General features: G+C 35.3%; 6 protein-coding genes across 7 annotated transcripts in view; 3 read left to right on the top strand and 3 right to left on the bottom strand.

Annotated features, from left to right (window-relative positions):
• Positions 1 to 12946, top strand: part of LOC136806079 (glycogen debranching enzyme-like) — a 27862-nt gene extending 14916 nt beyond the window's left edge. The window contains exons 14-25 of the mRNA XM_067062650.1: positions 67 to 209; positions 726 to 850; positions 2635 to 2867; positions 3685 to 3952; positions 5703 to 5942; positions 6567 to 6792; positions 7088 to 7332; positions 9603 to 9718; positions 9937 to 10130; positions 10692 to 10789; positions 11799 to 11886; positions 12103 to 12946. Coding sequence (XP_066918751.1) covers positions 67 to 209; positions 726 to 850; positions 2635 to 2867; positions 3685 to 3952; positions 5703 to 5942; positions 6567 to 6792; positions 7088 to 7332; positions 9603 to 9718; positions 9937 to 10130; positions 10692 to 10789; positions 11799 to 11886; positions 12103 to 12372 — 2246 coding nt within the window. The 3' untranslated portion in view covers positions 12373 to 12946. The remainder of the gene's footprint in view (positions 1 to 66; positions 210 to 725; positions 851 to 2634; positions 2868 to 3684; positions 3953 to 5702; positions 5943 to 6566; positions 6793 to 7087; positions 7333 to 9602; positions 9719 to 9936; positions 10131 to 10691; positions 10790 to 11798; positions 11887 to 12102) is intronic.
• Positions 12947 to 14909: 1963 nt separating this feature from the next.
• On the top strand, positions 14910 to 26656 carry LOC136806084 (major vault protein-like). 2 transcript variants are annotated; one of them, XM_067062654.1, is made up of 12 exons: positions 14910 to 15050; positions 16950 to 17242; positions 17745 to 18029; positions 18346 to 18597; positions 19276 to 19386; positions 20388 to 20576; positions 21201 to 21378; positions 22093 to 22231; positions 22656 to 22853; positions 23641 to 23985; positions 25301 to 25544; positions 26063 to 26656. In XM_067062654.1, the coding sequence occupies exons 2-12, from the start codon at positions 16958 to 16960 to the stop codon at positions 26405 to 26407; spliced, it is 2571 nt and encodes an 856-aa protein (XP_066918755.1). In that variant the 5' UTR covers positions 14910 to 15050; positions 16950 to 16957; the 3' UTR covers positions 26408 to 26656. The 2 variants fall into 2 exon arrangements, with proteins under 2 accessions (XP_066918755.1, XP_066918754.1); XM_067062653.1 differs by lacking the exon at positions 14910 to 15050 and adding an exon at positions 15064 to 15386.
• Positions 26657 to 27548: 892 nt separating this feature from the next.
• On the bottom strand, positions 27549 to 33368 carry LOC136806066 (uncharacterized). The gene is made up of 4 exons (XM_067062636.1): positions 33275 to 33368; positions 32334 to 32556; positions 31787 to 31947; positions 27549 to 27916 (listed from the first exon to the last, which is right to left on the bottom strand). The coding sequence occupies exons 1-4, from the start codon at positions 33294 to 33296 to the stop codon at positions 27549 to 27551; spliced, it is 774 nt and encodes a 257-aa protein (XP_066918737.1). The 5' UTR covers positions 33297 to 33368.
• A 960-nt stretch (positions 33369 to 34328) lies between these two features.
• LOC136806077 (transducin beta-like protein 2) lies at positions 34329 to 49280 on the bottom strand. The gene is made up of 12 exons (XM_067062648.1): positions 48916 to 49280; positions 41476 to 41527; positions 41092 to 41154; positions 40219 to 40436; positions 39601 to 39687; positions 38548 to 38609; positions 38206 to 38279; positions 37590 to 37639; positions 36760 to 36951; positions 36284 to 36444; positions 35473 to 35504; positions 34329 to 34445 (listed from the first exon to the last, which is right to left on the bottom strand). The coding sequence occupies exons 1-12, from the start codon at positions 49241 to 49243 to the stop codon at positions 34415 to 34417; spliced, it is 1350 nt and encodes a 449-aa protein (XP_066918749.1). The 5' UTR covers positions 49244 to 49280; the 3' UTR covers positions 34329 to 34414.
• A 174-nt stretch (positions 49281 to 49454) lies between these two features.
• Positions 49455 to 51754, top strand: LOC136806078 (thioredoxin-like). The gene is made up of 2 exons (XM_067062649.1): positions 49455 to 49672; positions 51377 to 51754. Exons 1-2 carry the CDS (start codon positions 49550 to 49552, stop codon positions 51566 to 51568), a joined length of 315 nt encoding a protein of 104 aa, XP_066918750.1. The 5' UTR covers positions 49455 to 49549; the 3' UTR covers positions 51569 to 51754.
• Positions 51755 to 54914: 3160 nt separating this feature from the next.
• On the bottom strand, positions 54915 to 61383 carry LOC136806076 (uncharacterized). Its single transcript, XM_067062647.1, has 7 exons — positions 60414 to 61383; positions 59433 to 59989; positions 58430 to 58888; positions 57395 to 57568; positions 56428 to 56692; positions 55602 to 55694; positions 54915 to 55207 (listed from the first exon to the last, which is right to left on the bottom strand). The coding sequence occupies exons 1-7, from the start codon at positions 61352 to 61354 to the stop codon at positions 55108 to 55110; spliced, it is 2589 nt and encodes an 862-aa protein (XP_066918748.1). The 5' UTR covers positions 61355 to 61383; the 3' UTR covers positions 54915 to 55107.
• Positions 61384 to 70696: the final 9313 nt, after the last annotated feature.

Here is a 70696-nt window from a genome sequence, read left to right as displayed (position 1 = left end):
TATTAGTGATATAATGTGTATCAAGCATGAAAATAACGCTTTTTTCTCTATCTTTTCCACGGCCAGGGCATCTTGAAGAGATTTTATTCGAAGGACAAATCTTGGAGAAGGAGACTATCAAAGAATTTGTCAGACACAAAGACTTTATCAATGGAAACGAAAATGTTGTTGTTTATTCACAGAAAAATATTCAATTGAATTCATCTAACGTAAGTACTCTTACAGTAACCCTTCAAACTCGGCATACCGTGTATACACGATTTTAATTTGCCAAAATACCGACTCCTAGACTTAAGACTATAACTCCTGACCACTTTATTTAAAAGGGCATAAATCCTCCCCAGTTTGCCCGAGTTTTGATCGACCCGGCACGCTACTGGGTGTGCAACCTACAACTTTTTCTGAAGCTTATAGCTATTTTTAAACTTCTCCTCTAGTTCGACAATCTTTTCCAGTTAAAAGAAAGTAAAGTCTTAAGAATTTTCGATAAGAAATAATCGGTTTCATTTTCCACCCAGTTCTTTTGGTGCTTTCAGAGTTACTATTACACGGGTTGCAAAATTATAGCAGTGCAGTCGAAACATGTGATTACTCGAAAAAGTTCACGTGAATTCATTCCCATGTTACTTGGTTTACAACTCAAATTTAATAATATTATTATTATTAATAAATTCGAACCAATCAGAAATACACCTGTGTATTGTAATTATCAATGCTTTTTTTAGTTATGTACACTTCAGAAGACCGATCGTGGAAGTGAAATACTGTTCCGCAATTTCTTCCCTGGTTCCGTTGTTATTTTCAAAGTATCCGGAAAGTTGTCCGCCCGTGATTCTATCAACTGTCTCAGGTATTTTTAAGATTCTAAACAAATGACCTAGTATTTGTGCCAAGGCCACTTATCAGAAACTCCTTATTCGAATCCACACCTCAAGGTGAACCAGCCAGCAGAATTTTGAGTATTTGAAGTGATGAGGGGCGCCATCTTTGGGTTTTCAATTGCCGATCTTTCGATAAGGGGGTCTAAAAATATATATTTCGGTACCCCCTTCAAGAGCTTTGTTCAAAAAATGCAAGTGACTACGGTCTTGAGACATCTGGACATTGGGCCGGGCGATTATCACTTTTAGATAGACTATTCATATAATTGAATTAAGCTTAAATCCATGTCATCTTTTCTTATATTGGAAGTCTATCGTGGCTTGGACCACGAGCTTTACGTTTGGTACGTTTCGAGAGATTCTTCCCCCATCATCGGGCAAGGAGGATGTTTTCTAAACTATTTGTACTAAGACCTTCTGATTACCCAATTATCAAGTATTATTTCCTTACAAGGTGCAGCAGGGGGTCAGTGTACCAGAAGGTGGCATGTATCCTGGGGTGGGTGGGTGTTTGAGAAAAAAATTTGTCATGTACTACCTGTGTACTATAATTGGGGTGTTGGGTCCAAAATCGAATTTGATTTTTACTACCTGTGTACCAAAATAGGGGTGTTGGGTCCAAAATCGATGTTAAAAGTGTGGAAACAAAAATTCTACTACTAGATCCCACTGAAATGAAGGTTTATCGAGTCAATGTAAACATTCGAACATTTGAATTCAAACATTCAACATTGGTGCCAACTCTCACGCATTGGGTGTGAGACTCGTGCATTTCCACATGGTATCGCTTAATTTTTGAAAAGTTTGATTTCTCACGCATTTTGGATTTTTGAGAACAATTTTCCTGTTTTTCCGATTTTTGGAAAAAAGTTTTCCCGATTTCCCGATTCCCTGATTTTCCGAAAAAAAGTTTTCCCGATTTCCCGATTTTCGGAAAAGTGTTTACCCGATTTTCCGATTTTCGGAAAAGAGTTTCTTTATTTCCCGGATTTTTCTAGGTAGTGCCCGGTAGTAAATGGGGGGAATGGGGTGGTTTTGGGACTTTTCCATGTAGTATGGTGTACTTCAGGGGTGGGTGGGTGTCAAGTTTTGAAAAATACCTTGTAGTACACATACATGCCGCTTTCTAGTACACTGACCCCCCCCCCTGGGTGCAGTAACATGGGGTACCATATGTGTAAGGTAAATTGCACGTTTGTTTTTTAAGAAACTAGTTTTACCAAGCAGCCTCAATGTTTCTTAAGAAATCGGCCTTTTGATCCTTAAATGTTTCTTACATGTTTCTAAACTTTGTCAAGCTTAAAGGACGCATGTCGATAATACATTAGTCTATAGACTAATCTACGGTACTTTCCTATCTTCTATATTGATTTTCTGACTTTCTCAAGTGTTTCTAACTGTTATGTAAGTATTTTTCCAGATTTTTCTGGAACTTTGCCTTGATTGGAAGGTTCTTAAAAAACAGAATAAAAAAGTGTTATTTTCTCATTCTCAGCCTCAGCATCTTTCTTAGATGTTTCTTAATTTTTTGGCATTCTGAGCCTCGTGTTTCTTAAAAGTGTGTTTCTTAAAAAAACAAAAAAAACATGTATCTCTCGAATATCCTCCACATTTTCCGATAATGGGGGAAGAATCTCTCGAAACATACCCAAACGTAAATCTCGTGGTCCAAGCCACGATAAACTTCCAATATTAATATCACAGGGTCGATAAACTCAAGCTTATTTCGATTCATCTTTTTTTATTTTCACAGAGCTACCATCAACACACTCCCTGATTTCCAGGACTCTAACTCAAAACTCCTCATTGATGGTGGAGAAGGAAAAAACTCCATCACGGATGTTAAAGAAATTGTGAGCAAGCTCTCTTTAGTAGATTTAAACAAAGTATTGTATAGAAGCTCACAGGAGGAGGGTGATGATGGATTCGGTGGAGGAGTGTATAATATTCCAGGACATGGTGATATAGTCTATTGTGGACTGCAAGGTATAAGACACAGATTTCTGTAAAGCTCGAAGGGTTAGATGTCGTGCTTTAAGCTCTTCCAAGCAAAAAAAAGTTTATATCGCAAAGAATATTGCTGCTATTGTTTTCGAAAACCCGCGAAGCTTCTTATTGGTCAAGCGCTGAAATTCTATTGTAATGTCACGTGACCTAGGCACAGTTTTCAGCCACAGCACGACATCTAGCCCTTTGGGCTTTATAAATCTATGGTATAAGAATGTGCTGAAGCCAATGATAGATTATATACCCTGGACTATACTTCTAGCTCCTGGCCAAAAAAAATCTTTGACCAGAGTTTTTTTGAAAGTGTTACCCTAATGGTAGAACTATTCAATGTTGGTGAAAAAGTTTTTAAACGGAAAATTTCACGTTCTGATCTGAAATTTTTTTTAATTTTTTTAATTTTTTCTGAGGCTTATTAGATCATAGCCATTGACTTCCAAGCCCGAAGGACTGGACTCGAGACTCCTGGATGGGACATTTCTTCTTATTTCCCATCCAGAACGCCCGCGAGTGTTTTTTTTGCAAGCGCCTGATTGAAAGTAAAATCTATCGCTAGATTTCAAAAAACGCAGTCCTCAAAAACAAAGGAACCGCTAGATACAATCCGTTGTCATGATTACGGCGCTTACTGGGCGCGTTCTGGATGGGAAATAAGTGGGTTCATTTTTTCTTGCCTGGGAAAGGTTAGAGATTCTACTCTAGCCCTTCGGGCTTTAAACTCAATGGTCATAGCTTAATTGAGTCTTCTGCTGTAATGAAATATCGATCATTTAACAAGTGTGTACTTTTATTTAAGGTATCATGTCCGTATTATCTAAAGTGGCTGAAGATAATGATCTCGGACATCCGATATGCTCCAACTTAAGAGAAGGTGACTGGCTACTCGGCTATACGGCGAACCGTCTGAAACATCATGAAGGAACGAAGCCTTTGGGACTGTGGTTTGAAAACATATTTGATCATATGAGCGTATTACCACGTTTTTTGGTGCCCAGTTATTTTGAAGTCATTGTGAGAGGTGTACACTCTTTGTGTATTGAAAGATCACTGAGCTTGTTGTCAAGGTGAGATATCAATTACCCTAACCTATTGTTTCAAAAAGTTGTACGGATAGGGGGACTAGGTTCGAATTCACAGGGGCGTTTCTTGGTGCCCAGTTATTTTGCAATCATAGTTAATTGAAAGATTACTGAGATCATTGTCATTGAAGATAACAATTACACGTTTTTAAAAAAATAAAAGAATTTGTAAGGAACAGACAGTTAAACTTAAACTTTTGCAAAATTTTAAACAAAAAGTTGACAAAATATTGGCGAAACAACACTTGATAAACGTCTTTTTCTGTATTGTAGCCCATTGTTATACTTTTTACATAAGTTACATACTTGGCAAATCCAATCTTAGCAGCTAAGTAAACAAGGAACATGGAGGCTGAAATTCTCTGGAAAAATAAGGAACTTCATAGGCTTGGAGCCAAGTTAAGGTTCCTTATAAAAAAACGTGTAACTCCTTTGCTAAAAGTTGCATGGACTGGGTTGGAGTTTCGAGTTTCGAGTTTCGAGTTTCGAGTTTCGAGTTTCGAGTTCATTAAGGCATTTTTGGTGCCCAGTTATTTTGAAGTCATCGTAACACACTACACATGCCTAAACTTTTTTTCAAGATGAAAATCAAAACACTTACTGAACCTTAAATCGTGAGGAGACTAAGCTAGAGTTTACCAGGTTGTATTGATTCCCTTATCAGCCTTAAAATCTGAAAAAATTTCTTTCTTATAAACTCGATGACCAAAACTCGGAACTCGGGTTTTTGATCAACAACTTTAATAGGTCTCCTCACAAAAAAAAGTCTAAAATCTTAAAGTCTTAAAGTCTGAAAATTTGGATTAGAAGATAAAACTTTTGTTTTGGGCTCCTAGACACTTTTAACAATTTTTTCTGTGACACTGGAAGATAAGAATGGTAGAAAATGGCGTAAATTTCAAAAGTACAATAAAAAAAGAAAGTGATGTAATGTGCTCATCGTATATCAAAATTATATGGCCATATTTGAACTGCCATTAGCCAGTACCTTACAATCAACCAAATTTTCCTCCCTCAAGGTGGATGTGACAAAGTTCTAGACTGTAGGACAGTCCTTTTTCGTACTTCTGCCTTTTTTTTAAGAACGAGTGAATTTTGGCTCATCATAGTGTCCTCCAGGGTTTGTTCCCCCCACTAAATTCTTGATTTTTTTAAATCTCCCCCCTCTTTTTTTTCCCCCTGTGACTTTTCAGTTTTTTAGTTTCCCCCCTCTTTTTTGCTTTCCCCCCAGAAAATTCTGAAAATATCAGATCCCCCATATACCCGTATAAATTTCTCAAATTTCAACCTGACACAAACGTAAAATTTTGCTGCAAAAGGAATACTAGACAAAATAGAACGAAAATTGGTTAATTTTTCAATCATGATCTAATCACATGATATCATGTGGACTGACCTTGGTTGCTGAGATAAAATTGAAGTGATTTCACACTTCCCCCCACCAAATTTGCCAACTACTGATGTTTTCCCCCCTCTTTTTTTTCCCCCCCTTTACTATTCAAATTTTCACTGTCCCCCCTCAGTCATTCAAAATTGGAAAATTGGTTTCCCCCCTTTATAAAGGGGGGGAGGACACTATGCATTCTGGGATGTTTCTAGTTCTTTCAGATTTTAAGTGTTCTCACGATGTTCTTAGTTTTTTCTTAAGTTTTGGTGAAGTTTCAGCCTCGTTTACTTATAAAATTATTCTTATAAAAAAAGCATGTATTTCAGCATTTTCAATTTATTCTTTTAGGTTTGTTCAAGATGGTGCCACATTTACCAAGCACCTTTCCATGGCATCCGTCCAGCTCTGTGGTGAAGTAAAATCAGCACGTTTACCCTCTGTGGAGAAGATCAACCAAAAAGAATTGACTGTAACCCTTGCTGCTGGCTTACCGCACTTCTCCACAGGGTTTATGAGGTGCTGGGGTAGAGATACTTTTATTGCACTCCGTGGATTGATGCTCATCACTGGCCGTTTCGATGTAGCTAGGTATAAAACTGTCTTTATATTCTTTATACTTAAATGTAATTGAATTTCGCGAGATTTAATTTTTCAGTTAAAAATTAGTCAAAAATAGCCCTGCAAACGCTAATTTTTGGCAATTAATCGGATATGTTAAGCCAAATATCTGATCATGGAGATTTTTTGCGAGTTTGATATTCGTAAGAATAAAAAAAATTTGTCCACCGTCTTCAAAAGTGCAAATACAAAAGCTCGAGAGCACTCCGAGCAGGAAGGAAATGAAAAATTTATTAAAAACAGACCTCGCAAAAATAATTATCTCTTCTCTCGAGCTTGATTTCTTCTTATAGGGACTCATTTCTACGGCTAGTTCAATGGCAATACAACATAATTCGCCCCTCCTAAAAGGCTATCATGTTACGGATGCTGAGATATGAAGCTAGAATTGTCTATTGACTTCTTTTAAGATTTTGGTTAAAATTGAGCTTCCTGCTCTTGTAGAAAAGTGAAACCTGTTCTTTAGCCTATGATTTTCAATACTGGGAAGGCTGGCTTTATATCCTCTTCAAGGAGTTTCATTTCGTTTGGATTAAGAGCGAGGGGTTCCAATTTTTCAATTCTTCAAGCATCTATTTCTCGATTCCTTTTTAGAACTTTGATTCTCGCTTACGCTGGCTGCGTTCGTCATGGTCTGGCTCCTAATCTCCTTGCAAGCGGAACGAGCGCTCGCTTCAATGCAAGAGATGCCACGTGGTTTTGGTTGCAAGCCGTTCAAGAGTATTGTAAGATGGTGGACGAAGGAGTGGGATTGCTGAATGCGACTGTATTGCGCATGTACCCGACAGATGATAGTGAACCACTTATTAACAACCCTAAGGTGAGTAAGTTATTCTCCCCGTTTCCCATGTGCTAGTGAGGGATTCTATCACGCTTCCTATTTTCTATCTAAACCTGGGAAATCAAATGTGTTGTGAAGCGCCATACTTACTCTCAACTTAGAGTAACTTACCGCCTAGATCAGATTACCCAATCTAAGCTACTCATTCGCTGAGTTGGTGGTGACCGGGGATCGAACCCATAATCCTTAGACTGTAAGGCGAATGCTCTACCGACTGCGCTACCTTCCTAAACTTGCCTTAAAACCAATCAAATAAATTCTCTTTTCTCCATAGAAAGAACCACTTCATCAAACCATCCACGAAATCCTTACCCGACATTATAACGGTATTTCCTTCAAGGAACGCAACGCGGGCATCCAACTCGACCGTGATATGAGCGATCAAGGCTTCTTTGTAGAGGTCAGTGTTGATGAATTAGGTTTCGTTAGAGGAGGTAGCGAACACAATTGTGGAACCTGGATGGACAAGATGGGTGGCTCAGAGATTGCAAAAAATAAAGGAGTACCTGCTACACCTAGGTAAATACTACGTGATTTTTTCTGTTTTTCTTTCCAAATGGAAAATTAAGTTGTAAGACACCCTGCGGAGAGCAAATAATCGCTCAACCTCGTTCCATGCGTATTACCAGCTTTTTGATGCTTACTGATAGCGCTAGATAATATTCTCTGGTGTCAATCAGTAACGTAAATAAAGCCCAGGCTACACAGGGACGAGGTAGACAATCGCTTTTAAAACGACCAAATTTACGGCCCAAAATTAGGCCTTTGAAATCGGAACTTTACTTTTTACACCCTTAGAGTGCAGGTTTTTTCATCTTTGCTAATTTTAACCCTTCCACCACTGGGAAGCCTTGAAAACGTATCCTTAAGTGCACTAGGCTTCTGCTCATCCTCTAGCGATAAAAGTTTCTTATAGAGGCTGCTTAATACTCGGTAGATCCTCTTTCCCAGAATATGCCGCTTTTCGCCGAATTTCGGCGAACAAGCTATTTTAGCTGGCGAGTGCTTATGATGATGAATTTGTGAAGGAACTCTTCCCGTTACGGTTTAGATTTTAGATAGCCTGTAACAAACTAATAACAAATATTTTCATTATTGATACCGATATCAAAAATGCACGTGTTAGTTTGATACAGGCTCGCTTGATTGTTCACATTTTGAATTCAACATGGCTGCCGAAGCGAAGTAGAGAATTTCTCTTTTTTGGAGTTTATTTTGGTTTTTGGAAGTTATAATTTTAGAGTTAAAAGCTTTGTATGTGTAAATTTATGTTCAGTTGTATCTATGGAATGCATTAAGGGAAAGTTGTGTCTCAGTGGCATGAAACAATGATTCAAATTAAGATTTTTTGTTTGTTTTGATTTTGGCTGATGTTTTGGTTACAAGATCTTGAAATTTTTTCAAGTTTCAACAAGTATTGTCACTTTGGAGCCTACAATAAAGCAACAGGTATGTCAAATTTACTTTGTTCTTTGTTACAGAGCAAGATTCTTTGGTTTTCTGGAAGATTTCTTAAGTTTTCAAAGCTACTTTAAAAGAGTTTAAAAAGTCAATTTTTTTGCAAGTTTTTTCTCAAGTTTTAGCCATTGAAAACTGACTCTGGACAAGAGTTTATACCTCTAGTTTGGCCTTGTTGGTATATCATTCCGCAAAGCATAAACCGTGCAGCTGTGATGGAATATTTCTCATATTTTTGTCGGTTTTGAGAACTTTGGAGAGATTGAGTTTTTGTTTTGGCTTTTCGCACACCCGACAGACTCAGTCAGGCTCAAATATTAGAGGATATGATTTCAGTTGATAGTTCTTAGATGTCTTGGTGATACATCTTTAAATTGGAAGGAAACTTAATAAATTTTGTATAATATTTTTTTCATTTTAATGGTTTCAAGGTACAAACTTTCTCTGATCTCAAAACCCATTTTAGAATGGTTTCTTCTTTCAGTTTTTTTATAGTTTCTTTTCCTCAACAAGAGAAAAGAACCTTATTCAATACTATTATACGGATGCAAGAGGATTTTTTCATTTCTTAAGTTATTTTTTTAGAACAGAGTTTAGAGGATTCTTTGTTTTGATTTTTTCTCTGACTTCCTGTAAAATGTAATATTGAAGTCAGAAAGCTGATGTTTATAGAACTCAAATAACTAGGCTTTTCATTACACTGTTTTACACTTTTTCATAACACTTTTTATCCAGACTCTCTTACTGTTATATAAAGTTAAAGTGAAGACAACATATTTTTGTGACTTTTTCTCTTTTTTTATTTTTATTATTTTCTAACTCGCCATATAAAACTCGTCCCTTTCCGTAGTAACTCGCCAAAAAAGGTAAAATCGGCCACCATAAGAGCCACCATAGCGGGAAGGCAAGCCGTACACTATTAAGCAAACCTATATAGGAGATATATCTATAGAGGTTTGCGAATCAAACTATAAGTGCACGAGAACACTTTAAAGAGAAATGGTGGATATTTAATTAGACAGCTCTCCTCTATCTCCTGAAATTTTCTTGATCTTCACTACGGAAATAGCCAGAGCTTCTGGGAAATGCCTAAATAGTTTTAAAGGATAGTTCTGAGTTTTCTTCGTAGCACTTACATCGCATGTAAAGAAAAATAATGCAGACATAGTAGAAATAAAGCAAAAAGTAATGGAGGGAACAAATTTTAGTTTATACAAACTAAATCACGTAAAAATAATCGTAATATCATAAAACGCCTATACTACTTACACACATTATAAACGACTCGAGTCTACTTTAAAGGAGTTTTCCTTCTTTCTTAATATTTTCAGATGTGGCAGTCCGGTGGAGATAATTGGTTTGTGCAAATCTACGTTGCATTGGTTAGTTCAACTACATGGAGAAGGGAAATACCCTCATGACACAATCAGATTTACTTCGAAAGAAGGTACACTTTCGTTTTAACCTCGCGAATAAAACAATATAGGACGCGAAAAAACCAATTTTGATAATTCTTTTTTTTTACAGGGACAGTACTTTCTGCCCAACTGGCACACAACGTCATATAAACGTTCATCTGACGTTATATGGACGTTGTGAACATCAGACTAACGTTAAAACAACGTTGTTTGCCAGCTGGGTTGAAAGTATCTTTATTTTTACCAGGTGACGCAAAGACAGTTTCGTACTCGGAATGGGAATCGAAGATCCAAGAGAACTTTGACGTGAATTTTTTCATCGGGGACGACTCAACTTTCCCGAACATTCACAAACGGAACATTTACAAAGACACTTTAGGTTCAAATCACGATTATTTGGACCACCAGTTAAGACCGAACTATCCGATTGCCATGTGTGTCGTAAGTCATAGATTTTTTTAGAGTGTCCCCTCTCGGTTTGAAAAACTGACGTATGTGCAGCCCAAAAATAGGCCTTTGAAATCATACCTTTACATTGCGGAGAAATTTACCCAAATTTTACGTAAATTTGGGTGAAAAATCGACTCGTGTTTTCTTGAAATTTTTTGTCCATTTTAAGGCAAAAATGGTCCGAGTCAGTTTTCACTTTTTACACCGCTGCAATGCACTTTTCGTAGTTCGATACTAGTGCACTTTGGGATGTCTGAGAAACATACCCTAAACGGCCGCAACGGTAGGTCGCTTACTTCGAGTGTCCGCTTCTGAAGGGACGAGCTACAATATTATCAATGTTGCAATGACGGTTGTCTTGGTGTCTTCAGGCTACTGGAAGAGGGAAGAAAGATTTCCGAAAAATTTTAACTACGAAATAAGTAATTGAATAGCAAAATTGTTACCCTGTATACAAACTTTTTTATTAGAACAATTTTATTGAACTTAAGACTAAGTTTCGACCAAATCCTAAGAACAAATTAAGAAAAGTATTATTCTTTTCATCTACAGGCACCGGGGATGTTTGACGCACAACATGCATGGAAAGCCTTGGAATCGATTGAACAACATTTACTTGGTCCTCTTGGTTTAAGAACGTTAGATCCAGAGTAAGTTTCATTTTACAACGTCCTCGTGTGTCCCAGGCTTTATTTAAAGGTTTTATTTTTACATAAGTGTACCCGTTTCATATCAGACACATATTTCATATAAGGACATCGTCTGCCTATTGTTATATTATGCTGATATAAGCAAAAATGGTTTTCTTTTCCTCTTTCTGACCAATCTTACTCCACATCCGTGTCAATTCAATATCAAAAAGGTTGTAAATTAAAATTGATGAGTAAGCAAACGATATCACTCTTATTTAAAAACAAAAATTTTAATTTATATATGGCAGCCAGAAGTAAGCATCAAAAAAGCTGATAATACGCTCATAATATTTCGTGGTGCAAAGACCTTGTGTTGCATCATTAAAATTTAAATTCAAATTACGTCAACTATTCTTAACCTCATCAACGGTCATGATTTTTGAGGTCGATTCGTATCCTTTATACAGTCTTAAAATTTATTCCGTCTCAGCGAAGTATACGAAGAGGCTTTTTCCGTCCCAGAATTCTGCATAATTCACCAAAATCTCAAAAATAAGTCGTAATTTACTGTGTAAAATGCATTTTCCGTCTCCGATGAAACCTTGCTTTAACCACAAAACATACTAGTCGGATGCTGGAAGCCTATACTCTTGTCTCTCGAATAGACGCCCCCCCCCCGCTAATTGGTAAGAGAAAAAAATCCATCCCACCGCTCTTATTAAGACCCCCCCCTGCTAATTAAATTTAAATAATTTAATATTTTATTACAGTGTAGTTTTGTTAGTATTGGTTCTTATTTTACTTTTTCATTTTATTATGTTCAAGTTTCTTTTTTGTTGTTGAAATTGATATCAATTAAAAATTCCTGTCTTCAAATTACCCCCTCCCCCTCTTATTCCACCCCCCCCCCCCAATTAATAGAATTTAGAAAGTTTTTATACCCCCTGCTTATTCGGACTCCCCCCGTCTATTCAGGAGACAAGAGTAGGAAATTAGCACTGAGTAACTAGTTTCTTTTTTATGCTAGTGATTGGAATTATGACGGAGATTATGAGAATCATTTGGACAACGCTGATCCAAAGAAAGCCAAAGGTTTCAATTATCATAACGGACCTGTAAGTACTGTATTCATATGATTCATGTCGTAATGTATAATGAGGAAACACCCAAAAAGTTTTTGTATTTTACCGTACTTATCTATAACAATCCAAAAGTTCCCTTAACAATCAAACGCGCCAAGAAAAAGTGGCTTCACCGCAGCACTTATCCGAATTATAGCCTTACGTTAAGCATACCGCCCAAAAACATTTCATGAACTTTTTGCCTTTCAGGAATGGGTATGGGTTCTTGGACCTTTCCTTCGTGCCCGGCTCATTATGGCCGAACGAATCGATAAAACCAATTTGCTACCACAAACGATTAGCAAAACACGCGAAGTGTTATCAAGACATAAACGTGAAATCGAGACGTCGCCATGGAAGGGCTTGACGGAGCTTACAAACAAAGATGGCGCATTTTGTTCCCATAGTTGCCCCACTCAAGCATGGTCGTCTGCTTGTCTGCTGGAAGTTTTGTATGATCTTCAAGCCATGATTGATTGATTGATTTGATTTGATTGATTGATTGATTGATTGATTGATTGATTGATTGATTGATTGATTGATTGATTGATTGATTGATTGATTGATTGATTGATTGATTGATTTTTGATATATTATTTATTCATTTCTTCTTTTGAGCAATACTCATCTCTCACAGCATATTGTTTTGTTGGGACTGTTCGTTGTTTTTACTTAATTCATTAATACACCTTTTCGACCGTAGCTGCCAATTGCCGCGCGGCCTTTTTTTATCCGTTTTACCACCCTAAAACCGTCCCAGTCTTTTTTTCGCACTTATATACAATAGAAAAAGGTGTCAAAAAGGATTGGATCGAGTTTAGGGGATAATTAAATAATTCAGTGGTACGTACGATCGAAAAGGTGCAATGTGTTTATAAAGTTATTTGAGTTTTTAATACAGATAACCTTTTTTTATCTTGCTAAATTTGTATATTTTTAATAGAGAATGAATGTACCCCTTTTTGTATTGTATTTGAATGTTTTTTTAGTGAAATTTAGTGCAATAAAATATTATATTTTGTAAGAATATGTCAAAATGGCAGCTTGAACATAATTTTCATGTTTCTATAGTGTTTTTAGAACGTCAATGTATGTGCCTACCTGAGTTTTTTTTCCTTGTACATATTGACCTTTTGCAAGTGTCTGCTTCTATATCCAGGCTCGCATTTTACTTAGCATTCTATTGTTCTTAAACAATAGAGCAATTGTTTGGATACCAAAAACTGCGCCTAGGTATGCTTAAAATGCTATGCTTCTAAAAAACATGTAGAATTTATGCATTTTCTGACCTGCAATCAATGTTATTCAATGGCTTACTAAATCGAGTACAAATCTAAAAGGCATAGATAATCGCTTTCCTCGACACGTTTTTTTTATAAGAACATCCAAATTTTTTGAAACCTTCAGATGTTCTTAACTTTTCGAGTTCTAAGCCTAAAAATTATCTTATTTTCACCATTTTTTAAGCATTTTTGTTCATTTTCCTAAGAAATTTGGTGTTTTAGAGTCTACAAAGCCTTAAAATGTTCTTAGCTTGTTCTTAACATTTTAGCCATCGAAGCCTTATGTTCTTATATAGTTTGTTCTTATTTAAAAAAAAACGTGTATAAAGATATCAAACGACATCTTGAAACCACTTGACGTCGTCAGTATAGAATGCAAAATAAAAGTCATTATCATTGTCATAATTGCACATTGACGATATCCTCTTAATCCGGCCTGTTTATATTATCTCTCTGCTAAAACTTCCTTAATTTTAGTATTGATGAAATTGTTGGAAAGCTTTCAATAATAGACATTTTTTTATAAAAAGAAGTTCTTTAGAGGTCTTAGAACATTTAGTTTCGTGGACTCTAAAACATCAAATTTCCTAAGAAATTGCACAAAAATTACTCACAAAATAGTTAAATTAACATCTTTTAAAACTCAAAATTAAGAACATTTGAAAGGTTTAACAATTTTGGATGTTCTTAGAAACAAACGAGTTGGCTCTCAGCACCGAGCGTACGATTTCATAGTTTATCATCTATATATTAGTTGCTTGAAGATTAAAAGAATACTGTGATAAGTATCTATATCATCTATAGCTCATAAGTGAAATTAAAATGAAATATTGCTTATTCAGTCCGAACATTGTTTTGCGTTGTCAGCAAAAATACCAATCTATCCATAGATTTATATTATAAAGCCCGAAGGGCTAGATATCGGGGTTTTGCTGAAAAGTGTGCCGAGTTTAGGTAGGAAATCCTTCAGACTTTATAAATATATGAATCTATCCCGTAGATTAGACTAACCTCGTCCCCAGGCCGATTTTCTTTTTATATAATAGGTTGTAGCAAATCTTTTGTACTGTGTACTGTACTTGGAATCTCAAAATTGACTCTATATAAAGTTTCAGCTCCTTATCCTTATCCTTTTTTGCACCTCTATGCATTTTCTTTTATTTTCGGACAGTGTTAGTTGTACTGATGGTTCAGGAATGGAATCAGATCTCAAATCAGATAAATAAAAACTGGTGCGCTTTATTATCCGGGTGTAATAGGTGCAGCACGAAGAACGAAGGAAGTTAAGAAGGCGTGTCTTCTCCGGGGTTTTCCCCGCGAGTCGGGAGCTAGGGCTTTCCACTTAATGATATGAAAACCCGGAAGTAAATTTAGAAGAAGAGCGAAAAAAATATTTTTCTGACTACTTGAACAGCTTTCTATCAAGGAACTTTCTTTGACATGTGAATATTATTTTTTGCCAAATTGTACCCTCCTTTGAGAAACCCTTTTAGGTCTAGAATTTGACAAGGAGGAGAAAAAAAGCAACGCGATGGTGCAAGATTGCGTTGCAAGAGCTAAAGGCTCGTACACACTACAAGACTTTAAAGATTGGAGTTCTGATATTTTTGAAATCATAAGAAGTAGTTAAAAGAATCTCTTTTAAGCTGAAAATTACATATTCAAGCAAGATTATTCAATTCAATCTGATAAGGGAATATTTTATAGTTTTTTTTGTTTTTTGAATTTTAGTAGGTTCTCGAAAAGGTTTTACAATGTAGACGGGCTTTTCATTATTTGATAAATCGCAGGAATCAGCACAAAATTTTGTAAACATCACTTTGCAAATCTACGCCCGAATCGAAGGTTTTGGAAGGACAGATTTCTGGAAAAAAAGTAAGTAAATTTACTACATATTGCACCATATAGTACAAGCTTTTCACCACTTAATTCAGGGTCAGAATAGTATAAAAGCCTTCTGAAGATTTGAAGAAGTATCTGGGCAGAAATGGATGAATAGAGGTTGATAGAAATTGAAAGGAAATTTGCTTGATGTTTGATTGACGATATATACTTTGGTCCTCTATTATATCTCTCAACTTGAAAGAAAGAAGCTTGTTTTTATTTTTTATACAAACATTATGAACACTTCAGAAAACACCATGTGAAACTAGGTTTGAGTTTCTAAAGCAAGAAAAATTGCTATCTTTATGTCACAAAGCAAGGCAAAAGGTAAAAATGAAATAGTTTTTTTGTCTCAAAACAAATTAAACAAATGAGTGTGAGATTATGAACCCTCAACAGGGCGATTCTTGTAAGTATTGTATAATTTGTACATCTTTAGATGTTTTAGGGGAGCCATCTAAGCTCAAACTTGTGCCGAAAACAACGTTGTTGTTGTGATTTAGGCTCTGTCAGCTGTGGTAAAGTAGTTATTGACATTGGTTGCTGCACAGGCGACTAATGTTCGATTCCCACTTGCAGCGGTTCACTTGGCAAAGTGAATAAACCTTTACCTGGGTCAACCCATGCCATGTGAGGGGAATTGGGTACCGTGAGATCGGGTAACTTACATCAGTGGAGGCTAACATGCATAACCCACAAATGAATGACCTGTCTGGTCATTAAAATACAACTACGCAGCTCCGCACAAAGCTCTACTCTACCATTTTTGTTTTGATTTAACTTTGTATTTTAATTACCAGCCAGGTCTTTCTTTCATTTGAGGGCTATGCATGTTAGCCTTCACTGATGCAAGTTACCCGATCTCACGGTAGTCGGTTCAAGCCAGACGGTACTGTAATCGATCAATTCGATTATGGAAGTACCGCCACTTAATCTAATGTCGACATCCCTCCTCTAATTACGACACCCTCTTTATCAGCTGAAATTGATAGAAAGGTTGAAACTGTTTTTCTTTGCTTAATGGTCAGAGAGGAATAATTCTTTTTCAATCAGTGATTGAAGCTTTCATATTATTCCTGTCTCTAAAGAAGGGTGTCAGAATTGGAAGAGGGATGTCGATATTAGACCAACTTACTGTAATCGATAATGATCAAAGTAATCAAACAACCACTTATTGATTAAATCAAATGTTGGGTACCAAAATTTCAAAAAAATTTTGAGTATTCGATCACTTTCTTAACAACCCTTCGAAGACTCAATAACCGTTCGAGTACTTTGATCGTTATTGATTACTTTTGATAACTTTGACAACTTCGATAACCAATTGATTACTTCAATAACCAATTACTTTGATATATCTTTAAGAAAAAACAAAAAAAATGACCTAAAACCAAAGCACAAAAAGAAGCCCTGTCATATAGATTGACCCCAGCCATTTTCCCCGCCGGTTTGTGTGACTTTACCCTGGGTTTTAAGATTTAAGTTCTATTACATGGCAATGTTATGGAAGGGGTTGGGTTCATAAACAAAACATCCAATCAGCGTTTTCTGTGGTAAGTTTGAATTTGGATGGCTTTAGCTGCTGAATTTGCTCTGAAAACAATTATTTCCTTAAATTTTGATTTGTCAGCAAATTCCAGAAATATTAAGGGACTTTCCTATGACTTCAAACTTTTGATGATGCACTCCCTGGTCATTATTGCAAAATAATCATTTTCTGAAAGAATTAGATTTCAATGTCTAAAATAGCTATAAAAGCAATTAAACACTTGGTGATGAAGTTTTATTATAAGATTAATGTTTGGATAGAGGACAGACTTAATTTTTGCAACCTTACTATACTAAGAGAGTTTTGTAACATTGAGTTTTTATAACTTTTGTTATTTCAAGTTACCAACATGGCTTCAAAAGGACGAGGAAGCGATGAATCCACCAGTATTTACAGAATTCCACCATATTATTACATTCACATTCTCGACCAAAATACAAATGTCACTTCTGTTGAAGTTGGTCCAAAGACCTACATCCGTCAAGACAATGAGAAAGTTGTCTTTGGACCCCAGCAAATGATCACCATCCCTCCAAGACACTATTGTGTTATTGAAAACCCTGTGTCAATCGATGCTGAAGGCAAAGTTATTTTCGATGAAAATGGTCAAGCTAAATTGAAACATGCTGACTTGGTGAGTCTTATTTTTTCTTTGCTATTTATTTTTACACAATGAAAAATTAAGACAAAGCAGGGATAGAATTAACTAGTGTATTGCATTTCACAATCTGCGATGCGCTTTTGGATTACTTATAAACTAAAAATTGAAAATTTATCCATTTCAGGATGTAAAAACCGTGCTTGCCAAAAAATTGCTACACATTTTCTAACTCTTTTTTTGATGCATGCAAAGCCAGTTAGTCCTTTTACTGGAGAAACTTTTACTGTGGTATATATCAGGCACTACAAAATGCTCGAAGGTTACATTTGAGTCTTAAAATAGCAAGAATGAGATCACAAAACTATACATGATAGCAAACAGCCAAAAGTGTCATTGTTTTCCTGAAAAAGCAAATATTTGCCTCAGATTCCTCAGATTGTTGATTTTTAATCTGTTCCTTAGAAGATACACCACTGCTCCATAGCCTCCTACTGACCAAAGTTTTCATCAATTTATTTTATTTTTTATTTTAAAGGAAATCAGACTTGCCCAAGACCCATTTCCATTATACCCTGGAGAAACTTTGAAGAAACCAAAAACACCTTTACAAGTTGTTCCAGCTAACTCAGCTTTACGTTTGAGAGCTCTACTTGATTTCACAAGTGATGCAAAAAAAGATTACGTTGCTGGTGACGAATGGCTTTTTGAAGGGCCTGGAACCTATATTCCAAGAAAAGAAGTTGAAGTTGTTGAAACTATCAGGGCTGTTATCATCAAACCTAATCAAGCCATCAAATTGAGAGCAAGAAAAGAAACTTTGGTAAGGAACTCGTGTATATTTTAGTGAAATTGGCCTATTTTGAATCTGTAATGCAAGAGGTTTTTTAGGGCTCAGGTCAATTTCATCCTGGTCTTTTCTTCCAAGTTGCAAAGATGAGCTTATATTTAAATTTGAAAATTAAATGCTTTTTTTTCATAAAATTGACTTTGCCAAAGAAAATAGCTGCTCAAGATTGTTGTTGTGAGTATCACAGCTCAAATAAAAATCGATGAAATATTCTTTGAAAACCGAAACTCTTGTAAGATGCAAGATTTTACTCTATTCAATTTTCTTATACATTATTCTTTTCTTTCAGGATCGCGAGAGTAACCCACGTGTGACAGGTGAGGAATGGGTTGTCAAAAAGACTGGTGCTTATTTACCCGGGGCATATGAAGAAGTTGTCGAAATTGTTGATGCTTATGTGTTGACAGACAAAGTTGCATTACATATGAGAGCAACACGAACATTCAATGATGAAAAATTGAAAAAGACACGAAAAAATGGTGAAGAATGGTTGATCTCACTTGAAGATACTGAAACACATATCCCAAACGTCTATGAGGAGGTAAAATGGAAGTTATTTTTCACAGTTAAACATTAAACTTTTATGTCACAAGTCATAGACGAGACCTTGGAGGGTTGTTTTTCACAATAAAGAGATGGTCTGACGATGGATGGACAGAAAGGGGTCTGTAGTATAACAAATGATGGAACCAGTTTTTTATCCCACTTTCCCCTTTGTTAATTACTTTTAATAATAGTTGACCACCTTGCACTGGCAACTGATCGTATATAGATAGCCAAAGAAAGCATGCTATGGTCTTTGACTAAAGATATAAATTGGAGCTCATTTTCTAACCTCCTCTATCAAACTTTTCTGCCTTCCTGATCTTGACTTGTAGTTATTTTATAATGAAGCATACTTGCAATTAAAACTGAATGAAAAATAGTAGAAATTTGAACAAAAATTGTAAAGAAGTGTGATCATTATTAAACTATTATTGACTATTTTTCAAATTTTACTCCATTCTGGTATCTTGTTTGTTCATCACCGAGCACCTGTTCAATATCATTCCATGGCAATGATTTATAGCATTTCCCAGGTGGTGGATGTGGTCTATCAAACTTTTCTGCCTTCCTAATCTTGACTTGTTGTAATTTTATAATGAAGCATACTTGCAATTAAAAATGAAAGAAAATTTGTAGGAATTTTAACGAAAATTGAATTATTGATATTTCCCAGGTGGTTGATGTGGTCAACATTACAACATTGAACAACCGTCAATATTGTATCATTTGTGATCCTGTTGGAGCCGACGGTAAACCACAACTTGGTCAAAAGAAATTAGTCAAGGTGAGTTTTGAGAATTTCTTGATTTTTTGACTAGTGGTGAAAAGAGGTGGATTTGAGTTAAGTCTTCACTAATTGTATCAATCTTTGGGTTTTATAAACATCTTTATTTTACACTTTGCCTTGTTGATAAAAAGGCCTAATTTGAAAAGATATTACGGTTAGGTCTTCACTTTGCTTCCTCTAGGATTTTAAATGTCTTTATTTTACATTTTGCCTTGGAATCAATAATTCTTTCTAATTCTAGAAATAAAGAACTAACTTGCGATTGATGTATGCAGTTTTCATGCAATGCAGCCTACCGGGTGCAGCAGAAAAAACTTTGGACGTTTGGCGAGCCACTGAGGCCGAACAAAGTCTTGTTTAGACTCAAAACCACTTCTATTAGAAAGAGGACATGCTAACTTAAATTTTGCAGTATAACTTTTTAAGTTTGGTCAAGTAGTTGTCAAGTTATAAGCTTTTGAAGTTAAAATTCCTTTTCGAAAAGTGTGAAAAACACGTAATAAAAGGGTATTAAATTAAGCATTTTTAAGCGTTTTCGATAAGAATTTTTTTCAAATATTTCTAAAAACTGACTATTTACTAAAAACTGACTATGTTGTAAACGAAAACTGCTTTTAAAAGTATTTTAACAATTAATTATGTCGTAAAAGTCGTTAAATAAGTCAAATACTGAGCTATTTTTTCATTATTTGCATAAATTTAATACACCTTTTTTTACGTGTTTTTTACACTTTTCGAAAAGTGAATTTTGACTTCAAAAGCTTATATCTTGACAACTACTTGACCAAACTTAAAAAGTTATACCGCAAAATTTAAGTTAGCATGTCCTCTTTCTAATAAAAGTGGTTTTGAGTCTAAACAAGACTTTGTTCGGCCTCAGTGGCTCGCCAAACGTCCAAAGTTTTTTCTGCTGCACCCGGTATAGTAGACTCCAAATTAAAATTGAAATCATCCAATATTGACATTTCATACATCAATTTTCTTCTTCTTTTCTTTAGGGTGAGAAATCATTTTTCTTGCAACCAGGAGAACGTTTTGAGAAAGGCACTCAAAACGTGTATGTTCTTGGTGAGGATGAAGGTTTGATTCTCAAAACCACCGAAGAATTTATGGATGGAAAAGAGAAACGAGCTCCTGGTGATCGATGGATGATCAGAGGTCCACGTGAATACGTACCACCTGTTGAGGTTTGTCATTCACATGTTTTTATAAGAACAAACTATATAAGAACATAAGGCTTCGATGGCCCAAATATTAAGAACAAGTTAAGAACATTTTCAGGCTTTGTAGACCCGATTTTTTACGAAGATATTTAAAAAAAATACTCTCAAAATGATGAAAACAAGAACATTTCAAGAACATTTTAAAGCTTAGAAAACAAAAAACAAAGAACACTCGAAGGCTTCCAAATGTTTGAACGTTCTTATAAAAGGAACATGTATGTTTAATTGTCTAGAGAGACACAATTGAATGAATTTTTCAATGAAGGTGACAAAATTAAGCCACGTTAAGTTTGTTTCCATGATCATACTTGCACCGGTTCGAGAACAAAGCAGAACGGTGCCTTCATCCATCCCAACACAGCAGGGCCTCTTGGAAGTCCTGGAAAAGTCTTAAAAAAACCGGAACGAGATGGAGTTTTTACAAGCTCTTACCAACCAAATCAAATAAGAGCTGGTAAAAACTCCATCTTGTTAACCAGTAATAAAACAATTTTGTTACTTTTTCTAAAGAACGCGTCATTCTTATTATTTCAAATGACCAATTATTAAAGTATCTTATAAAAACTCCATCTCATCTGTTTTATCCAGGTCGAAGTGACCAGTCATCGTAAAGCAATTCCACTGGATGCAAACGAAGGTGTTTACGTTCGAAACATCAAGACCGGTCAAGTGCGTGCTGTGGTTGGTCAAACCTACATGTTAGATCAGGATGAAGAACTGTGGGCCAAAGAATTGCCACCTGTCGTCGAAGACTTGTTGGCGCAAGGTATGGAGAAAACTTTTTCCATATTTATCTTTCCATACTTATCTTTATCTCTAAATTTTAATCTTCTAAATTCATGTTTCTTTAAAACTAGCCTCGATTTCACTTGAGATTTTGATTGAATGACACTTAAAAGTACACCAATTCATGATATTCATGACGTAGTGTTTTCTACGGAAAGACCCTGGTTTTTGCCTGTAGTGGCAAATTTTATACAACTTTTGTCTAGTTTAAAGTTGACACTACTAGCTTAAACCGTGGTATTATCGTAGAAAAAATTACGTCATGAATATCATGAATTGGCTCGTGCTAAATTGGTAAACAATATCAAAAAGCAAAGTTCAGTCACAAATAGACTCTAGTCAACTCAAAAACTATACTTTTGAAATTAGAGATTATCAGGATCTATTCTTCTACATTTTCATTATATCTTTAGTTAACGATGATAGATCGCTAACCGCTTTCGCTTTGTATAACAGTCTGTTCCTCTAAAGAATCCTGCATTGTAACACGCATGCGTAATTTGTCGTTCTTTTAAACCATATGTAGTTAATTCCCGTGATAAACAAAGGAATAAATCCGCAGGGGTGGTTGTGGACGGTGAAATTTGTCGTTCTTTTTGTCTATTTTTAGTAATGCAGGATTCGTTACATAGACCCCCTCATAATGTGCAAACTACGTAATTTATTGATAATGTTTTATCATTTTTTCTTATAGGTAAAGACCCACTCGCTGACCGAAGTGAGCGTGGATCCAAGGGAGCAAGCAAGGCAAGAGACAAAACGAAAGTGGTTGTTTTCCGCGTGCCCCACAATGCTGCAGTGCAAATCTATGATTACAAAGACAAGAAAGCCAGGTAAATGAAATCCCCATTGCTAAAAAAAATACTCCTATTATACACAGGCACGAAGAAGCAGCTCTTAAATAGTGATTATTTGAGCTGACATGGTATTTTTTCAAACTCGCCAACATTGCCAATTTCTTGAAAAGTTCCCCTAAGCTTAAAAATCTTGAAGCCGTTTTTCGAAATGTAGTTGAAATATTTTTACTAAATATTTCCCTTTCCCGAAAAAAACGGCCTTTTCAAAGCTTACTACATTGGCGTCTCTTTAACTCGAACCTCTGTAACTCGAGTGTCTCCTTAATTCGAACAAGTTTTATGGCTCATTCAAACAGTTAACAATTCCTCTTAAACCTTTACTCCGTAACTCAAATCTCCCTAACTTGAGCAAATTTTCGTATTGTACATTAGCTTATGTGCTTTGAATTTCTTCTTGCAGAGTCAACTTTGGACCTGACCTTGTCATGCTTTTACCCGACGAACAATTCACCGTCTTGAGCATTTCTGGTGGAAAACCAAAACGACCAAATGTAATCAAGGCCTTATGTCTATTACTCGGCCCAGACTTTTGTACTGATATCGTTGTCGTGGAGACGGCTGACCACGCCCGATTGTCACTTCAACTGTCATACAACTGGTGAGGGATTATTTCTCTTCTTTTCTTTGTTTTAGTTTTCAGGGGTTTCATTTTGTATTTGAAAAGCTGACGAATGAAAAATAAACTTCGGGGAATTTTAGATTCTAGTCCAGCGAATTCTTGGCAAGCCCAATCAATATCAGCGTGGATATAAACTGTAAGAGGCGAACCGACAAATTGTAATTCTCTTCATTCCTTGGACCGTCGAAATTCGCCGTCCGCCGTACACTGGGCCTGAATAAAACCCCCGAGTTCTCCTTTATATAAATTGTAATTTTGCTAAAAGAAATTGACGTACAAATGTAGGGTTTCTACAACTAATAAGAGCTTAAAGTATAAGCGTCGCAACTAAGAGAACATCGTTTGCCGTATCTCCTACAATTTGCTGACACAGCATCTTTAAACAAAATAAAAAACAACTTTCTTCCCTTTCGGTGCCTTGCAAGCACAAATTTTGAGAAATTCTTTTGTATTATTTTGCCTTGTCAGCATACAGACGCGCCTCCTTTCGATATCATAACAAAAAAATAACTTTAAACATCCCCTTGTATCAAACTGCTTCTTTCGGCACTGAACAGATACAGTAAACTCACTCTATTTCGAACTTCTATTATTCGGACCTTTCTGTTATTCGAACTAATATATTTGGGTCAACTCAGCTAGAAAGTAGATGAAATTACTCTCTATAATTCGAATTGTTCTCTGATTAGAAGAATTTTTGGTCCCATGAAGATCGAATTACAGGGAGTCAACTGTATGTAAATTATTTTTCACCGTTATTTAACAGGCATTTCGCACACGAAGCAAAAGACGGTGCTCGATTATTCTCCGTTCCCGATTTCATCGGAGATGCATGCAAAGCAATCGCGTCCCGTATCCGTGGTGCTGTCGCTTCCGTAAAATTCGACGATTTCCACAAGAATTCCGCTAAAATCATCCGCGCATCCGTTTTTGGATTAGACGAGAAAAATAAAGTGCGTGAGAAATTTACTTTCCCAGCTAACGGGTTAAACATTACCAGTGTGGATATTCAGTCTGTCGAGCCTGTGGATCAACGTACCCGAGATGCTTTGCAGAAATCTGTTCAATTGGCTATTGAGATTACGACAGCCTCACAAGAAGCATCTGCAAAGTAAGAAAATTTCTTCTTTTTGTTCTTTCTTTCCGTTTGTGTATCCCGATCACGGACCTTTATATAAACTATATTTATATACCAAAATCTTTGATCGGAGATCTGCGTTCCCTCGAATACTTTTGATGATATAGCGCCGTCAGAGGTTAATTTTCAACACTGCAATGGCGTCTTTACGGATATCGGGAAGCGATTAGGAATAACTCCACAGTTTTGACCTGTAAAATCGAGAACGGTAAAAGTACTGATTTACTATCGTCTTCAGTCAGCCCAGAGGAATGTAAAAAGATAGAAACACAGCTTTACTGATAACTCAATGTTCAACGATCACTTCTATTGACAATTCTATTGTAAAAACGTTGATTAGGTCATTAAATGAAAGTCCAGAAAAGACGGCTCGCCATACAAATCGGACTGTTTCTACATGATTTGACGATAAAAATGAAAATTTAGATTTCGCCGATTACTAGTTCAATTTTTAAGAATAAGGAGCAATTTATTTACTAATGTATAGCAAAAGAAATTCTTAACGCAATGATATTAAATTGTTTCTTGTAAAACTGCCAAAACTCGAGTAAAATCAAGACGAAGTTAGAATCTTCTCGAGCTATGGTCCTCCATATAATGGTGCGGTCATGATGCGGTTATATCAGTAGAATCGCTAGGAAATTCTGAGCAAGAAGATATAGGTACTTTTTCGTATAGGAGAGGTGTACCCAAAATATAAGCCCTAAAAGTTTGCGCATAATTAGGCTTGAAACAAAAGAATTATGCAGATTTTTTATAGCGACAACAAAAGAACCCTATTAACTCGACATCAATATATGGTATATGGCGAGCCGTTTTTCCATTGTTTTCAAGAAACTGTTTTTCCATCTCTTTACATTCCTCTGGTCAGCCAGGATTCAGAAAAATCAAATACTCTCGGGTACTTAATAGCCGTCCCCCCCCCCCCTTATTAATTTTTGGGAAAATGTTTTTGAAATTTCCCTTTTTTGTCATAATTATGCTGTATTAGCCTCTTTTACATAAATTATCCACCCAGGACATTTTTATTCCAACCCCCCCCCCCCCCCGCTTATTAAGTTTTGAGATTTTTTCCAACCCCCCCCCCCCCCCCCCCCCCCGCTTATTCCAACCCCCCCGGCTATTAGGTACCCGAGAGTACTAATCGACTCCGTCACTGAAAAAAGGTCAAACATAATGTCGGTTAGTCTGAATCGCAGACTTCTTTTTATATAAGAAACATTTTTGCTAGAGGATGAGCAGAAGCGTTGAGTCTTAATTTGACAATTTCTTTCTTTTCTCTTCACAGACATGAGGCTGACAGATTGGAACAAGAAGCACGTGGTCGTTTGGAAAGACAAAAGATTCAAGATGAAGCCGCATCTGAAAAAGCTAGACGAGAATTGTTGCAACTCCAAGCTGAAAGTGCCGCTGTTGAATCAACTGGTCAAGCTAAAGCGGAAGCACAATCCCGCGCCGAAGCCGCGCGCATTGAGGGCGAAGCTGCTGTACAACAAGCGCAACTGAAAGCGGAAGCCTCCAATATCGAAGCTGTACGTATTTTGCTCAAAGGATTGTTAAGAGATGGGAAAACAGCTTTTTGATACGGCTTTCATTCATATGCAAGGTCGCTTACCCTTCAGTGTCATTTGGTTATCATAGCTGGAATAAAGGATTTTTTCATTAAAAGGATTTTCCATAGAAACGACCAGAAGCTGTTTTTCTATTTTCTTCCACTTTTCTGCTCAAATTGTTTCAGTCTTACACACTACCCTTTATTCGTGATATTCAAGATCTTTTCATACGGAAAAAATCAAAACATCGGGTGTTTATACTAGTTCTATTGTTTAAAACTTGCCACTAGTTCTGAATTCGAGATTTTATCATAGATAAGGTTTAGACAATTAAATATTTTGATTGTCTTCTGTCTCGTCATTTTTTGTTGAAACTGAATGATTTTTTGTTGCCAGGACTTTAGCGTAGTTAGATATTGAGAGCAACAACTTGAAAATTATGAAAATGATTTGTATTTCTTAATTGGTGTATATAAATTCCCATCCTTATTTTCCAGGCTTCCGAATTGAAACGCTTGACTGCCGCTCGTGACGCAGAAACAAAATATATTAAGGACCAGAATGAGTTAGAGATTAACAAGACTCAAGAACTTGCTCACATCGAGTCTGCAAAATTCAAGCATATGGTTGACGCTATTGGGCCAAACACGATCCAATCGATCGCCACTGCAGGACCAGAGATGCAGGTCAAATTATTGAAATCATTAGGCTTGCAATCAACCTTGATTACAGATGGAAAATCACCCATCAATCTGTTCAATACGGCCGAAGGATTGATTAGCACGTCAGCTGTAGCCCGCAAACGCAGGTCGAGCTTTACTTCTGAAATGTCGGATGAGTGAAATGGTGTCAATCATAATGTGTCCCGTGATTCCGGGATTTTATTGACATTTTGAGTACAATTAATTTATTAACAAATCAGGAAAGTTGGTTTTGTTTCGTTTAGTATTTCTTTAAGTTTTGAATAACCGTGAATATCTTAATGACTCGTTTTGAAAATGAATTATCCAGTTTTTATTTTCGAAACTTTTCTATTTGGAAGCAGCCAGGGGTTTGATTTTTTATACTTTTTGTATAGGAATTTTTGTCACCAGTTTTTTTGTTACAATTTCAGTTTCTTGTGTCCGGTACACGCTGTATAATTTATCTCGTTTTTGTAATTTTTTTTTGAAAAATCCTTTTTTGAATTTGAGTAATATAAAATTTTCTGTGTACATGAAATTAAAAAATCAATTAGTCTGTTCGTCAATAAGTAAGGTTACTTAAGGGTTGGAAAAAGTGAGGGAAATCCCCAAAAAATACGCTGATTTTATCCCAGGGACAAAAAGGAGATTTCACTTTTATTGGCAGAAAGAGAAATGAGGTGGAGATACGAGAAAGCGTTCCAGGTTAGATTCCACCAACCCGAAAAAAAAATTCTCGCACGTGTCTCCACCGCCTCTATTCAAATTCAGTTTATAAAGTTTTTTTATGGGCTAAGGATGTTGACATTTTGGGAACAGGTTTGTCATGCTATTAAGGTGCCCGTAGGAAAGATAAATTTAAGTATAGATAAATCATTGAGTTAATGGCTCGAGAGGAATATTTAACTTGTCTTCGTGTTTATTCCTCTCATTGTTATGGCCGGGCTACATAATAGACCTTATCGGAGTTTTTTATTTTTCTAAAAAAGCGATGACCTATTGTAATACACTCGAAACAATCCCACAATGCATCGCTTTTTTAGAAAAATCAAAAACTCCGATAAGGTCTATTTGATGGCATTCGAAGTAATACTGTTGCTTTAGAAGCCCTGTGAAGGTCGAACCTTTTGAAAAACTTCGAAGAGGTCAAATTTTTGATTTCTAAAAAGGGCTGGACCGTGAACGTGTTAACAGAATCTTGTTTTGATAGACACACAAAAATGTCCAAGAAAGTATAAATTGAAATTACTATTTATTATCATGAATTGAAAAATGTTTCAAAATATTAACCAATCAATTTTTACCAATATTGACTATTCAAATCATTACGTAATTCTTCGACAATAAATTCACCTCTTGTGCTTATATCAAAATCTAGCTCAGAATCCGACTTTCGAGTGCTCAAAAAATATTTCATAGCATCACGTCTGCTCTCGAAACGTTTCTTGAATTTCGTTTTTCTAGAAACCGGTTCTAAGGCTGTTAATGCCTCTTTCAATTGCTCGCATTTTTGAAGAATTCTTTCTGCTTGCTCATTACGCATGCGTAATTTTTCATGTTTCTTCTTTGACGTGAGACACGTAACTGGAGGCTGATATTGAACTTGTTTACAGGCTAGATTTAGACTGTATTCCATCTTGGTCGATAATAATTCCTTTGTGATATCACCTGAAACAATCAATAGACAATGTTTTGAATGATAGCTTTCAACTTAGAGCTTTATTTAAAAAATACATTCGTCTCACCTAAGACTCTAGTAGGAAATTGCCTGCAAAGGTATCGTAAATACCTTTAAGTGAATACACTCTTCTCGAGATGCATAAATTTATTGTTGTCCTCGTTTTCAAACAGATTTCATTGCTATCAAATTATACATTTAAACCAACTTAAATTCCCAAAAGGCAAACATTAACTCTAAAACAAAAGTACTTAAAATTCAAAATGTCTCATGAGGTGTAAACAACACAATTATCATCGTGAATATGTAATTTTATAGCAGTGAAATCTGTTTGAAAACGAGGACAACAATAAATCGATGCATCTCGAGAAGAGTGTATTAATTTTTGCGTGGATTAATTATAGAAAGGCTGCGTCCATCACGAACTCAAAGAATTTTTAAGGTTGAAAATTTATCGACCCCTGGTAAAAATAAATGTGAAGGAATCAAAATCTATGAATTCTATCTATATGAAACTAAAAGGGTTTTGAGAACATTCCAAGGAACATTTAAGATTCAATCAAAAATATTGGGTTATTCCAGAAAAATTCTATATCCCGTATAGACTAGCAAACTAGTCTGTAAATTAATCATGTCAGAGGGCGGGAACATAAAGGCGGCGGGCGTTTGCTAGAATAGGAGCTGCGTAGGAGAGCGAGCAAAAGTTGGTGAGAGGCTGCTGATTTACAGACTAGAACATTCTGCCACGGCTTCATTTTGGAGGTTTTGAGAACGGGGGAGTGCTTTCCTAAATTTTGGAGGGAGAAAAGCCGACAGACCACTTTGTTTTGAATTTTGGGTGGTAAAAGGATGAGCCACTTTTCAAGTTTTGAAACTTTTACATCTTAGTTGTTTTTTCATACATTCTTAGAAAGGTAAGTATTTGCAATTTAGCTTCAGTTTTCTACAATCATCAAAAGTGTACAAGGATTATTCAGTTTTCCCTATCCAGGTTGGTGGCTTTTTGCTAGCCTCTTTCATTCAAGGTAAGAAATATTTTTTCTATTTTGGTTCCACCTAAATACTTTTTGCTTTTTTATTTTAGTACTTACAGACTACTTGTTAAGGAACTTGATTACTCTAGCAGTCTAGTCTCATTGTGGCTAAGTGAACCTCTCCAACACAATGAATACAACAGTAACACTAACCAGGCAGGAACTCTTCTCAAAAGTACCCAGCAATATAACCATTTTGGAAAAATTTTGACACTATTTTTAGAATAAAATAACATATCATAATAATCAATAATTCTGACACTTTTAATATCTCACGATAACCTAAATCAGGTTTTCAAGCCGTACCAAAAATTTTAGTCAACATAATATTGAGTTGACAAAAGTTTTTGGTACGGTTTGAAAACCATTTTTAGGTTATCGTGAGAATAAACAGCGTTTCCTGGTTAGTTTAAAGAAACTCTCAATGTCATCACTCCCAGGCTGGCTGCTGTCTGACAGCCCAACCCTCTTCAACAGACTCACTGCTACAAAAAACAACCTGTCCTGACTGTCAGCATGTAACGTACCAGCCAAGCACTGGAAAATTACACGTATATACGCATAGAAAATTAAATAGATAGACCTTTTGCTAGTTTTAGATGTCATGTTGAAATAATTAAGTTTTTCAGTCTGTCAGGAAAAATGTAACATCGACATGCACAAATTTAATTTGTTAAAAATTGAAATTTGCAGAATTTAGTGCTGTGATAAGATAGCTCTGATGGAAAATCCATAATTTATATATATATATATTCATAACTTTAGAAAAATGTAGTATTTTTTTCGTGAGAAAAGAATTATGTAAATTCTGACATTTTTCTATAGATTGTGGCTATGTGCTGAAGAATTTTCTTGTCACTTTTCTTTACACTACCAAGATTTATGGCTATTTTTTTTAAAGAGTTTTCTTGTCCCACTAATGTTACAATTTAATATTATAATTATGTAAATTAAAGTTACCTATTCGAGAAACTTTTGTTATCAAACTGAGAATTTTCACCGTAATATAAATTTTGACAAATTTTCATCTACGTACAACTATAATTTTGGGGAAGTCCCACTTGTTCGACAGTTATTATTTCGACATCCATTTGCTCGACAACCACTTGTTTGACACTCTTTTCTCAAACAACTGGTCTGTCGAACAACTATATAGGTTGTCGAACAACTATATAGGTTATCGAACAACTATATAGTTGGTCGAACAACTATATAGTTGGTCGAACAAGTGGATTGTCAATCAACTGGGTTGTCGATCATTTTGGTACTCATTTGTTCAACAACCCACTTGTTCGACATCCAATTTGACAAGAATTTGTTGAACAAGTGAGCTATGGAAATAAAATTAACTTCACACTTGAAGATTTATGGCTAAATTTTTTTAGAGTTTTCTTGCCACACTAATCTGGCAATTTAATAATGTTTTAAGTGATAGTACAGTACATTTGAAAATGTTTGTTGCCAAACTGAGAATTCTTAATTTTCTCCATAAATTCTGCTAAATTTCCCTCTATGCAAGTTATAAGTTTTGGAAAAATTACTAGAATTGAGTAAAACATAAGCATGGTGAAAAAATTTAATCATTTTCAAATCTTGTAAGAAGACTTTTAATATTTCATTATTTGAAAGAAAATGTTTTTTGGAGAAATTTGTTGTTTGTCAGTGCTGCTTTACCATAACTTTATTTCTGCTCAAAACTATAATTTTATCATAGGGATAACAAAGGGATAACCAGGTAGATATTCACAAAAGTTTGTTGCACGTTTTGTTGCACTTCCAATACGTACGACATTGTGTCAGTGTCGTGTAGTAGTCTCTGGTAGTGCAACATCCATATATTTTTGATAAAGAACCTTTGACTTGTGAGTCCTGGAAAATTAAAAAGTCTTATGTTTGAATGTCAGTAAATAATTGTTAGGGTACGAAGGGTACTGTACCTGGGTTATCCCTTTGATTACCACATGTAAATCTAGGAAAAAGAAAGCTGAAATGAAAAAAAAACTCACAGTCCATAGTGTTTGCGATCTGAATACTCCATTCCTAAAATTGAATGAGTTATGAATAGGAAAAGATAACAAATCAACAAGTTCTGATAACTGATGTTACAAGATTTTCCATCTTCTCTTGCCTCTCAAATCAAAACAAAAGACAACCAAAAATGATTCAACGAATTTTGCATATGCAGAGAACCATGAAGAAAAGCCACATATATATACACAAAGAAGAGACTCATCAAATAAGAAACAAGAAACAAAACATCTATTCAAATAAAAATTTCCACTAGAAGTCAGCCATTTTTCTTCCAATCACTCACTCCTCAAAAATCAAAACAACACGATCTGCGACTTTGACGGAAGTTTTCATTTCTCATTTCACGAATTTCTCAAAGTTCATTCATTTCTACAACGCCGAAATCTGGCGTTGTAAGATTGGGGCTTCAGCTTAGCCGTTTTTTCCTTCCTGGGGTTTCGCTCCAGTCGGGCTTTCAGCCCTTGCCGCCGACAAAATTTCTTCCTACGCTTACCTAACTCCTACGCTCACTTTTCCCGCGTGATACCGTTCCAGCCCGACTGGCGTGCCAGTCTATATCCCGTATGTCAAGGAGATATAATTACGTTCAGGGTGGTCTGGAAATTAAAAAACCCAGGGGTCAGTAAAACAAGGCTGAAAATACAGAGAGGTCCAAAAAAATTTAAAAAATCCAAGAGCGTCCTAAAAATTTTGAAGACCTGAAGAAGACCTCCTCGACATAGGGAGTTCTAATTTTTTCTGGAATTAGCCTATTATTCGGTAGAAAACTATAGTCCATTATACTCAATTACTTACCCACGTAATCTGTGATATTTTTAACGGCATTGTGGAGATATTCTTCCTGTGCTTTGATATAGTCACCGATCAAGGGGACAGCCATTTTCAACAAATCTCTACGGTCCTGCCATTCGCGTCTATTATCAGTCACTGTTTTACAAATGTCATCTGCATCCTCCCTATAAAGAGAATTGGGAGATTCAACATTTAGAAAACATTTTTGAAACTTTTTGTCGTTTTGTATCTACTCTTTTTAGGATAATGTGACGAATGAAACGTGGACTTTGGAAAATAGTATGGCAAAAAATAGTCATAAGTTTGGCTCAGGATAATAGAACAGAAGAAATCCACAGGCCAAATTATTAAATTAATAAATAACGAGTGTGTATAACTTGCCGCGCGGGGGGGGGGGGGTACTTAGGCAAATGGAGGGTACGGTATGTGCCGCCCTTAAAAGGGTACCTTTTTTGGACTTCCAAAGTCCCGCTAAGGGTCGGAAAAATCAGAAAATCAAATTTAGAAAAATTTCAACTTTTTACCCCCTGAAAGATCGAAATTATTGTACCTGGTTCCACGGTTCGCGTGTCGTTTTTGAAGCGATCTATGCAAAAGAAATCGCTTTGTTTGATTCAACGTCTTTTTCTGACTGTGTAACGACCGAATGTCTTTTATATTTTGAAATATCTCATCTACCATAAGGATATTTTCTTTGATGGTTTCATTTTTATTGTAATCCAAGAATTGATAAGCAATCAATGTATCATTGTTTTGGTTATCAGGTAAATTTGCTATGAAATACAGAAAATAAAGAAATAAATTATAATAAGGCTTCGATGGCCATTGAGAACAAGTCAACAACATTGTAAGGGTTTGCATTACACGTTTCTCTATAAGAACATCCAAAATTTTTGAAGCCTTGAATTCTCTTTTTGAGTTTTAGGCCTAAAAATGTTTTTAGCATGTTCTTATTTTCGCCATTTTGTGAGTATTTTTGTCCATTTTCCTAAGAAATTGGGTGTTTTAGAGTCCACGAAGCCTTTAAATATTCTCAATATTTTTGTCATCGAAAGCCTTATGTTCTTATATAGTTTGTTCTTATAAAAAAATCATGTACCCGATTTCTTAGGAAAATTGATAAAAACACTGAAAAAGTCGAAAGGCTTCAAAAATTTGGAATGTTCTTTAAAAAAGGGTAATATTGTCTCATGTTATCAATTAAACGTGAGACCTTTTCCGAAATCTTTCCGCTATTTTTCCCGAAATAACCTGCAAGCGATTGGAAAGTGTTTGTTTCTAATGGTAGGGAAAATCTTGTGTTTACTCACGAAACTGCCTAACTTTCCGAAGCTCATTTTTTAACTACCCAAAGTCCTGGTCTTTCTCCGATAGAAAAGTTGCAAAGGAATCTTAGTGCGGAAATGGGAAACTTATAAAAAACGACGGTACATCAAGAGGTGTGAGAAGTAAACAGATTGGACGGATTTAGAGAGTGTTGGCTACACTTACCTGTAATTGTTGCCATGGTCATATTATTAAGTAATATCACAATTTGTCTTTTAAAACTTTTTTTGAATCTGAAAAATAAATTATAAGCTCCTTTATAAATGCATAAACAACAAAAATTTGTAATCATACTTTCATACTTATTTGACGTCACTTTCTTTTACAGTCGAGAATATTCTGATGATGTAACTCTAAAGCCTAAATGTATTATGAAACTTTAAGTTCCATATACAGTGCGTCCCGAAAAAAGCGGACAAATTTTCATGTATAAAGTCAAATTCTCATAATTTATGCCAAATTTGTTCACTTTAATATTTAACTCAAAAAACTATTCAATCATCTTTGACATTGAATATATATTGATTGAACAGAAAATTGCAATCTTTTCTTATCTTTGGGACACACTGTATTTAATAACAATAATCGAAAAAAGGACAAAATTTTGTTTATGAAAATTCCATTATTCTCTACTGTTTTTGTTGAACATATAAATTCTGAATTTTAATAATTTTAAAAAATTCTAAAGATAATTTGTAAAATGACTAAAACACGAAATTGGCTAAGAAGATGAAATCATGATGATTTGAACAAAATAAAAATCACCCAAAAAAAGAGCAATCACGAAACGAAACTTTCGACGGTTAGAGAAAGCGGTTTTGATTTCATTATGAAGACATATTAGATACTGTATATAGATTCAAAGACCTTTGACTAAAAATTAAAGACCCTTTTCAAGATAAGACCCTTAAGCTAACTAATAAATAAAAAACAAATTTAAATTTCGGACAAAATTACATAAAGTCTATAAATTCAGTAATTTCTCCTCCTTCTATATTTTGTTGAATTTCTTCAAAAATTCTTATTTCATTAGAAAGAAGAAAGATAAACTTAAATTTTGATGGGTCATTTATTAAATTCGATTCATTAGATCAAAAGTTATGCTCGATTGAATAAAAAAGTTACTTTTAGAAAGTGCTCAAAAACGTTTAACATCGACCAGGTATATAGATTCAAAGACCTTTGACTAAAAATTAAAGACCCTTTTCAAGATAAGACCCTTAAACTAACTAATAAATAAAAAACAAATTTAAATTTCGGAAAAAAATTACATAAAGTTTATAAAGTCAATTTATTCTTCTAGTTCTATACTTTGTTGAATTTCTTCAAAAATTTCCTAAAAAACAGAAAAATTTAAAGAATAATTTTAAGTGCTGGTTCTCCTACACAAAAATAAATCTCATTTATCAATTTTTCAAGATTACCACCCCTACCCTGCAATGGGCCATTCCATTTTATAACCATACAGGGGGTGGACAAACTTTTCCAGGGGGTAGATCCTAGAAGAATTTCCAGGAGGTCTAAAGAAGTCTTTGTTCATTTTTCCAGGGGGTAAAAGGATATTCTTAAATTTCCAGGGGGTAAGCTACTGATATTAGTTCTTCCAACTTCACTTTAGGACATGAAAATATTTTTTTCCAGAGTGTTTTGCAAATTTTGCAATTTTCCAGGGGGTATCCACACATTTTCAAGAAATTTGTTTTGAATTGAAAAGGTTCGTCCACCCCCTGTATGGATTTTTTTTGGAACAGCCCAATCATTCTCTATCCATGGCTTTATATAGGAATACTAGTAATCTTTTGGTATTGTAACCATACAAGCAATGGATAGATTACCGGACTCAACAAAAGTGTTGTCAGTCGTTACGATGCCGTAAAATTTGCCGGTATTAGCCGAAAGAATTTCATGTACTTAAAACCGTTCAGAGATTCACATATAATTTGGGACCAGACTCCTTAAGCTTTGAATGAGAGTTTTGGTTGTTAGGCTTTCTCCTGCTCAATCAAAACAAGAATTTGAGAATGGGAACAAGTTTGGACATTGGTACATAGCCACAGATACAGAAAGGTTCATCTCCGAGCAGTCCTGAATGATGGCTAATGAAAATAGACCCAAGCTAAATTCTAAAAAAAGGACAAGCTAAATAAAATTGTAGTGTATTGACTTTTTTTAAATTATCGAAATTTGAAATTTTTTTGAATTATCAAATCAGCTCCGATTTCGATTACTCAAAATATAGTAGCCCCTCTCCCCCCTTATAGAGGTAGACCCTAGAATATTTTCTAAAAATAGCCTTTAAACAAGAAAAAAGATTTAGCCACCCCCCCCTAAGCTCAGGGGGTGCATTTTATGAAAGCACTTACGTGTAATCTTCTATCTGTTGTTCGATCCGTTCCTAAAAGTAAACAAAAATCGATATATTAGTTGGTTTGTTGGCTCTCTCTTTTTCGCATAAATTTCTTGACAGAATGTTTGATTGGTTTGATTTATATATTTAGAAAAATTCAAAAAGAAAAATAGAAAAAACCGTATAATTATAAAAATGTTAATCCCTTTTTATGTTTCGTTTTTATTTTATTTAGTATTTTCAACACATGCTCTCCTTAAGGTCAGATCTCTGATCTTCACCATATATTCTATACAAGCATTGGCCCGGTCAGGGATTAACCCAAAGCCGTGCACACCGTAGCTGGACGCTACTGGCGCTTTATGCAAACCAAATGGAAGGTATTTTATCCCGGGGGGGGGGTACTAGGGTTGGTGAATGAGGGGTATGTGCGGACGGGACCTCCGAAAACCGACCCTTAGAGAGACCAAATTTTAGTGAAAAAGTGACCCTTAGTGAGACTTTTTCGAAAAATTTTCTCTGATTTTCAAAAATTTCCTACCCTTAGTGAGACTTATTTGTAAATTTTTCTCTCAAAATCAAATTTTTTTTCTAAAAATCGTGATTTTTCCCACCCTTAGAGAGACTACTTTGAAATTTCCTGATTTTTGTAACCCTTAGAGAGACTTTGAAAGGTGAAAAACCCGACCCTTACCGTCCGCACATACCCAGCACCTATTTTTGCCTAAGTACCCCCCCCCCGGGATTTTATCATCAACTCAGGAATTCAATGAAACATTAAAATCTTTGCTTGACTCTTTACTTATACAAATAAGCATACAAATTACCTTAATTGAAGCAGAAGTTGTTCTCTTCAGTTTTTCTTTTAAATCAGCCAAGTTGGCTTTTGCACCGTGTATGTTTTCCCAAACACGAAGCATACGATCCGTACCACCTGAACTGACCAATATTTTCGAGTCTGTATACCAACGCAGTGCACATATGCTTCCTAAGATATGATAATAAGAAAAATAATTATAGCATATATTTAAAGTGACATGCCAGATACAGTAACAGCGTAAAAATACTGACAACGTCATTCTCGATGCAGGTATTGATTTTATGGTTGAAAAGAAGATCACAGGTAGCAAACCCTTGGGAAAAAAAAAAATAACACCAAGAAATCCAAGGTAGTTTTAGGATTTTATTAAATTTTGATAGGTTTTTTGAATTTAGCGAATATTGGCTACCCCCAGAAGGAACTGGACATCAACAGAAAATATTCAGTTTTCTTTTTGGGAAACATAACAAATTTTATCCTTACCGGGATGGGCGTGTAATATATCTTCATCCATCTCACCACTTTTCGAATCATAATATTTCAAATGCGAACCAACCGATAATGCCACCGTAAAATAATCATGCGTTAATGCAATGTTGACGTTCAAGCCTTCTTCGTAACCGGTAAAATTGCCAGTACTTAGTAAATAGGCTTCTTGACTTTTCAGGTAATTGACTAAAAGAGAAAACGAAATTAGTATCAATCTATATATTATGCTCATGCAAAAATTACTAAAGCCTCACGGACTGGAAAAATTATATTAGGCCTTGTACCGCCTTGTGGAAAGGGCTCTTCCAGAAAAAATTTTGTATTGTAAATCGAATTGCAAAGGTGTCTCGAAAAAGTCCTAAAAAATAGCAATGCTCTGGGGGTGAACTTAGACTGTCCAGGGGTAAATTTTACTACCCAGGGAGCTAAATTGATTACTTTCCGTGTTCATGTCCAGGGGGTGAAAATGGAAATAACAAAGGCGAATGAACTAGGACCAAAAGATTTCAATCCAGTTTACAAATGGCGTTAATTCTAACCATGTCCATGTTCTAACCTATAATTTGTAAACAATCAATTTTAGGCTTTCAAAACTACACTATTGTTTTAGGGAAATATTATTTTAATTGTATACCTCTTCAAAGGGACAAAGTCTTCTCCCTACCCCCACCCCCTCTGCGAGAAAAAAAAGTTTGAAATTTTGAAAGCCCAAAGTCGAATGTTTACAGAATAGAGCCATTGGTAAATGGGCAACAACGGCATCAATACAGCTATTTCAAAATTACACTTATTATCTCCAAAAATATACGGTAACCATATCTTACCATTGATATCCCAAACTTTCCAGGTTCCATCTTTTGAAGCTGTTGCAAAACTAGAAAGAAGACAGTCGGAAAAGTTTTAAATCATTGGTTTCCTTGTCTTTCATTTAAACACAAGTTTGAATATTTTTGCGCTGTTAAAAGGTATTTTATTTTGGAAGCAAAATGACTTCAAAACAACATTATAGTCTGTACCCAAAAACAATTAGTGCTCAGGTATGCAAGGTAAGTAAGTCTACAAGCGCAGCCGGAGATAACCCAAAGGCTTCTGTTACGATAGCCGTTCATCTACTTGAAGGCAAGGGAAGGGCGCAACTTTGCTCCACTTGCCCTTGATCCTTCTTTTAATTGCTGAGCGTCAAGCAGAGAGGCATCAAGTACCATTTTGTACTAAGTACGAAGTCTTTGGTATGACCCGACAAGGGATTAAACCAATGACCTTGGGCACCATAGCCCAATGCTCTACCTTTGCATTCAAACAAGAGTGTCAATCACAACTACAGAATAGAATTGAGATTTTCAATTTTGAAAGATAATAATTCTAAAAGATTAAAAACTTGGTTGTAACTAAACCATGGTAAAATTCAACTTAAACGTTCATGAAAATTTGATTATTTACCGTTTTGAGTCGTTTGTGAAAGAGAATGAAAGAACTCCAGCTCTATGTCCTTTGATTTCGAACGCTTTCAAAGTCTATCAAAAAGGAGAACAAAATATAAATTAGTTTACTTTCGATAAGGAAAGATACTGCAACACCCTAAAAAATGAAAAACAAGTGCAAAGGGCAGTTTCGGCGTACAAAATTTCGTGACTTTTGGAATCTGTCGCAAAAGTGTATATTCTCAGAAAATTCTTGAGAACAGTTAAAAAATCTGGTGATGACTGAAGTAAAATGAATAGGCAGAATGAGATTTAGTACTCATCGGGACGGGAATAAAAATCAAAATAATTGAAATATTACCTGCTGAAAGTCGCCACTTTTTGAAAATTGCATGTGCCATAATTTCACTTCGGATGTAAACCCTGAAGAAATAATCATAAACAAGTCGTATACAGTTGGTTCATCATAAATGAAACACGCACTGGGAACACAGATTTGTTACAGTGCAGGAAATTTCGAGTTACGCAGTAAAGTTTATAGATAATTGTTAACTGAAGGGACGAGAAAACTTGAGATTCGAGTTAAGGAGACATTCGAATTATAGAGGTTCGAGATAAAGAGACTCCACTGGATTACAAAACGTTTTCTTTGAGATATTTGGATAGTTTTGAGTCAGGAAAATACTGATTAATTTTATATAAAGCTAGTTCGACTTTTGTGTTTCCTGGTACAAGATTTCTTTTATCATGACTAGCCTATTTTATCTAAAGCATAAAAAATAACACCCCCTTCTCACACAGCCGGTAGGATTTTTTCAGTCAGTGGGGATAAAAATAACAGAAAAAAACTCAGTGGGGGTTGATATTCCCATATTTTTAATGGCTGGGGAAAATTCAGAGGGGACGGGAAAAATAATAAATTATTTTGCAGTGAAGATTGTTTTTATTATTTTCAGTGGAAACAAAAATTGGATGATAATTTTCCACCAGGGACGATATTTTGGCCAATTTTTCCAGTGGGCCCATCCCACTGGGTCTGCAAGAAGGGGGTTGAAAATATAATTATATTCCTCTCCATACCCGATATTCAAAAAGTTTCGACTGATTTCGTTTTCATCTTATTAGCAATAAACGGGCCTTTCATAAATTATTTTGAGTGCAACGACTACCTCATTTTGAATTTATCACCAAGGTGATTGAATTCGAGTCTTTAAAGTGATACTTTTATAAATAGAGTTAACTTCTCATGAACTCGTCTGGGAATCAATTTCCATAGCAATATTTTGAAAACGAGGTAAGGGTTGCTCGTGACGTAATTTATGAAAAGGTTTATCTAAATGAAAACAAAAAAAAAGAAAAAAAAACATTCCCAACACAGGTATCATAATTTAAAAAAAGGTTGTAAGAACCATACCACATGCAGCCACCAGGTTTCCACACGGCGAGATACTTGCAAACGTATTGTACATCAATAAAGTATCAATCTTGTCGTACACTTCACCTAAAATAAAGAAAATTCTATTCATAAACATGAGTTTTTTTTTTCGGTTATCATATATACAGGGGCGTCGTGAAGAATGGAGAAAATCAAAAAGGACAGATAGTAGAGATTTTGTGTTTTTCTGCTTTTCTTTCGTTGATACTCGATAATACAAAACACACAAAATCTCTCTTTAATGACATGTTTTAAACTCAGATTTCTTATATAAAACACTAGATAAGCGCTTCTCTGTCTTTCTCAAGCCAGGTCAGTGGAAACAGAATAATTTAATGTTACTCCATTCCTGAGTAGACCGTAATTCGGTACCGGCAATTTGTTCAATATGAACAGGCAACTGACATAACCAGAAACGAGGAGGCGATAGAATGGTCTTGGTTGATCAACTTTAAAAAATGGCGGATTACTTTAGGTCAGTCTAGCAGTCTCTAGCGAGACAGAATAGCTTTATCTAGTGTTTTTGTGGCACTCTAAATTTTCAATATTTTTGGTGCCGCACTAAATACTCTAAGTAGAGAAGAGATAAGGAAATACCTTTGATAGACCAGATGATAATTTGTGTTCCTTTATCGGCTGTCATAATATACTTTCCCGTCGATGAAATACCCACTGAAATAATTGCTGATTTGTGGATTTTATCGAAATCAAATTCTGGAGAAATACTCATAGTTGTGCTTCCAGTCTCCTTTTTCTCTTTGTGTATTTTAAAGACTCGTATTTTTTGTTCGTTTGCGAGCGATGCCACAAAGGCTCTGAAAAGAAAAAGAAAGAAAGAAAATACAGTTGACTCTCTCTCTCTCTCTCTAATCCGATCTTCATGGGACCAAAATCTAAATTTCCTTCGAATTAGAGAAAAATTCGAATTACAGAGAAACCACTTTCTAGCTGAAGGGACCAATGTTTTAGTTCGAATTAAAGAAAGATTCGAATAATAGAGGTTCGAATTAGAGTGAGTTGACAGTAGTAGTCAGTTAAGTAGTCAGTTTAAAAGACAAGAGAATGACTTTTTCTTTACATTTATATGAACAATTACAAATTACAAATCTATAAAACAATAAATGAATAAATTTAAAACAGGATTTTGTTGATATCGAAAGTGGGGCTTGATTTCTTGATTTCAAAATCACGAATTACAAGACAGTGTGTCCCGAAAAGAAAATTTAACTAATTAATGTTTTTTATATGAAGTAGAATCCTCAAAATTTCTATACATATTATTTCAATCTCAAAAGCAAAGTCATCTTGGGGATTGAATATCTATTAGAATTGAACAGAGAATTATAATCACATTTTAATTATTCTAAGCTCAGTTTAGATGATGAGTTTTGAGGATTTTACTTTATATAAAAAGTTGTCCACTTTTTTCTGGGACACAGTATACAGAAAATTAAAAAAAAGAAATTGTACCTTGAATCTGGACTAAATGCCACATCTGACGCAAGATCAAATTCCACATTACCTCGACCATACCTGTTTGAAAAATAGACGATTGACGCTTTTCAGCTCAGGAGACCAGTATAGTTAGAATAACTCAAATAATAGAGGTTCGAATTAGAGATAGTGGACTGTACAGTATATCATATACTGTAATAACTCGTCAAAAATCCCTTCTGCGATAGGCTTTTTCCATTTCCTTAAAAATATTGAATTTTTAAGCTCCCAAAAGTTGTGACACTTATAAATGTATATGTACTCCATTAAATTAAAATAACAAAGATAATTTTGAATTTAACAAGAATTCATGAATGAATTATACTTACTTCTTCTACAAAAAAAATTCTATATACTCACTTATGATCTTTTTCTCTGAAATCTTTCACATTCCATAATCGTACGGTTCTATCTATAAAATAAATTTATATTTCAATCGACCTACCTGGTTATTAACCAAAAAAGTTTGATTTATTAAAAATTACAACCACAATCTTAACCCTTTATCATCAACATGAAAAATATAAGCTATCTGATTGAATATGACAAAAATTCTGAACTCGAAAAATATATCTCATATTGTACTCTGTGCCTTGTGATAACTATTACTTATTTGTGCTAAAAATTAGTAACATGAAAGCCAGAATATAATTATTCTTCAATGGAAATCAAAACTAATAATAAAAAAATACCATGAACCAATAACGAGGAAAGCTTTTACTAAATAATTGGTGTTGTCCTTATAATAAGGTTCAAATTTTTGGATGAAATTTGGGCACATTTTTTTAATTTGAATTAGATAGAAATAAATTTGTTCTGGAACTAGAAAATTCATATGGATTTTAGGTTATTGATTCTACCTGCTTCGGCAGGCCTACATTTTTGAGATTTTGCAGTCTTCTGGTTTATTTGATTTTGGGGTATGAGGATCCTAAACTCAAAATAATTATATATCTTATATTTTTCATCTATTTTGAAACTGTATTCTTTATTTTGGGCTATTTTGGGCTCTCAACAATCACCAGATTTTCAACTTATTTTATTTTTACCAATTTATCAACTCAAATAGGCCTGAACTAACTAAAAGATCTCTGTTAGCAAACATGATCATATTATATACCAAAAGAAGCGTCTCCAAACGTAGATTAAGAAAAAGGTCAGTAACCATAGGTGAGAATTTCTCTATAACAAGTGATACTTTTATGGACCTACCTGGTTATGCATTAAACACATAATTAATATCTACGTGAGTGTGACCATTAAACCATTCAGAACAAAAACAGTGACGATCTATTAAAATTAGTCGTTTGTTTCTTATAAAAAAATCAGTTTTATTGACAATCGAATCATGATTGATGGTATCAATGATGTTTTTTTTTTGAGAAAAAACAAAGAAATATAAGGAAAAAGCCCAATGAAAATCTGCAAAAACAGCGATTTCCGGCATATTTCCGGTATTTTCGGCCAGAAAAAAATGTTTTACGAAAATTGGGCTCCGTCACATTTTAGGTATTGTCATTTTGCATCAGTGTGCGAAATTTCATAAAAAAATATAAAGTACAGCTTGAGAAATTCAAGAAATACTGTCTTTCCGGCGAAAATAGGTTGTTCCGGCGATTTTTTAAGAGTTCCGGCTTCAAAAGTCAATTTCATTGAAAATTGAAACATGCTTGATGGTGGGCATTGCTATTAAAAATGTTTTTGAATGAAAAAACAACCAATCATAAGGAAAAAGTCTAATGAAAATCTAGAAAAACGGTGATTTCCGGCATATTCGGCCGAAAAAATTTTTTTTCAAAAATTGGACTCGGCCATGTTTTGGGCATTGTTAATACGCATCTTTAAGCAAAAAATCAGAAAAAACTAATGATGAAATCTCGAGAAAATGTCAAAAAAACGGTTTTTCCGGTATATTTCCGGCATTTGCGACCGGAAAATTTTTTTTTCTCGAAAATCAGGCTCCGTCACATTTTGGGCATTGCCATTTTGCATCTTTGTGCCAAAAATCAGAAAAAACTAATGAGCCAATCTCGAGAAAAGCTGGTAACAGACGGACAGAGGGACGAACGAACAAAGGTTAATTTATAGGACCTCCAGGTAGGTCCAAAAAGTTACAAAGGTTTCTGTAACGACCGCAACATCACTTTTACCTGGTTCGAGAAGCTAAAAATCTGAAAATCCAAACTCTTCAAAATGAAAACCCAATACCACCATTCGAAAGCTCTCAAAAATCAATATAGAAGACTTTTAAGTAGATGTATACGATTTCTCAACTTTACTCGAGAAAATCGATTCTGAACAAGTGATACTTTTATGGACCTACCTGGTTATGCATTTAACACATATATAATTGATATCTACGTGAGCGTGGCCATTAAACAATCATTAGAACACAAATAGTGACGATCTATTAAAATTAGTCGTTTATTTCTTATAAAAAAACATTTAGAAACCAAAATTTCATGCTCTTAAAATATTATTTCATATTCAAGACTTTGTGAGCAAAAAAAAACATATCTCATCAAAAAATTCAGTAATTTGGCTAAGAACATTGATGTATGCTTATTAGTAGTGATTCTTATAGATAAAGATGCGTTTTTTGAGCGGAAAAATTCTTTTTTTACAAAAATCTGCTTGAGCCATCTTTTACCTACTTTCATGCAAAAAATCACAATGATTCAATATTTCAAAAATCCAAAAAACCTTTTTTAAGCCGTTTTTTAGCTGAAACTTTATGCAAAAAATCAGAAAAAACTTATGAGCCAATCTCGAGAAAAGTTGGTAACGAACGGACAAACGGACGGACGGACAGAGGTGAATTTATAGGACCTCCACCCCACCGGGGTAGGTCCAAAAAAGGGTAATTGTGACGTCATCAAAATTACAAACCGTTATAACTTTTTGTAAGCAAATTTTCAAATGTTGATCCTGACCTTTTTCTTAATCTATGTCAAAATCCGCGTTGATTATCGATTGGTGTATAATATGTTCATATTTTCTTTCATAAAATTTTTATTTTGCTGGTGACGTCATCAAAAACACGATTGTTCCCGGACGCCCCTGGTAAATAATTTCAAAGTGTCCGGTTGTCCATATTTATTCAATACAACCAACAGAAGTTTGTTCGCAAACTTTGTAAGTAAAGCGCTTTTTTGTGTGACCCCAGCTGCCTGACTTTATCTCTAAAGAAGGGTATCAGAATGAGATGCGGGATGGCAGTATTGAACCAAGTTAAGCTAAAAGCATGGTTTTCTATTAGCTGCAGGATGGTCTTTTCAAATTTTTAAAATTTGGGCTTTTAGAGCTTTTATAGTGTAGATCAGTTGAAAACGAAAGCGTGGATATTATACTATTAGCATTTTTGAGAAGAAGTCATTGCAGGGGGGGGGGGGTCGGTGCTAAAATTTCAGACATCATGACTTTTAGTGACGTGGTGGTATTACAAAAGAAGCCTTAAAACATTTTAGTACCATGTGTACTAAAATCCCAAATTAGGTGGGGTCTTAAGAAATTTAAGAAAATTTTTAGTACATGAGTACTAAAAATCACCAAATTTTAGGAAATTTAACTATTGACCGAGCATTTTAGGTAAAATGAAAAAAAATAAAAACTTTCTATATAAGACTTTAAACACCCTGGTGTCACAAATTAAGCAAAAATTTCGTCCCCGGTGGGAAGATACGCTTGAATTTCAGCCCCACTATGAAATTCCATGTTTAAAAATTGCACTCCAAAACCATCCCCACTGGGTTTTTTAACTTTGGAAAAGCCATTATGGTAATAACCGGGAGGGCACCATTGTTATACATTGTATATTGGCTCACTGCTTTTGTAGTTTGAGCACTCTTGGATTGGGTGGAGAGTCTTCATTTAAGACGCTCACTATTTGCATTATGCATTGCTCGCTGCAGTTTGAGCACTCTTGTGACTCCACAATGCAATCCACAAAATGTGTAACCTTACATCCTGTGCCCAAGTTCAGGAGTTGCCATAAAGCCATTATGGTAATAACCGGGAGGGCAAATTGTTATACATTGTAACTTTGGAAACATAGATTTTTATCAATTTAATTTCTATCCCAATTAGCATTTCAATAGGAATTTTTATCCCAACTGAGAAAAATATTCCACCGGGCTGTTCTGCTTTTATATACTATGGAATAAAAAATGTTTTCGAAGTTGAATGCTTTGTTTTTGTAAAGAACCATGGATAATTAGATAGAAAAGAAATAGCAAGCTGTAAATTAGAGGTGAAAAATAACAAATCAATCTTTGCAATGACTAAAGTAGAGCAGAGAAAAGTGTCTTGACTGTTTCTGAGTCTTTATCTAGAATAGAGAGACATAGATCAGGTTCACTGACAGCTTAAATAAACAGAGTTGGCATTTTGTTTGAAGACCCATTCTCTGAAACGAATTCCAAAATAAGCCTAATTTAGGCTATGCTAAAATGTCAAAAAAAATTTAGTACATGTGTATTAAAATTCCTTTTTCAAAAATTAGGTGGGGGTATGTCAAATATCATCAAAAAACCTTTTAGTACTCATATATATCTTGAATTTTAGTACCGACCCCCCCCCCTGGTCATTGCAGTAACTTTCACAAAATTACAGTATTGAAAATAGACATAATTGAAGATTTTTGGCTGTCATATTCCCCCAATTTTCCATTATGTAACCTTCCTGATCTCCTTTTCATTAATCGATAATATTGAATTAACAATTAAAGATAATATTCAGGGGTAAAAAGAAGCGGCAGAATCGGTGTTGCTGAGTTAGATAATTAAAGCCACTTTTTTAATGCAATGATAACAAAGAGAAAACAAAACATTGCTTGAGAAAAGGAAAGTGGTGACACACAGCATACAGAGCACAGCTATTAATATAATAGATGATGTTCCTTTGTGTGAGAAATGTGCTTTCAATATATTTCATCATTTCAAATCTTTTTTCTAATGTTGATTCATGCTTTTTTGTTTTGACATATAAAGAATGGGATATATAAAACATATATAACATTTAAATTAAAAAAAGGCTTTTGATCCAAAACAAAGACTTATTGATAGAATTTTATTGGTAAAAATTTGATGATAAACATTAGTGAAACAGAGCCTATTTGAAATATTTTACTGACTAGCCCAGAGAAAAATGTTAAACCTTTATTATTTGAATGCATGCCTTTTTAATACTCAAATATAAAAAAATTAAAATATTTTAACTTGGCCATTAGTCAAAAAAGTCATCATTAAAATTGATTAGCCTCTGCGATGGAGTGCAAGGCTGAAAGCCACATGAATATGGTTCATCATATAAAAGGAAGTTCATTCTATGGTGGCCTATCTTGAAGTGAAGGTGGTTGAACAAATATTTTTTGGCATATTGTTTGATGGAACTGGTTGCAAAGTCTGTACATGGTTGTACCCATGCCGTGTATGTGTTCTTTTAACTAATGACCTTTATTTAAAAAGAAATTAAAAGCTCCACTTGGCGCTAGGTCCGTGTCGTGCTTTAGCCTTACCACCTTCTTTGCCCACTAGTGCGATGTGGTTCGCTCGATCGCGCAAACAATGAAAATATGAGGTAATGATATCATGGCGCGAACCAATGGGATTATGTGAGCATATTTTCATGTAATTTATACACAAATATATTTTCAACAGCTTAAAAAGTACCGTCAACTGCTCGAACTTGGAACTATCTGACAAAACATGGGACGGCATTTCACCAAAAAACCTAAGCCTTATATAGGATTGTAGATTGAAAAATATATATGAAAGGTGAGATTTTACAGCTCCCTGCTGTGCAAGGCACTGAGAGGCCACGGGTGTCAAAAAGAAGGGCTGTTTGTTTGAGAAATGCGATTGAGAAAATTATTTACAGATAAAAGTTTTTCCATCCATGAGGGAGTTCAAACGACCCTCGACATGGCCCGAGAATTCTCGGGCCTCTTCGGGTAATGTTCGGGCCGAGAGACCCCATCAATTATTTTGGCCCGAACATGACCCGAGTCATTCGGGCCATGTTCGGGCCATGTTAAATGTTAAATTGATTCAGCATGTCCAGTCAAACAAAATAGTACAAAATAAGATTTGTCTGTTTTGTTTATATCGCTCAAAAAAACTTTACGAGCTTCCCGTGGACACGCTTCAGTTTAAAACCAGGACCAGTTTACTAGCAAATATTTCCACCCTAAGTATATTTATAACTATGTTTTCATACCAAATAAGACATTTAATATTTATATGAATTTACAACATTCATATATTTAATATAATTAAGAGAAACCAAGTTTTTCTCAAAAAAAATGTTAAAAAAATTCAGTCCTGAAATTACACGCCTGTTCAGTTAGGAACATTTGGCGAGTTCCTGTACACAACCGTGATCTAAAAAATCATAACAACACTCATTAAAAAATGACGTTCGTGTCTTTTCGCACTTTTTTTAGCCTAGACGATGTAGCAAACATAGTAAATATAAGCACACTGTGCTTTTAATTGGCTGAAATTTTTCTTTCGCGTCGGAAAAACTTTTTCAAACTTTCAGCTATGATTGACCAAACTGTTACAATGAAAATTATCCAGCGCATTTTTTATCTTCTTATCTTCTTAATCTTCAATAAAGAACTCAAAGTTTACTGAATTTAAGCACATAAGATATTCTTATAATTATTGATATTCACTGAAACACCGTTCGTTATGTGCTGCGGTGGAGTGTATGACTCGCGCGGTAAATAACTCGCCTTTTGTTGGAAGATCGTATTGGGCGTTTTGGCGTCACCATCCTCGAAGCCAGCGGGCGCCCCTGTCTTTCCGCAACTCTTTCCACCATTTTAGATGGCCATAACAATAGATCTAAAAGGGCGCCATAATCTTGGAAGATAATTTGTTTTGGTCTCCAGCTTTGGGAAGTAGCAATGCTTTTGGTTGTTTTTGATAGAAAATAGTAAGAAACTTAAGTTTACAAGTGTCATTTAGTTTTTTCTGGCTTATAGAATGGCAGGATCCTGGATGGTTTCCCTAACTGCTGTTTAAATCATGTTTTCAAAAATTGGCCCGAGTGTGGCCCGTGCGTGGCCATACTCGGGCTTTACGCGAATTCCAATAAAAGTTTTGGCCCGAGAATTCTTGGGCCATGTCGAGGGTCGTGAGTTCAATTGCGGGTGTTCTGCTGAAGAAGCAAAGGAACTGATCTTGACAAAAAATATCTGATGTGGTGCTTGTCAATATTGTATTGTAGCAAAGGGAAAGATAAAAGAGGTAGGACTATTAGCCTAGTTTCTAATCCTGATATAGTAGGAGTTTTTTAAGTCGCCTTAGGGCGGCAATCACAAATATCTTCGTTTCGCGTCGCCCGACCGACTCTCGAAAATTGAGTAGAATTGAGTCGGTGAGTCGGTAAATTTGTCGGACTTTTTATGTCAATGACCTTTCCTTCGTTCAAAAATTTTATTATTGCCGATTTTTTGCGAGCGATTTCTAGCGCATTCGCAGCATTTTGACTTTGTTTATCATTACATGCGCCATTTTGGGGTCGGAGGTCACAGTGTTCAAAGGTCATAATTTTAAACCACCCATTACACGTGGTTGTTTTGGCTGCTGGCTGGCTGGCAGTTTCCTCCATGAATGCACTCCAAAAAAGAATGGAAAAATGGAAACCCGAAAATTTTTACGACCGACCGACCGACCGACTCACTTATTAGACCCAACGAGGACGCGAAATGAAGATATTTGTGATTGCCACCTAGACTGCCCTCAAACGAACTATTTTTGATAAGATGCCCTTAAAATAAATAAATCAACTAGCCTTCTGAGGAAGAAGCTAAGAGCTTTCCATTGTCACTGAAATCAAGAGATGTGATTGGTCCAGTATGTCCTTTTAGTGATGATATTAGATAAGGATGATTGATTCCGTTATCATTTAAGTTTTGCTGTACTTTCTTTTTTGACACAGGGTTTCTAAGCTTCTTTTGACTATTTGAAGTGTTTGGTTCAGTTTTCTTGACTTCCTCTTTCTTGACTTCAGCTTGCGGTTCATCTTCTTCTTTCTTTCTGAATGTCAACAGGTATAAAGGAATGACAAAAAAGAGTAATCCAAGAGCAATTGCGACAAATATTGCTGCTTCGTCCGCCATTTTGTTTGTTTTCGTGTTGCAATGACTAGCCTCTATCTGTATGATTCAGTGGATGATTCACGCGCCCATTTTAAAGAATTTGATTGGCTGTGCTGAATAGAACTTTTAAAATTAATCAATAAGAACTCTCAAATTTTGCGCGGAAAATAAGTCTTTTGAGTTTAACAGGCTAGTGTACCAAATACAAAATCCCGCCTCCGGCGAAATCTTTCCTTTACAAAACAAAAGCTTCGAAGCTTCACGTTCACAGTTCACATCCACCAGCAGTTTTAGGAAAAAAGATACCTTTCAAGAACAACAGTCATCATGGTTACCCTTGTCAAAACCAAAACTGAGTTTGATAGCACTTTGAGCAACAACACACTCGTGGCTGTTGACTTCACTGCATCATGGTGTGGACCTTGCAAAATGATTGGACCAAAATTTGAGGTAGAAATGTTTGATGATTTTTTAAGCTTTGTTCCATTGCATTTTGACTCAAGAAATTTGCGAATGTTGTCGTTAGAATTGAGTGGAAAGTCAAATGACAGCCCATTCCTGTATGTTACTGTAAGTTGGTCTTATCTCCTGCCTCGACATCCGTCTTCTATTTCGACACCCTTCTTTAGAGATAGGACCAATGAAAGTCTGAATCGGTGATTGAAAAAAGATTTATCCTCCCTTACCATAAGCAAATTAAATAATTTCGACCTTTTTTTAATTTTTCAGCTCTAGAAAAGGGTGTCGAATTTAGAGGAGGGATGTCGACATTAGACCAAGTTACGGTATATTCAGCATCATTCACTTTTTTCCCTATTTTTCAGATAGATGAGGGCAGATTTATTGTAAGATTTCTGGGGCAGTAGCTTAACAAAGAAGTAGTGTTAGTGCCTTTAGGGGCAGAAAGTGAAAGATTCAAAATTCTACGAAGCGATATTGAGTGAAGTAGTTTTGCTACATTGTCTGCACGTCTCTTTACTACCTCGTGTCTGTTTGGTTCAGAACTAACAGACTTTTTAAAGTTCTGTAAAAAAGTTGAAACTTCTAAATATTTTTACTGTTCTGTGAACAAATCATAACCATTAGTGAAATACTCACTCATCTATTTAAAATTGAAGACAAAAATTTGTGAAGAAAAAACAATTGTGAGCACAAAAAATGCTTTTTGAACACTTGTTTCCAATGAAAAATAACTTTTATAGACTAAGCTTCCATCCTCAAAGATTGAAGAAGCTTCTAATAATTAAAGTAAATGAGAGAAAATGAGAACCTCAAAATCAACTAGAATTTGCAACTTTTCTTCCAAAGCAAAAAGACCTGTTTTAATACACCTTTTAGGAGTGTCGACTGCGCACGCGTCCAAACAATTTTCCATTGTTTTGATTTTAGCAACCGCTCTTTCCCGCGTAAAAACACGATATGTAAAATTCCAGTTCTCGTCGTAAGGAAACTTGTTTTCTGCCGTTTTCACGGTGTGGAACACGGTGGAGATAGCGAGACTCCTAAACGGTGTATTATGGAAAAATCTACTGAAAAATTTACTTTCAGATTACTCCATATAATATTGTACAAATTTTGATTCATTTCAACGGAATCCTGAGTTATGTCTTCTTAAAGTCATTTTCTTTAGACCAGGCCTCTCCCACTCAAGACTCAATTGATTTACTCATTTCAGTGTACCTAACCGTTTAGATCATTTTGGAGGAATGATGATACCGTGAGTGAGATCGGGTAACTTGTATCAGTTGAGGGAAACTTGCATAGCCCTCAAATTAATGACCTGACTTGTCATCAAAATACAAAGTTAAATCAAAACAAAAATGGTAGAGAGCTGCGAACAGAGCTGCGTAGTTTATTTGTTTTGAAATTTTGCTGCTTTGATTGTTTAGTCATTTGATGGCTATGCAAGTTTCCCTCCACTGATGCAAGTTACCAGACTTCACGGTATTTGAGTGAAGCTTCGAAAGTGGAAGCTGAAAAAAAGGGAGCTAAAACAGCTTTATCATTGACTTGTTCTGTCATTACACATTATTCATCATCATTAAGTTCGACAAAACATTACATTGAAAAACTTAGAACCCTGTAGAACCGTGTGTTAATATTACTAGATTAAAAGCAAAAGTAAAGTTATCTCAAAAATTGTTCTTTCTTTAGGCTATGGCTGCTCAATTTCCATCCATCAAGTTCATCAAAGTCGATGTCGATGAAAACTCTGAAACTTCAGAAGCATTAGGAATAGCTGCCATGCCAACCTTCTTCTTCTACGCAAATGGTGAGAAAATGAAGGAGGTTGTTGGTGCCAGTGAAGATAAACTGAGAGAAGCATTGCAAGAATTGTCTGCATGATTTTGAACTAAAAATTAGCTTCCTACTTCACCGACTAGTACCTATACTTTCATAAGATTTTTGTTTTGTATCATAATTTTTATTTTACTTTACGCTTATTTACAAATTTTGTATGATTCAATGTCTCTGCATAATTTTTATTATGGGATCTTCTAAATAACTTGCTACTTTCATGTAAAATCGAAATTTTTGTTTCAAAATCATATTTATTCATATACACTATTCACGTCTTTAAGTTTGAGCTCGTTTTCAGTAATTTCTACCTTCAAAAGGTCAAAGTGCAGTTGAAATCCTTTCGATAACATTAAAATGAATTAACACCTTTTGATATTATATCAACCCTATTATCCCGTACAATGGGTGTGCCACTGGTTAGGGTCTACGAGTCCCAGGTAGGGTCGCAAAAACACCAAAATAAAAAGTCGTCCTTCTCAAGGCACCTTTTTGATTGAATTTGGAAAAATTTCGGAATTTCAGTCACAAACGAGTCCCACTTCAGCGGCACAACCCCTTGATCGGCAAGGGTAGCACCCCCGGGCTTTTTTCTTACTAGGCTTCAGAACTGGGGCTTTTCCTGTGCTACCCTTTAACTTTTGATGGAATTGGCCTTTTTGAATGAAATTGTCATAATAAAACTTTCGAAAAAAAGATTCAAAAGTTTCCTTAGGCCTTCCAACTCCTGAAAATGTCATTTTGCTCAATGTGTGAAAAATTTTAGATGTTAAAAATTAATTTTGAAGCCTAAAAATGGTTACTCTTAGGTTGGTAATAAGCGGGTTCCCCGTTTGTTACTTTCTCGAAAATTTTCCAACCCCCCACCCCGGACCTTATTAGGATCTCCCGTTTATTAATTTCCAAGAATATTTTCAGCTGTCAAAGAGAAGGCCCCTTATTTTGCTCCTAAATATCCTTATTTTAGCCTTTATCATCAACATGAAAAATAAAATATGAGCAATATGTAATAGTTATCACACTTTTACTCGTACAATATAATATAGGATATATTTTTCCCGTTCGGAGTTTTCTATATTTGAAAATATGACGAAAAATCTGAACTCGAAAAATATATTGCATTTTGTACTACTTAAATTTTCCGCAGAAATCTGTATTTCATACACGGCAAATATGAAAAATTCTTCAAGGTCATCAGAGCCCTTAATTAAGAATTGTATCTAAAACCAAACCATTACCTCATCGGCCCTTTTTACACCGGCCCTTATTTTCCGCCAGAGGCCAATTTTGGCCTCACGCCAATTAGGGCCGTTAATAACGCTAAAATTTGTAAAAATGGCTATTTACGCTTCAAATTAGTAAATAGTGTTTAAAATTTACATTGAAATGTCATGTTTCGGTAGTAAATTGTTGAAAATTCCATTCAAAATCACTGATTTTTATGAGGTCTTAGATAGTTAAACAATGGACAACTTTTGTTCTCGAATCATACCTAAAATCCTTTAAATTGAGAAATAATAGTAAGTAAGTAAGTAAGCCACTTTTAGGTAAAATTTGCAAAATCTTGGCCCTTTTAATGCCGGCCCTTATTACGCCACGTGCCCAAAGATAACACCAATAAGGGTCGATAAGGTATACGTTGTATTCGGTCAGTGTGTAACACAAAGCTAAATGTGAGGCGTCCCACAACGGCCTCGAAATGGACTTACGTCGCATGGGCTCAGTGGAACGGTGAGACAGGTTTGAAGATATCGAGTCGCAGCTCTCAAGTGCAGCTATCCGCTGTTGTGTCAGTGCCTGGATTTTCACATTTTAGCGCAAGTACATGACAGAACGAATGGGAGCTATCGAGCCAATGCTCACAAAGTGATCAAATACATTTAACAATTTATCAAACGTAATTCAACTTTAGGTAATTTGACATTTCCCATAGTGCGCTTTACAATATCACAAAGTCGAATTTATTTGTTGAGAATTGTTAATAGCATTGTTTCCATATTGTGAAATAAACTTAGACAAGTTTGGGAAGCCATGTTACCTAACCCTGTAATGAGTTTTTCCAGAATAAATTTGAACATGGGGGGTGAAGGTTATAACAATTTTCAGTGATTTACCCCCGGACAGAGTGACATTTGGCCCCCGGACAACAGGTTTTACCCCCCGGACAAGCATCAATTGACCCCCAGACAACCCAAATTACCCCCGGACAAATTTTGATGATTTTTCGCTACCCCCGGACAATGTACGGACATTTTTTGGAAGAACCCATTCTGGATCCAGAATTTAGCTTTGTGATTTTACATTTCCCAAACTTTTAGATTTGATGATTTTTTTCCTGTGTAATATATCACTATAGAGAAATGACAGTTATCAGGACTGATTGCATACAAAACCAGTACAAAACACCCCCTTCTTACAGACCTGTTGAGACTCTTTCAGCCAGCAAGGGTAAAAATAGCAGATCAAAACTCGATGGGGATTGATATTCCCATTTTGCTCATGACTGGGGATTTGAATTCCATTGTTTTTGAGCAAGAAAATTCAGTGGGGATGAAAAGTATTGCACAATAATTTGCAGTGAGGATTGGCTTATCTGATTATTTACAGCAGGGACAGATTTAGAGAATTCTCCACCGAGGGACGATACTTGGGCCAATTTTTCCAGAGGGAAGGGGTCCCAGTGAGCTTTGAGAAGGCGGTGTTCCAGATAACAGCCCTTGGTTATAAGAAACCCTGGTTATATGCAAAAATTCTAAAATTTCAGATGAATAGATAGACGTTATTAAAGTGCGATGGTCTTTGTTACCCATAATCTTTTTGGACCGTGAAAAAGCCTATGGGGAAAAGCGTTTTCCCAAATTGCCATATACAATGAGCTTGGTAAATATATTCGACAATTATTTCTTTCCCTTTTAAATTTCAAAATATCTAGAAAAATGGATATGTATATTTGATGTAAATAAATTATGTTCATATATTTTAAGTGTGTATATTTAACGAATAAATTAATTCCATAAAAATTTATAATATGTAGAGCAACAAAGGCTGTGGGTTTCTAACGACCCCTGTTAAACCTAGCCAAAATACCATGAAATTTTGTTTTTGGTTTATTCAACCTAATTCAACTAAGAAAAAGTAGAAAAAGTTAGAAAAACGAATGTTTTCGGACAAAGAAAAATGAAAATTTTGAATTTTCTTTAAGCTGCAAGTGTCAGGTTTGAACTTTTTGTGTGCTGTAAGGGTCGGATTTTAATAGCTTAATTTTGGGTCGCACATACGCTCATTTCTAAATTGAGACAACTTCAGTGCCGTAAGAAGCATTTCCATATTGGGGGGGGGGGGGCTGAAGTTTAGTGACACCGCGAGAGCCAACCATGGTTTGCCCCGAGGGGGGGGGGGGGGATTTTGAAAATTTGAGCTCTAGATTGCTTGAAAATGCACTCATTTGTGACAGTTATGACAAATTAAAAAAAGAAAAACTTTGCATTTTGCAAAATAACCATTGTTGAAAAAATTATTGAAAAAAGTTGCTACGGCACTGAACTTTCATGTAATAGATATTTAAGGAAGTAGAATAATTAGAAATTTTACAGAAAAACTACACTAATCCGAGAATCTCTTTCAAGGATATCAACGAAGAATCCCAAAGATGTTTGAACGACGATGGATTGTACGCCACAGAACAGCCTATGGTGGTAAAAGAGATGTATTAGAATCAACTGTGGAAAACTTTCAGGTTCCCAGGGGAACATATTCTTATACGCTTATACTGGGATTTTCAAAACAGTTCTCCTGTTTTTACATCGTGTTTACTAGTACCGAATGAGGAAGACGTTTGGTGTTTGTAGACTGAAAAATAATTATCCTATCAAATCCTTAAAATAAGTTCTCAACAACATTTGAAAAATTCAGAAATTTTATCAATCGACAAATTACTTCTGCTTGCACTCTATTTGCTCAATTGTTGAAATGATGTCAGCATTATTAGACTAATAATACACTTAGAAAACTTTAGTTCCCTTGGAGATGTGTACATAAGGTTATGGAATGTTAGGCAAGTCAGCCTAGATGTTACACTTACTCGAATTGTTGCAATGCTGTGTTTCTTTGAAAAGCTTTGGTCAATTTTAAAGCATTTTCTACATTTAGTTGTTCAAGGTCAGTCACTGCCACACTGAAAAATAAATTGTTAAGATATTTTCAATTTATCTAAATAAGTCCATCCCTAGGAAGGGGGTACTAGTGTTGTGAACTGACGGGGGGTTGCCGCCCAACTTTCGACCTTCGGACCCTTACCGGTAAATTTTGACCAAATTTTGATCTTTCCGGCAGGGGTAAGAAGTTGAAATTTTCCTATTTCTTCGACCCTTAGTGGGACTGAGATTTAATTTTCTGATTTTTCCGACCCTTAGCAGGACTTTGGAAATCCAAAAAAGGTGCCCTTAAGGGCGGCACATACCGCATCCTCATTTTCCTAAGTACCCCCCCGGATTGGTTTCCATATGAAAGAATGCACTTAAAGCTAGTTAAAGTTAATTGTACATTCGGAAAAAAATAGTTTTCAAAATTTCAGCCATTATCAAGTTGGAGAAAATTGTTGAAACTCACCCGTACTGAGGAAAGACTATATTGGGCTATTCCAGAAATGATTTATACCCCCTATGTTGAGGAGATATCTTTTTTTTTAAAGGTGACCCCACCATTTTTTTCAAACTTTTCAGGCACCCCTTGAATTTCTTTCTCCCATTTCTTTGGACCACCCTGGATTTTCGACCTCGTTTTACTGACCACCCTGGATTTTATCATTCAAAAAACCAGACCACCCTGGATTTTTTATTTTTCAGACCATTCTGGACCTCAACATAGGGGGTACAGACTATTTCTAGAATAGCCGATTTCGATCTTACCTCAAATAACTGATGTTTGAATTCTCCACAATCATGGCCACTAAATGGTCAATCCAATGACTTCCAAGAAGATTTGAATTCAATGTCAATTCTGTCAAGCTCTCTGATATTGCTTCCAAGAATTTATTGACCAGCTTTGAAGAGATTGATAATGGTGCATTTGAATGGTTTTCTTCGTGTTGGTCCATCAGAAATAAACGTTCAAGGTGATTATCTTCTAAGAAAGTGACGAGGGACGCGTATGTTCGATTCCCGATGCATGATCCTATAATTAGTAAGTAAGTATATTCATTCCGTGGATGTTAGTGAAGCTGGGAATGAGGAAGTCTTTCCCTTTTTTATTTGTGCTAGACCTGGGAGGTCGAATGCTTAAGTGGAGTGCTACACATACTCTTAGCTCCCAGAAACTTACCCAATCTATAAGTTACTCATTCGACAATTAGAAAAACGGGGATCGAACCCACATACCGACTGAGGCCAATACCCGATACCTAAGAGTTTAAAGCTGACGGCTAGAGAGGAACCTTCAACCTTTCTTAAGCAAGAAAAAGTGGAGCCTTAAGATTTGAACTGCCTCTGGGACTTAGCACTCTTTTTGTTTTCACGTCCTACATTTTTCGAAACCCGGCGATAAATTATATTCTAAATCTGACTTTTAAGTTTTATCTGAAACCCAGGTGGGTTAAGCAAAACTAAATCCAACCTCGTCCTCATGTATCCCAGGCTTTATTTTTAGGTTACTGATAGACGCCATCAGTAAGCACAGAAAAAGCTGGTAATACACAGGGAACATGGCGTTCTAAATTGTATTAATTTAGGACGCCATGACAGGAAACGAAGTTGAACTAAATCTAATCTAGATTTGTCTCCTTCTCTTAAAGAGGTTTGTCCTGATGATCAGAAAATTATGCGAGCTAAATTACTTTTTACTGATAATAAGATTTGAAATATCGAATATATGATATACCTTTCAATCTGAGATCTTTGATGTAATCATTTTTCTTTTCTCCACCGTTTAATAAAGAATCAAGTGAAGAATAAAGTGAATATGAAGATCCAAGAACACTTTCATTTTGTTGGTATAGTGATCCAGTGAAACTATTGGTTCTCGATGGAAGGGATTGGTTTTGTCGGAGAGTACCTGGAAAAAGTGAATTAATTAAAAGTTATACGAATTGTATAGTGCTATTAGAATCAAAAAGCGGACCACAGGAATGGATTCGAATTTAACCCAGTGAGATATCAGTCGTTTTTTATTCTGATAGCGCTCATGGTTGTATCACGCCCACCTCATCAAAGTCAAAAAGTGTTGCAAGTGGTACAGGATTGATCGCAGAGTATTTTCCTCAACCCATCTCATACACAACGTTGTTTCAACGTTTATCTAACGTTCACAACGTCCATATAACGTTATATTAACGTTGAAACAATGTTGTGTGCCAGCTGCGTAAGGGGTGATTTTTTTGGATGATTTTATTTTTACTGGGTTCAACTCAGTCTGTAAAACAAGTCTATTGCGCAGATTTCCGTATAAGCTCGATGGTCATTTAAGCTCGACACAATCTCGTAGAGACGCCCAGAGCCACTAGTACCAGCTTTTTGATTTTACTGATGGATGGATGGACGTGATACAATAGTGATCCTTTCACTATCAGGATAAAAATAGTGAATTAAGGGAGAGAGTTGGAGTTCGGATTTTATCGCACACACTTACACCCCTATCTCACAGCCCCGGTGGAACTTTTTTCCTCAGTGGGGATATTCATATTGAAATTCCAATGTGGATAGAAATTCTATTGTTCCAGGGTTAAAAAATCCAGTGTGGATGCTTTTGGAATGCAATTTTTAAACATTGAATATCGAATGTAGATGAAATCAAAGCCAATTTCCCAGTGGGGCTAAAATTCCAGGGTATTTTCCCACCGGGGACGAAATTTTCACCACATTTTCCAGTGACCTCAGCCAGGTCCAGTGGGTCTGTAACACAGAGGTGAACACTTACCAAGAGAATTAAGATTGGCTATCGATTTTTGTTTATTCAAATGTGCTTGATAATGACTTCCCCAACTTTGTTCAATCAGCAAATCCTCACCAGAGTCGTCAACATCAAACGAAGTATTCAATGTCAACAAACTACCAAATGCATGGTTAAAATCTGGACAACTACTATATCTGTTATACCAGGACGTGGAAGATTCTGATCGTTGTTTCAAAGGTATTGACATGTTTTGACAAGAAGATTTATTGTTACGGATATCATAATTCATTGTGTTGGATGAAGAATATAATTTATTGTCGTTGAGGTCTTGCCGGCTTTGGTGTTTCATCATGAAACGTTCTAAAGCTGTTTTTTGAATGTTTATTTGTTTGGTGTTCCAACTGTCCCGTTTACTTTGATATCCGCCATTTTGGTTTTCAACGTTTTGAGACTCGTGAGACCAGTCAAGTAAAGTTTGTAAACCTATATTGTTGTAAAATTGAATGAAAATGTTATGAGTAAACGTTTTTCATCTCTAGCTTAGGGGTCTTATATTTCACTGGACAGCAGCTAGATTTAATGTCGTAAAAAACTGAAAAAACCCTAGGAAGATGAAATTTTAAATAACAATTTTCCAAGCAAAGGTAAGTCAATTGAAAAATTACAAAACTTTCTGATAGTATTTAGATAATCCTATCGTCTACACAAGGTCACTACAAAGGGAATAGTTTAGGAGGAGGGATAAATTTTAAAACAGATGTTAGCTTTGGTGGCCGGAATAAGCAGTGGTGGAGGTTTTTACAGATGTAAGGCTGCTTCCAATTCTAGCGCCGCTAATTTTCCGTAAACCGCTGCGATGCTTCTAATATTAAAGCACTTACGAAAGTTTTTTGAAACCCGCGGTATACTTGGAACACCACGTAATTGTGAGTTACCTCGTTATCAGTATTTTTGGCACGGAGAGAGGTGACGATAAATCTAGGCATCAGTATTTTTGGCATGGAACGCAAAGGGTTAAAGCACTTACCTTTAAGTGTGGAAGCCGTTATTGGCATCTCTGAAAAATCGATAGATTGAGGTACAGGAATATGATCAACATCTCTTAAACAAAGTCTCGGACATTGACATTGATTCAAAGCATCTGATAAAATATGGAGTGCTGAATCCTCCATATAATCAAAATTTATCTCTTTAATCAGAATACTAAAATGTTTCCCTAATAGACCAGCTACTAGTAGACACACATCTTTCCATTCAGGTGAAAATAATGTATTCCCAATCTCCTCTATGGTATCAGGCTGTTCTGTAATTTGCCTCGAATACTTTAAAGCGCACGTGTACTCGTGTAACAGCGGATCAAAAAATGTGTATACGCGTTCAATTGAGTCTGTATTTTTCGTTGGTAGCCGGTGTTCAATTAACAGACCGGAATCCAGTAAAAGAATAGAATGTTCATTTTCAGAAATAACATCCTCAGATAAGTGACAGTTTGTTGTATATGTCTCTATGGCAACATCGGAGAAAGAGATGAGCAAGCTATCGATATGTTGGATGATGTCAGCATCGTATTGATCTGTTGTATTCCTGAAAATCAAAACAAAGATAAAAAGCGGGTCTATACTAATCTGTAATATTATGCTCTGCCGGGTGTGCCAAGAATATATTTTTGTCATGATTTTGTGGGGTTAAGGCTTGGGGACACGAGAAGTTTTTTGCGTTGGTGCAATGCAACATGCTCCATCCCACCAAGACAAGAAAAAAGTGTGTGTCTCATGGTTTCATTTTTGTTTCATAGGACAAAAGTGAGACTTCACTTTTATTGGTAGAAAGAAAAATGGGTCGGAGACACGAGAAAGTGTTTCAGGTTGGTGGGATGGAGCAAGTTGCATTGTATCAACGCGAAAAACAAATCTCGTTTCCCCAAGCCTTTACGATTGAATATTTTTGTCGATTCTTATTCCTCCTCAATAGAGGAGCTATTGCTGGTCAACCAATATAAGCAACTTACGCATATCGTCGCCACACAGCTGTAAGGATCTTCCGAAGTAGCGATAGCCTGTTTTCCAGAAACTTGATACTCTTTGTTTCTTTATAAATATTTAGAACAACCATCAATATAAAGGGATTGGAACACAGTCTAGATAAAGACAAGTATTCGTATAAAGCGTCACGAAAGTTTTGGAACATTATAGAATTCGATGAAATCTGCTTTACTAAATTCACAGTCTGTCGGATGTCGTAGTTTTGAATTTTCAACTTTACTCGGCGCCGTAATAGATAACGATATTCCTGTGAGATCGGTACGTCTAAGTATGAGTTTGTCTTATCTGGTCTGTGAAATATAACGAATTTCCCGGTTGGGAATACTTTATAGAAAAGTTTGAAAACAAGTCTCGATGATGCCCTTATGTTGTGTGTCTCGATTAATACAATAATTTTATCGCTATTTTTCTCGATTAGCCACATAAAATCATCATAAAGGTAACCCGGTAATCCGAATAAATCCATAACGGAATTCAAATCCAGTTTCGGCTTCATGTTTTCTACATCAATATTGGTTAGATCACAATGCAAGAAAACTTTCCCGCTATTTTTCAGTTTTGTTGAAACTCGAACCCAGTCTTTTAAGAATCTATAAATCAGGCTAGTTTTACCTGAGCCCAGGTTCCCTTCTATTGTAGCTAGCCTTAGATCCAGCTGAGATAACATGTTTAGTAAACTGTACGTAAAATTATTGCCTGCGTTCAAGGTTTCTCCTTCTTTGGAAAGCGAATCGTACTGCACAGCATGTTTAAATTTGATATCTTTCATATAAGATTGGTCAAATAAGAATTTAAAGTTTGGTTTCCATGGTAGTGGTGTCAGCCAATGTGTTTTTCGCGCGTACGCGTTCTGTAAGTAGGTGAAGATGCGTCGATCACCAGGTAAGCGTCCGGTCGGATTTGTCATTTTTGTTTCTATGTTTTTTTGTACCTGAAATTTAATAATAATTTGTAACTTGATTGAGTGAAGTCAAAGAAAAGGGCTATAGGCATGGACATGGATGAAAGATTAGTACAATTTCATACTTTGAAAGTCATAACATCATTGTATTGATGTCTCATTTATAGTAAAGTCATTTACAGTAGACCTTGTGAGAATAGCCGTATACTAGAGGTGAATATTCCTTGTGTAGGAATTCAAGCCATATATTTCCTACGCTAGGTTGGGCGTAACATTTACCACCGAAATTCTAAAAATGTGAAACTCGAAAACAAACAAAAAGTGCTAGATTCGATTTTATCTGATATTCCGATGACGTAAAAGCTCTAAAGGAGTGGGCCAAAATCTTCCCGACCTTCAGAGCTTTAGCGTATCGGATGAAAATTTCACTATCTGGGTGCCAGATAAGATTCTATTCAGACCCCCCAAAATACAGCGCAATAAATTTTAAGGTATCCTTTTTCTTTGATATCATTATTCCACAATTTCAACATATAATCAATTTCGAATCATTCAATCAAACAAGCACACAAGCAGTTTCATTTTCATAAAACAATAACTAAAAAGTAACATTTCAAAACTTCTCTCCAGCTTGTATAGACTGTTTTCTTTTCTTTTTCCTTCTTCCCTGATAGAACATAGGTCTCATACTGTGTTTTTATAATTTTAGTTTACGATTTAAATTATCTAAACTTTTTCCTAAAATTTCTCAAGATATCTTTACTCCACGTGGGACAAATTCAGCTCCTTGAATAATTTATTTCTATACAAGAAAATTATCATTCAAAATTTGAATGATGATCACAAAGTACAAAATTTTTCTTTATTATCCTCGAACGTAGTCACAGACCCGCTTAGACCCTTATCCCACTGGAAAAATCGGGCCGCCATTTCGTCTCCGGTGAGAGAAATACACTATAATTTCAACCCCACTTGAAATATGACTCTGTTTTTATCCCCATTTCAAAATCCAATGGAAAGAAAATGCACTTTAATAAAACCATCACCACTTGATTTTTTGACCTGAGAACGATAGAATTTCTATCCCAATCGGGAAAAAGTTTCTCCAGGGCTGCGAGACAGGGGTGTCTGTTTAATACCTAGTAGGTCAACAAAATGTTATTTGAAAAAAGATTCTCTAAGAATGTATTCTCTGCATTTTAATCAACACCGAAATTCTTGGCACAAACATCTGTAACAATAAGAAACCGAGACATCTGATATGAAATTCAAATTTTCATGCAACCCGGAAAATCAAGAATATGCAATTCATGTAAATAGTACTCGTCAACCGTCAAAATTTCACACAGAAAACGTATAATTCTACCTTATATATAGCAAAGAAGCAACACATTTCAGAGAACTGAGGAGCAATCAAAATTGACGAGATAGTGATCCTATTAAAGACATGTCTTATATTCCAATACTTCTAAACACCCCTGTATCTTAAACAACAACTTCTCACAGACCCACTGGGAACTCTTCCCACTGGAAGAATTGGCCAAAATATTGTCCCCAGTGGAAAATTATACACCACAAAAATATGGGAATATCCCCAGTCTTAGACCGTCATTTTTATATCTCCACTGGTTCAAAAAATCCTACCGGGTCTGGTATGAGAAGGGGGTGTTCTTAATTTGGTCGTTAATTAGTCCAAACTGGTCATTCAATAAATTCAGATTATATATTGCACCGGAAGAAAAAATAACCCCATCATTGCGGTTGGTATGGGCCCTATTCCATTATATATCTTGGGATAAAAAATCATGCGCTTACCAAACATCTTTGAGACACGATATTCCAGTGAAGCTACTGGAACAAGCAAGGGGAACAAAATTTACTTTCGCAAGTGCTTTGCCATATTAGTGGCGTCTCAACCTTAATAGTCTGAATCGCAGACCTCTACAAAAGCCCAGGTAGTATAGTATAGTATATCTATAAGGAGCACGAATCCGTTAGTGGATGCCAGCAGCCTATCTCAACCTCTTTTATAACTAAAATCTCTATAGCTCTGCAATTCAGATGTCTTATTACTCAAACAAATTCTCCGGTTTCCGTGCCTATTTGAGCTATAGAGCCTACACTGTAATTCCAAAGCAGAGAATTCTGAATTTTATACTTCCCTGGAAAATCACGTTGGTCTCTTTATAACCGTTACAACAGTTGCCGTTTTTGTATAAAAATTTTCAGCCGTGTGTAACATATAGTACAGCAAGGTATCATTTACAAATCGCTTTCAAAAACATTGAATAGATACCTCGCCTATACGAGATCAACTAAAGGATTTATATGGAAATTCAAAAATTGAGTGAGGCAGTCCCATGCCGTGCAGAACACTGTTAAAATCTGTTTTAATCGCAAATCAGAAAATGTTGAATGGTAATACAAGTTTAGCCCAAACAAATCAGCATAAAGGAGAGATTTATGTTAAGATTATGACAGCTAATACATCATTCATATACTCAAAGTAGCTAAAATTCTGTTAAAGTATCAGTCTGGAATCATATCAAATTTAGAAATTTGAAACATTGTAATAAATTTCCATTTTCTAAAAAATATTTGAAAATTTCCTAGCTTGGGACATACAAACATGATACATTTGATCAGTTGTTAGGACAAAAACATTTTGCAAACTAACAAACATGATTTAGCTTGTCAAACATTAGGTATATTGTGGAATAGTTTGCATGGTTGCTTCGTAACACCAAAATAAACGAAATTCAAATGTTTTAATATCTAAATTTCTTATATCCTGATGTGCTGTCTAGACAGATTAAAAGTTTCAGGATAAATTTTTTTGGCACATGGAAAATAGTTAAAATAAAAAAATTGAAATTGTCAATCGAACAAGTCATTGTGAAATCCAGAAAGCTTCGCTACGAAGTATATCAGTAGCCTGGTTAACCAAGCCAGTCTTTACAAGGCCAAGATACGGCTGAACACAATATAGCGTTATCGGTGCTTTTATGGTGATTTTTATGATGTACGGAATTTAAAGTTTGCCTTGAAAAACTGATGTTCAGTCACAAATTACCATCAGATTTTAATGAGTGACTGAATCAATCTGGCTTAGATTTCTAGGCTAGTATATCAGTACAAATTAGAATTTAAACACATACTAACTAATTCTGATATTGCTCACAATTGTATCACGCGTGGATAAGTGGAAAAATAAGGGTGCAAGTGGCTCGGTGTACAAGATTAGTTCCACATTATCAGTAAGATCCGTCACACTCTGAAAAATTGTAAAAGACTTGATTTTAGTCGACCTAAACCTGAAGAGTATTGTATCCACAAAACCTTTAATCGTCTAACCCAGCTGGCACACAACGTTTTTTCAACGTCAATTTAATGTACACAATGTCCATTTAACGTTAGATGAATGTTGCAACAACGTTGTGTGCCAGCTGGGAATCGTATAGAATTCGGATGGCGAAATCTATCAAGTAAAAGAATACCTTTAGTTCCTGTAACATATTAGAAAAGCATGAGTCTCTGACTGTTTATGAGCCTATGATGTTCCTCGGTCAACTAAAATTGGTAGAACAAATGTAACAGACACCAAAAGGAAAAAAATATTTAGAACCAAAGGAAATTATTTCTCTGCATAAATTCTCCATCCACCTACACCAACTGCCAAATTGATTAAACGCAAAAAGTATCATATGCGCAATGTTTTTAATAAGAGCTAAAAATATAAGAACATAAGGCTCAGATGGCCAAAATATTAGGAACAAGTTTAGAACATTTTAAAGCTTTATGAATTCTAAAAGAACCAAATTGTTGCGAATTGCAGAAAAATATTTACAAACTGGTGCAAATAAGAACATATTAAGAACATTTTTAAGCTTTAAAAACTCAAAGAGTTAGAATTAGGAACATCAAAAGGCTTCCAAAACTTTTTGATGCTCTTATAAAAAAAACGTGTGTACTTTTGAAACAAGCTTCAAAGCCAAAACTGGTATCTGTACGTCCTCCAAAAGTAGACACACTTTACAAACATAAACACACAGCTTTTGATACCTCTAATTTTATCAAAGAGCCTTTGTGACTTTTTTAAACTTCGAAGGAGCCCAGTGAAATTATTTATTAGATTTTCTTAGAGTTATGCAATTAAATAAATGGAGTCAATACTGAACCTTGTCAAGTACAATGTCATGCAATGCGGGGTCAACAGAAATATACAGCATCGTATGAATAATAGACTAAGTGTCAAAAATCAACCAAAGTCCAGTTCAGACTTGAGGTAGGTCTTGTTACACTCCAACCAATGAATATCAAACATATGATAAGAACTCCGTCGTTAAGAACGAAGAGTAAATTATCAATTTTGCCATCCACCATCTACTTTCCCTTTTCATGTATACGCTATATATACTACCGATTGCCATAAAAATATCCTCTACGGATTTTCTATAAAAGGATTTTTTTTTCAATATGAATCTTCAGAAGAACAATCAATTAAAAATATTTTGTTCGACTTCCTTACGTGGTATTAATAGGAGGAAATGCAACGGTAATAAAACAAGAAGTGAAGTTACACTAACGAGTACCAATTAGTGTTTTTTCAAAGATTAGTGTAATAAATAAATCACGCAAAAATTACAATCAAGATTCAAACCATTTTAAAAATTGTACTTTTCTAAAACCTAAAAAACGTCACTAAAGTTCATTAGTCTCGGGACTTATCTGTACACAGACCCAATATCTACGGCTAATTTCAAAATTCATTTCCGTAGAGGTACTATGAAGAGTACTACGAAACGATAAACGTGAGGTACACTCTGGTACAGAAAGCCGAAAAAGTTAATCAAAATCAATCCGTCAATTAATCAATTACCTAGCAAATTGCAAAGTAGCGTTGACTTCTATTAGCTTTTATTGCTACCTGTTCGTCAACTTGAAATAAACTATTACATACATCTAATTAGAATAAGCGTAATCTAAATTAGCCTAGAAATTAAAACCACAACGATTTAAAAACTGACATACTCATAAATCAACAGCTTTATACTTCACTTGAAAATCAAAACAATTTTTATCAACAAAGCAACTAAGTCAAGAAGCGGCTTAAATCCCGTTATCAAAAACACTCGACCTGTGTAATTTCTTGTTGACATCGCATAATAAAACCTCGTAAATCTAAACTTGTCAAATTTATCAACTCTGTTTATTTTTATCACGTCTTACATCCTGCTTTCCCCTCTACTTATAAAACTCTCAGAACTCTCGACAGATAATGAAATCATGTTCTGATGATTACAGAGGTTTAATGTTTTTAGTGTGAATATTTCAATAATGTTAAATTTTATTAAGTGCTTCATTGAGCTATATTTACAACGATATCGGTCAAAGTCATCTACCCTAGAGACACTTTAGGTATCCGTGTTAAAAACGGAACCAAGAAAGGAATTTTACTTAACCGATCGAGCACCCCTGTATCAGTGACCCGGTGATATCCATCCCGGTGGATAACCCGGTAAAAAATTCCTAAAATTAACTTAATTTTAAGCTTTGGTAAGTCAAAATTTATTGAAATTCTCTACCCCCGGTCAAAACTTGGAAATTTTTCGCCTTACCCGGGTTTAAAATTGCATTGAAACCCGGTCAACCTTCAAACTGCCTTGCCTTAACACAATCAAATAGAAAAAGAAACCACTTCTAAAATTATTTCAAGTACTGTAAAAGTTAAGACAAACATAGTCTCGTGAAAATTCGATGCGCCGTCTTATAAAGATGATATCACGACCATGACAAAAGAGCATATATTTTTCTTTCCTTTGTAACTTACCAATTTAACCTGACATGCAAGAAAAATTATATAAAAAACGTCGAGATGAAAAAAAAGTTTTTAGAAAATATTAAAATACGTAGGAATGAAACTTAATATGTAAAGAAAAATAAACTTTGTCAAAATCTCTTTTCAGATCTTTCGTCAATATTTGTCCGATTGGCCTCCTATAACGTTCCCGTTATCATGAAACCGAACGCCAAAACGTTATACATTCCTTTTATTTTAAGAACAATCGTTTATAAGCTGAGCAGCCGACTCAAAAAACACCGAAAATAAGAACAATTTAAGAGCAAAGTTGTCGCTTGAATTCCTGAATTTTAAGTGATTTAACAGTCAAAGTAATAAAATAAGTGGGGTATTGTATACAAAGCAAGAAACCTAAAATCAGAACTCGATAAGAACAATTTGATGCTCGAAATACAAAGAGATAATAACGGTTGAGAACAGGCGAGTCTAGTGGCTCTAATAAAGAAAATAGTGTATCCTTTGAAACAGATTCGATGTTGTTTTATGCCTTATATGTATGACATTTTTCAACACTGCTTACTTCAGTGTGGTATTATATTCAGTCATCTTTATACAACAAAGTCTAGACAATCATTTGAAAGCATGAAACAAAATATTATACCTGTATAAAATGTTTAACAGGCCCAGTGGAACAACCGTAAGATGGGGGAGGCTGAAGGCTCAAAATGAGTTGAAATTCGCTATGAATTTAAAACAAAAAATTTCATTTTCTCAAAATTGGGGAGGCTGAAGTCTCCCCAGTCTCCCCGCTTCTGCCGGGCCTGTTGAATTAGAAAAGAAGTGCTTTGACTGATTGTAAAACACCGAAACGTTTTCAAAAACATTTCCTTAAAACAACCGAGTAAAGATTTACAAACATGTACACAATGCAAAGGCCATGACGAGAAATACAATTTGTAATGAGAGCAGTTTTGACAATCAAGTAGTCTTGCATACGACTGCTATGAATCTATCCAGCAAAATACAAACCCGCATGCTGTGCATTAAGTCTAAAGAAGCAATGCCAAAACTTTCAATAGAATGCTGTGTTGTAGAAAAGAGTCTTTGATAGATGGTGCCTTAGAGAAAGCAAAAATATATGATGCACTGTTTGGGCAGTTTTTTTTAGTTTTTATTCGAAAATTGGCTCTCGAACCCAGTCCTTTAGTTCGCCTTTTATGATTCTGATGGTGATTACGAAAGTATTGTATCACGTCTATCAGAAAATAAAAAAATGGTGCAGTTGGCTCTGGGTACCAGATTGATACGCTATATAGAAGCCCTAGCGTCACACGAGGAAAATATTAGGATCGAGTTTACCAAGGTTCTGATTTTGTGAGCTGTGGCCAATGTAATGATGAGACGTAAACCAAACGGATTCATTGATCCTGGAATAAACTCGAGCCCAATTTCCTTACTTCATTTGGCATTTGACATAAGACTTAGATGCTGTTCTTATGTTTAGTAGTGATTAAATCAATTAGACTCAATAACCTTTGTTAAAAGAGTACGCAGGAAAAGTATCCCGAAACATTTTACCTTGATTTTGTTTTAGTTAAAAATAATCTTTCCTTTAACCTGCCACGAAATTCTCAATTTTGTCTCAATTTTCTCTAATAAGACTTATAGTGGAAATTAGAATTTCGTAATCACGCTTAAAAGCATTAGATTACATTGAATATTATCATTCAAAATATACAATTCCCTTCCGGATGCAAACATTTGACCTAGAATAAACTTTTAGGATTTAAGAAATCTTACACCGGAATATGTTTGAAAAAAGCTACGCGTGTCAAAAACTCGTGTCGTTGAAGAGCCGTACTGGAAAAAATTGACTAAAAATATCTGGTGTACTTGTGAAAAAAAAAAGTTAAATATTTTTTAGAAATTGGAAAAACAACACATCAATTTTATCATCGATGTCTCAAAAAGATTCTCGCAGGGTCGCTGACGTACAGGGGGTTGTACTTGATTTCTGAGGAAGAGGAGAGACTGATAGTTCTTTCAGTTCTCTGTCTTGCTCCACAGGGGTTAGGGCCACAGATTTATAAAGCCCGAAGGGTTAAAAGTCGTGCTTAAGCCATCGCAGGCAAAAGAAAAGTGAATATCGGAAAAAGTATTGTTGCTATTGTTTTCGAAAACCCGCAAAGCGTCTGATTGGTCAAGCGCTGAAATTCTATTGTAATGTCAGAATGTCACGTGACCTAGGTAAGATTTGCTACCTAACCATGGCACACTTTTCAGCAAAAGTATGCCTTCGAGCCCTTTGGGCTTTTATAAATCTATATTTGCGGTTTGCTAAATGACTTTATGGCAACTTTTGTTAAGCATATTTGAGATTCAGCCATTTTTGGGAGCGATAGAAACCGTTTAGGACAGACAGATTATTGCATCGTCTTAACAATTTTCTATTAAAAATGCTCGTTAGAAAATAATATTAAACCTTTGTAAAAGCATAGACTTTAGATCAGAAGCCACCGATGTTTACTTTCAGATCAAATAATAGACAAACTTCTGGCTGACATGTCGGAACAAAAATTAGATCTTATGACAATCTTGCGCTTATAAGTCGCGAATGCGTATATAATTGAGTGGTTTATTGAAAAATCAGCAATAATCGATTCTAGGTACCAGTACACGTTTTTTTATAAGACCATCCAAAATTTTTGAAGCCTTCGGATGTTTATAACTTTTTCAGATTTAAGCCTAAAAATTTTCGTAATAACATGTTCTTATTTTCGTCACTTTGTGGGTATTTTTGTGTGTTTTTCTAAGAAATTGGGTGTTTTAGAGTCCCAAAAGCCTTAAAATGTTCTTAACTTGTTCTTAATAACATATTGGCCTTCGAAGCCTTATGTTCTTGTATTCTTGTATAGTTTGTTCTTATAAAAAAACGTGTGCTAAATTTGAAAATTACTGCGTATTATGTTCTGGTCGTAACTTTTCTTGAGTAACCTCATGAAGCAGTACTTATATACCGCGACAAGGTCAATCAGTTGAAGATATAACACTGAAGGCATTAAATAAACGTCAAACTCTGTCTCTGTATGTGCCTGGACTGTGTCCGGTAGGTTTTAAACAGAGGAAACATGCAACCACTTGGTATAGTAAACACAAGTTTTATCATTATATCATTTTTCTAAATCCATCAAAATAAATCATCAAATTTGATCATTCTACAGCAAAAATAAAATAGTAAGAACGCTTACCGCGCCCATTGGTTTATCCTTGAAAGCAACACAACATCAATTAACAACATCGACAAACAACAACTTATACAACTAGATTTTTAAAGAAGTACACAAAAATAACACCATATACTTAGACGATGAAAAGGATCTGCATCGTCCAATATACACCGAAAATAATGTTAATTCTTCTTTTTAATAAAATGTTGCCAGAACTACAGTATGTTAAGTTCAGAAGCAATATTCATTTCTTTTCAAACCAAAACTTGTGTGTAATTTTTATTTTTCAAAATAGTTTAGAAGCTTACTAATGATTCCTAG

Source organism: Clytia hemisphaerica, unplaced genomic scaffold (assembly GCF_902728285.1).
Source record: "Clytia hemisphaerica strain Z4C2 unplaced genomic scaffold, Clytia hemisphaerica genome assembly, whole genome shotgun sequence".
In the NCBI taxonomy this organism is placed as follows: domain Eukaryota; kingdom Metazoa; phylum Cnidaria; class Hydrozoa; order Leptothecata; family Clytiidae; genus Clytia; species Clytia hemisphaerica.
Note: the sequence above shows the minus strand (reverse complement) of the source record. Positions and strands in the feature narration are given on the sequence as shown.

What these genes read in the sequence shown, in the direction of transcription:
- LOC136806084 (XM_067062653.1), top strand. Translation starts at nt 15,365, where the DNA reads ATGTCACAAAGCAAGGCAAAAG. An exon ending in GTCACAAAGCAAGGCAAAAG is followed by an intron (nt 15,387 to 16,949) that starts GTAAAAATGAAA and finishes TGTTATTTCAAG; the next exon opens with TTACCAACATGGCTTCAAAA. An exon ending in AATACGTACCACCTGTTGAG is followed by an intron (nt 20,577 to 21,200) that starts GTTTGTCATTCA and finishes TGTTTTATCCAG; the next exon opens with GTCGAAGTGACCAGTCATCG.
- LOC136806066 (XM_067062636.1), bottom strand. Translation starts at nt 33,296, where the DNA reads ATGACCATGGCAACAATTACAG. An exon ending in CACGCGAACCGTGGAACCAG is followed by an intron (nt 31,948 to 32,333) that starts GTACAATAATTT and finishes TTCTCTTTATAG; the next exon opens with GGAGGATGCAGATGACATTT. An exon ending in AAATATCACAGATTACGTGG is followed by an intron (nt 27,917 to 31,786) that starts GTAAGTAATTGA and finishes TGATTGTTTCAG; the next exon opens with GTGATATCACAAAGGAATTA.
- LOC136806077 (XM_067062648.1), bottom strand. Translation starts at nt 49,243, where the DNA reads ATGGCGGACGAAGCAGCAATATTTGTCGCAATTGCTCTTGGATTACTC. An exon ending in GAAAGTTTGGGATATCAATG is followed by an intron (nt 36,952 to 37,589) that starts GTAAGATATGGT and finishes TTTCTCTTTTAG; the next exon opens with TCAATTACCTGAAAAGTCAA. An exon ending in CAACAGATAGAAGATTACAC is followed by an intron (nt 34,446 to 35,472) that starts GTAAGTGCTTTC and finishes TCTGTTTTTTAG; the next exon opens with GAAATTTTTGAAGAAATTCA.
- LOC136806078 (XM_067062649.1), top strand. Translation starts at nt 49,550, where the DNA reads ATGGTTACCCTTGTCAAAACCAAAACTGAGTTTGATAGCACTTTGAGC. An exon ending in TGATTGGACCAAAATTTGAG is followed by an intron (nt 49,673 to 51,376) that starts GTAGAAATGTTT and finishes TTCTTTCTTTAG; the next exon opens with GCTATGGCTGCTCAATTTCC.
- LOC136806076 (XM_067062647.1), bottom strand. Translation starts at nt 61,354, where the DNA reads ATGACAAATCCGACCGGACGCTTACCTGGTGATCGACGCATCTTCACC. An exon ending in AGCCAATCTTAATTCTCTTG is followed by an intron (nt 57,569 to 58,429) that starts GTAAGTGTTCAC and finishes CACTTTTTCCAG; the next exon opens with GTACTCTCCGACAAAACCAA. An exon ending in CAAAGATCTCAGATTGAAAG is followed by an intron (nt 56,693 to 57,394) that starts GTATATCATATA and finishes TACTAATTATAG; the next exon opens with GATCATGCATCGGGAATCGA.